Here is a 55,623-nt window from a genome sequence, read left to right on the forward strand (position 1 = left end):
TCTTACTCCTTGTCTCTGTATGTTCCTCAGAGGCATCTCCAACGGCTTCGCTCTGGGTGACCGTTGGAGAGCTAACAGGAGCGCAGTGGCTTTCAAGTTCAGACTGCGGACTGACATCAAAACGTTCACAAGGACGGTCAGAGAACTCTCCTGTGGTGCTCTTCTCCCGACACACAGACATGTAGCTGTCTGTAACGGCCGTGTCGTCACTCACTGCGCAGTTGACCAGTCTATTCTCCACCGACCACACACTGTGGTAGAGATAGAGGGATGAGGAGGAGGGGTGGTGAGTTTCTCTGTGGTGTCGGAGGAAGCTGAGATGGGTCTCACCGTTCAACGTGACTTTAGTCCAGAAACAGAAATCTCTCGGGTCTGCAGCAGCTACCGTGGTCAAAATCAGTGACACTGCTGCCATTATTACAGCAGAAAATAAAATGGAATTGATGTGCATTTTCGGCACCAATGTAAGCACTTTAAATGTCCTTCAGTACTTTATAGATAAACTAATATTGGTAATAAAAAGCACCGAACCCAATCCAATTTAATTTCTCGTTTTATAAAACACTCCCTTTCTCTTATGCTCAGAGGTAAGATTAAATATATAAATAAAATGTTGCCGCACCCTGAACTTGCATTAAAATACCTTCACTTTGCAGCTGATACGTAATTAACAGTAGCCCTAACCACTAGTTTCCACTGTCTGAGGATGTCTGAGAAGAGACGGACCTCAGGCCGGTTTTAAACTGAGCTACGAGGGGCTTTCCCGCCCGCAATATTCTGCGCTTTGATTTGACCACGTGATTGTGGTGTGTGTTTGTGTAACTAACCAGTCTTCCATCCAGGCTTTATGTGCAAGTAGTATATGTCGGAGAAACCTCATGGAAACAGGACAGGCCTAATGTAGGTAACTTTCCAAATGTCGACAAAACAAAATAGGCCTACGCTAGAAGAAGTGGATATTTTTGTGTCGGTAAAATTAATTATGTACGAAATGTTGGTGGAAACGCTTTCATGCGCAAATAATAGCCATTATGACAAAATAGGCCTACGCTATTATGACAAAATAGGCCTATGCTAGAAGAAGTGGATATTTTTGTGTCGGTAAAATTAATTATGTACGAAATTTTGGTGGAAACGCTTTTATGCGCAAATAAAAGCCATTATGACCTAATAACCATCATATCGAAGTAAACTTGAAGTCACGCGATGCAGCCTGGTCTCATAAACTAGACGTAACATAGTAAACGTAAATCCGGGACTCGAAATTAGTATATGTTACATTTGGTTACTTACAGATGGTTACTTACAAGCTCACTAGACCGGACACACGCCATTGCGCATGTTTATTTTGTCCATCCACACCAGACGCAATCAGGACACGCAGGTTGAAATATAAAAACTAACTCTGAACCAACTATATTAACTTGGGTACAGGTCAAAACATATGAAACACTCATGGACATTTTGCTAGCTTGCTTTTGCTAGCTAATTTGTCCTGTGATATAAACATTTATTATTTTACCTGAAATGCACGTTCCTTTTTTTCAGGATCTATGTAGAATTTTGACCCATTTTGAGTCACGCAGAATCGTGTGTTCTCTTCTCCAACAATTAATCCACAGATAAAAGGGGAAACCTATTTAGAAATAGAATCAAGTTCTATTTTGGTGCCTGGCTATGCAGACACTCGTTGATGCACGAGAGCAGTTTGGATGAAATGATTGATTAACATGTATGTGTACATTTATTTTACAACACTCGCTCAAGCAATGAGGGTGGTGTGGTCAGCATGTTAGGCAAAAATGAAAGTAGGGTGGTTGGTCGGGGTGGATGGGTGGTCACATAATCTCATCACAGCCAACTTTAGCATTTTAGCTAATTAACAGCTTTTCAACTACCTACTACTTTTCAGCAAGTTTGCAACTACTTAGCATGTTAGCTAACCCTTCCCCTAACCCTTTTAGCTAACCCTAACCCTAACCTTAACCCTTTTAGCTAACCCCAACCTTAACCCTTTTAGCTAACCATTCCCCTAACCTTAACCCTTTTAGCTAACCATTCCCCTAACCTTAACCCTTTTAGCTAACTATTCCCCTAACCTTAACCCTTTTAGCTAACCCTTCCCTTAATCCTAACCCTTTTAGCTAACCCTAACCCCAACCTTAACCGTTTTAGCTAACCCTTCCCTTAACCCTAAACCTGCCTGTTTGGCCCTGTCCGGGGGTATCATCGGATGGGGCCACAGTGTCTTCTGATCCCTCCTGTCTCAGCCTCCAGTATTTATGCTGCAGTAGTTTATGTGTCGTGGGGTCAGTCTGTTACATCTGGAGTATTTCTCTTGTCTTATCCGGTGTCCTGTGTGAATTTAAATATGCTCTCTCTAATTCTCTCTTTCTCTCTTTCTGTCTTTCTCTCGGAGGACCTGAGCCCTAGGACCATGCCTCAGGACTACCTGGCATGATGACTCCTTGCTGTCCCCAGTCCACCTGGCCGTGCTGCTGCTCCAGTTTCAACTGTTCTGCCTGTTCTATGGAACCTTGACCTGTTCACCGGACGTGCTTGTTGCACCCTCGACAACTACTATGATTATTATTATTTGACCATGCTGGTCATTTATGAACATTTTAACATCTTGACCATGGTCTGTTATAATATCCACCCTGCACAGCCAGAAGAGGACTGGCCACCCCTCATAGCCTGGTTCCTCTCTAGGTTTCTTCCTAGGTTTTTGGCCTTTCTAGGGAGTTTTTCCTAGGGAGTTTTTCCTAGCCACTGTGCTTCTTTCACATGCATTGCTTGCTGTTTGGGGTTTTAGGCTGGGTTTCTGTACAGCACTTTGAGATATCAGCTGATGTACGAAGGGCTATATAAATAAATTTGATTTGATTTTAGCTAACCCTAACCTTAACCATTTTAGCTAACCCTTCCCTTAACCCTAACCATTTTAGCTAACCCTAACCCTTTTAGCTAACCCTAATTTTAACCCTTTAACCTAACTCCTAAACTTAACTTCTATGGGCTAGGTGGCACGTCACCGTCCCACTCTATTCAACAGCCAGTGGAAGAGCGTTGCGCGAAATACAAAACCTCAAAAATGCAATAATTTCAATTTTTCAAACATACGACTATTTTACACCATTTTAAAGACAAGACTGTCTTTAATCTAACCACATTGTCCGATTTCAAAAAGGCTTTACAGCAAAAGCAAAACATTAGATTATGTTAGGATAGTACATAGCCACAAATAATCACACAGCCATTTTCCAAGCTAGCATATATGTCACATAAACTCAAAACACAGCTAAATGAAGCACTAACCTTTGATGATCTTCATCAGATGACACTCTTAGGACATTATGTTATACAATACATGCATGTTTTGTTCAATCAAGTTCATATTTATATCCAAAAACAGCATTTTACATTGGCATGTGATGTTCAGAACATGCATTCCCATCCAAAACTTCCGGTGAATTTACTAAATTACTCACCATAAACGTTGACAAAATACATAACAATTATTTTAGGAATTATAGATACAGAACTCCTTTATGCAATCGCTATGTCAGATTTTAAAATAGCTTTTCGGCGAAAGCACATTTTGCAATATTCTGAGTACATAGCTCAGCCATCACGGCTAGCTATTTTGACACCCGCCAACTTCGGGGCTCACTAAACTCAGAATTACTATTAGAAAAATGGTATTACCTTTGCTGATCTTCGTCAGAATGCACACCCAGGACTGCTACTTCCAAATAATCCATAGTTATATCCAAATACCTCCGTTTTGTTCGTGCGTTCAGGTCACTATCCAAAGGGTAACGCGCGAGCGCATTTCGAGACAAAAAAATTCTAAATGTTCCTTTACCGTACTTAGAAGCATGTCAAGCGCTGTTTAAAATCAATTTTTTATGGTATTTTTCTCGTAAAATAGAGATAATATTTTAGTGTATTAATTCAAAGAGAAAAATAAAAAACAGCATGGTTGCGGGACCGCGCATCTCCAATCTCTCTTTGTCACTAGGCAGACCACTGACAAACTGTGCTAGTATACTCTGCCCAGAGACAGGAGACGCCTCAATCCGCTTTCTGAAGGCTTTAGAGAGCCAATGGAAGCCTTAGAAAGTGCAACGTAACCCCAGAGATACTGTAGTTTCAAAAGGGACTAGAAAGAAGAACTACAATTTCTCAGACAGGCCACTTCCTGCTTGGAATTTTCTCAGGTTTTTGCCAGCCATATGAGTTCTGTTATACTCACAGACACCATTCAAACAGTTTTAGAAACTTCAGAGTGTTTTCTATCAAAATCTACTAATAATATGCATATTCTCATTTCTGGGAAAGAGTAGTAACCAGTTTAAATCGGGTACGTTTTTTATTCAGCCGTGAAAATACTGCCCCCTAGCCCAGACAGGTTAACCCTAACCTTAACCCTAACCCTAACCTAGCAAACATTAGCCAGCTAGCCACCTAAATAGAATTCAAAATATAGTGTATGTTTTGAAAATTCGTAACATATAACACAAATTGTCATTTAGAACATATCATACGAAATGGATGATGGACATCCACAACTTAATACATACCATCCGAAACGTAACATATCATACTAAAGTACTTTCTCAGATTTACATACAGAATAATACGAAGTGCTCTGAGACCAGGTTGCACAGATTGCAGCTATGACGTGTTGTATGGTCCTCCCACTAAGACTCGTTGGGAAAGCATGCAGTTTATTAGGCTACAGATGAAATAAATTATGGTGAACTTCACAGGGTGGTAAAAGTGCAAGGTGAGCTTGATGATACTTTCCAATAAATATTGAGGGTTTTATTCTGGTGACATGATCATCGATGCTTGGCTGCCTTTTGACCACAAAAAATGTATCTTGCTCTTTTGTCCAAAACCATTTCATTGTGTTGTCCAGTGGTTCCCAACCTGGGATACTAGAACCCCTGGGGGTACTTGGACCTATACACAGGGGGTACAAATGAGAAGACTCATATGCCTACTGGTAAAATGCACATAAGGAGGTACTTCAGGGCTACTCCAGGCAAAGGAAAATTCAGTTGGTGGTACAGTAAATCTATCAATGTGTCGTTGGGCAAGGCACTTAACCCTAATTGTTCCTGTAAGTCACTCGGGGTAAGAGCTTCTACGTAAAATGATAGAAACACATCTCCGATGGGAAAATGCACATATAGTAGCCACATATCATTGAGTGACTCCAAGTTTACTTAGATATGATGGTTATTATATCAATATTTGCGCATAAAGGTGTTTCCAGTGCCATTTTTTGCTAAATACATCACCATGTTGAACAAACTAATTATCTGTGGGCATTTATACAATTACACCGAAACTTCCAATTTCCATCACAGCTGTGGCGATTTGTTTTTATATGGTATAACTTTATTCTCATAGAAACTGAGGATGGTTACAAACCAGGTTTCCATCCGACCTTTCTTTGCAGTAAAGTACATGTCGGATAAGAAATGTCATGACAGGCCTGATGGAAACAGAAAATTTGTCCGTAAACTTTCCATATGTCGACAAAACAAAACATGCTAGACAAAGTGTGATCTTGTAGTGTCTGTAAAATGAATTATGTGAGAAATGTTGGTGGAAACACTTTCATGTGCAAATATTGATATAATAACCATCATATCGAAGTAAACTTCCCTGTTAAATCACAATAAAAAAAAGTCATGTATTTTTGTTGTTGTTGAAAAGTAAATATTCCACGAAATTTGTGCCCTAGGCCTTTATTACTGCTGTATGAGCTGAGAAAATTACTCGTCAGAAGAGCGGGGAGAAAAATCCACCCCCCCCAGACCAAATAATTCCTCAGCACCCCCATCATTACAGGTGAAAATGCGATGGAAACACGTTTAACTTGTATTTTGTATTCGGTACATGGGAATTTAACCACAACAATTATTTTACAGAAATTGAATAATGTGTCCCTGAACAAAGGGTGGGTCAAAATCAAAAGTAACAGTCAGTATCTGGTGTGGCCACCAGCTGCATTAAGTACTGTAGTGCATCTCCTCCTCATGGACCGCATAAGATTTGCCAGTTCTTGCTGTGAGATGTTACCCCACTCTTCCACCAATGCACCTGCAAGACATTTCTGGGGGGACTGGCCCTAGCCCTCACCCTCCGATCCAACAGGTCCCAGACGTGCTCAATGGGATTGAGATCCGGGCTCTTCGCTGGCCATGGCAGAACACTGACATTCCTGTCTTGCAGGAAATCACGCACAGAACGAGCAGTATGACTGGTGGCATTGTCATGCTGGAGGGTCATGTCAGGATGAGCCTGCAGGAAGGGTACCACATGAGGGAGGAGGATGTCTTCCCTGTAACGCACAGCGTTGAAATTGCCTGCAATGACAACAAGCTCAGTCTAATGATGCTGTGACACACTGCCCCAGACCATGACAGACCCTCCACCTCCAAATCGATCCCGCTCCAGAGTATAGGCCTCGGTGTAACACTCATTCCTTCGACGATAAATGATAAACGTCCTGTCTGGTCCAGCGATGGTGGGTTTGTGCCCATAGGTGACGTTGTTGCCGGTGATGTCTGGTGAGGACCTGCCTTACAACAGGCCTACAAGCCCACAGTCCAGCCTCTCTCAGCCTATTCCGGACTGTCGGAGCACTGATGGAGGGATTGTGTGTTCCTGATGTAACTCAAGCAGTTGTTGTTGCCATCCTGTACCTGTCCCGTTCCTGTGTAGGTGTTGTTACACGTGGTCTGCCACGGCGAGGACGATCAGCTGTCTGTCCTGTCTCTCTGTAGGGCTGTCTTAGGCGTCTCACAGTACGGACATTACAATTTATTACCCTGGGCACATTTGCAGTCCTCATGCCTCCTTGCAGCATACCTAAGGCACATTCACACAGATGAGGAGGGACCCTGGGCATCTTTCTTTTGGTGTTTTTCAGAGTCAGTAGAAAGGCCTCTTTAGTGTCCTAAGTTTTCATACCTGTGATCTTAATTGCCTACCGTCTGTAAGCTGTTAATGTCTTAACAACCGTTCCACAGGTGCATGTTCATTCATTGTTTATGGTTCATTGAACAAGCATGGGAAACAGTATTTAAACCCTTTACAATGAAGATCTGTGAAGTTATTTGGATTTTTACGAATTATCTTTGAAAGAGTCTTGAAAAAGGGATGTTTCTTTTTTTGCTGAGTTTTATGAACACAATTGTTTTCTACTGGATGGATGATCAATGAAAATTATTACACTTGCTATCCTTATCAGATATCATAAAATATGAAACATTAAAATGCTTATCTTTAAACTCTTGGCCAGCTTCCAGAATATGAGGTGTTTCTGAATATGACAGAGTCAAATTCCTCCAGGAAGTAAACATAAAATCTATATAGTTTTATAATTGTGTCCTCCAATATTGACCAGAAAGAACAATTTCCATTTATATTTCGATCTATTAACTAAATTATTTATTTTTAAACTAAATTATACCAATATCAGCATTATATCATTGAATATTATTAAACCATCAATGTCTCCATGAATGTCAAGGTGTGTTATACTGCACAGTGGAGTTCAAGTCTATTCAGTCAGGCGGGCTAATCCTTCAGAGGCCAACAGGACTGTGAACTTTCAACCAGTTGGAAAAGAAAAAGAGAAGAGATTCACTACTGTGTTTATCAAGAGAGCCAAAGTCCACCTGCATCCCACTGCGTGTCTACTCAGGCCACTGGTTCTCAAACCTCACCTGATTCACAACCTCAGCTGATTCTCACAAAGGTCCTGCCATGTCACAGACACTGCTATACAATGAGCGAACTTCAAAGAATGTCTATGCATTAACAGTGGTGGAAAAAGTAGCCAATTGTCATACTTGAGTAAAAGTAAATCTACCTTAAAAGAAAATGACTCAAGTAAAAGTGAAAGTCACCCAGTAAAACACTACTTGAGTAAAAGTCTAAAAGTATTTGGTTTTAAATATACTAAGTATCAAAAGTAAATGTAATTGCTAAAATATACTTAAGTATCAAAAGTAAAAGTACAAATCATTTAAAATTCCTTATATTAAGCAAACCAGAGAGCGAGTACTTTTGGGTGTCAGGGAAAATGGATGGCATAAAAAGTACACTATTTTCTTTAGGAATGTAGTGAAGTAAAAGTACAAGTTGTCAAAAATATACATAGTAAAGTAAGGTACAGATACCCCAAAATACTACTTAAGTTGTACTTTAAAGTATTTTTACTTAAGTACTTTACACCACTGTGCATTAACCATTTGCATGCTTCTCCCAAGACTGATAACAGTGGCAGAAGGCAAATACATAACGTGTACATATGTATCTACAAAACATCCACAACTTTATACTACACTTGAAAATACAATTCTTATTCAAAGTAAATATCAACACATCTTAAAGTTGAATATTTAATTTTACTTTGCATTATCATTTAACATAAGCTATCACAGATCATTTCACATTTGATAATTTCGAGCAATCAAACCTACTACAGGTCAATGCACGTCATATGACCAAGACAGGGCTCACGCTCAGCATGTATTTTGTGTGCATTTGTTATCTGTCACAGGAAGATGCAGTGCAGTGGAATATGCCCATGTCTACAGCATTGTCTGATCATTTTTTCAGCAGGCTTGGAGTAACGCTTTGCTCTATGAGAGAGAGCGAGTGAGAGAGAGGGAGAGAGAGAAAGTGTGAGAGAGAGAAAGTGAGAGGGAGCGAAAAAAGAGATCAACATCAGCGTTCCACGTTTCTAAGATATCCCATGGTTCTTAGATGAGCTAATGCTTCAATAACACATGACACGTAATCAACCTAAACAGCTAATACTATGTAAATATCTTCATTCATAAATAACATCAACATATGTTCCGTAACATCCAACACATGCTCCTTTTAACAAACTGTTTGTACATACAGTAGCACAAGTGAAGATCATATCCTTTGGCAGCACAAACACTAGTGCCAAGCAGTCACAGTATAGAAGTATAAAAAACAGATTACAGATGTAGGAATTTAATTTGAGTCAATTTGCTACAGCAGGAAAATAATCCTGCAGCAACAGGAAATGTGAATTATTATGTGGATTATAATTAATGGACATTTTGTAGAGATTGATACATTTTCCATTAGAGCAAATCAAGTCTGAAATTTCAAAGGGGAAATTACAAACTTTATAAGCCATTTTAAAACTCAAATACACTACTGCATAGCAGAAAAATTATCAGCAACAAAAGAGTGATACAATTAAGATCCTACATCTGTATGACTGTGTCATAACATCACAGTATTGAAGTATTGAACGCAGATTATGACCACGTCATAACACTGTACAGCAAAATCCAGGGTGGGGGTCAAAGACAATGATGCAATCTATATGATGTAATCTATATAATGTCTATGGTAAGAGAGGAGGGGAATTCCGTGCGTTGAGACTGAGATAGGTAAGGATGGTGTAACAACGCATTGTTTAACAACATACTTCAGCACCCTGTTTATTGAAATCCGGTTTCCAGGTTTTAGAGATAAGTGAAAGAGATCCCTTTCCCCTAGAAGCAGTAAAGCATGCTTGAAATACGGGAGATATTCTGTTGCAGTTTCTTTTTGTTTCACTGTAAACACTGTGTTGATAAGTACATGAATCCAATAAGCATTCTGTCTGCACAAGACGCATGAAGTTGTAAAAAGTGTGAGAGCCTTAATTTGCTGCTAATTCAGGTTCACATTACTGAAAGTAGGAAGACCTAGATTATGGTTTGTGATTTTATTAGGATCCCATTTGCCGACGCCAATGGAGACAGCTTGTCTTCCTGGGTTCCGACACATAACGAAAAAAAACATTAGACAAAAATACTTTACAATTGAAATACATTTAAAAACAATTGGAAGACAAAATATTATATTTAAGAGGAAATTAGAAACCGCTATTTAGGAGGGAGGAGGAGGAGGAAATGGGAGGAAGACAAGGGAGGAGGAGGACGAGGTCGTCTCTCAGTCGTCTGTGTCTTTGACGGTGTTGTCATTTAGGAGGACGTGCCAGCGCTCAATCTTCTTGTCTTTGTTCTTGAGACATTCGTACCAGTGCTTCAGACACTCCCCCTTGGCTGTGATGCCCAGCTGGCATCCTCCTGGAGGGAGATAAGGTTTTTAAATATATTATTTTGAAGACGGCTTAAAAACTGCACAATATTGTTTGTTAAATATAAAAATCAGTAACTACAAGTACATTCATTATGCCATCTCAACTGAACTCACCAATTAAATTGTTGGATTTCTCAACTCACCAATGAAAAACGCTGGGTGTGCCCATGTTATAGTCCCAACTCACCAATGAAATCGTTGGATGTTCCCATGTCATAGTCCCAAACGGAGATATCCAGGCTCTTCTTGGCCAGCTCACCATGTTTGATCTCATAGCTAAACTCCTGCAACACAACTTCAGCCATCAGACTCCATTTCTCAGTGCATAGACACAGACTGCCATTAGACTCTGTATTAATAAAACAATGGCCTTGATCCTGAAATTGTGTTGTTAGAGACAGATATGGAGGGGACACTAACCTCATTGAACTCTGGGTTGAGGGTCTTCTTCTTGATCTGGGTCTTGTTCTTGGCTTTCTTCCCCATGTCTGGTTTCAGGCAGCTGCAGGTCACAATCACAGGAAAGAATCAATCAATAAACCAATCAATCAATTCATCCATCCAACAATATTTGACTGCTGTAGGAAAAGGAGATATTAGAGAAAAGAAACATAATCAGTCATGTTGAGAGGTATGTTAGAACATGTACATCTTGACGAAGGGGTCTGAGTATCCATTAGAGTCCATAGCTGCCAGGTGAGCACAGCGCACCACTCCCACTATCAGACGACCCTTCTGGGTGCTGTAGGTTAAAGAGATCAGGATACGACCCCTCTCCTCTGCTTCATCCTCCTTTACCTGTAGGACACACGCAGGCATGAACACACACACAAAAAGGTTTACAAGTGCATTTACATCCACTACCATAAGAATTTCCTCATAGAGATTTACATATCAAAGACAGTCATGTACAGTATGTATAGATATAATCTCTCTGCTACTGGTCATGTATTCACCTGGTCAGTCGTGTACACTGAGTGGACAAAACATTAAGAACACCTACTATTTCCATGACATAGACTGACCAGGTGAATCCAGGTGAAAGCTATGATCCCTTATTGATGTCGCCTGTTAAATCCACTTCAATCAGTATAGATAAAAGGGAGGAGACAGGTTAAAGAAGGATTTTTAAGCCTTGAGACAATTGAGACATGGATTGTGTATGTGTGCCATTCAGAGGGTGAATAGGCAAGACAACATACTTAAGTGCCTTTGAACAGGGTATGGTAGTAGGTGCCAGGTGCACCAGTTTGTGTCAAGAACTGCAACGCTGCTGGATTTTTCATGCTCAACAGTTTCCCATGGGTGTCAAGAATGGAAAGAAATAAATCATGCAGATGACATCAGAATTCAGCTACTATCTTAGGTGTGAACGTCAAGTGTAAACCCTGAGTACTGTGTCAGGTGTAGATCTTAGGTGTGAATGTCAAGTGTAAACCCTGAGTGCTGTGTCAGGTGTAGATCTTAGGTGTGAATGTCAAGTGTAAACCCTGAGTACTGTGTCAGGTGTGAACATCAAGTGTAAACCCTGAGTGTCAAAATCACATGCACCGAAAGTCACATGCACCGAATACAACAGGTGTAGACTTTACTGTGAAATGCTTACTTACAAGCCCTTATATAACCAACAATGCAGTTTTAAGAAAATATAGTTAAGAAAATATTTACTAAATAAACAAAAGTAAAAAATGTATTAAAAAAAAGTAACACAATAAAATACCAATAATGAGGCTATTAAAAGGGGGTACCGGTACTGAGTCAATGTGCGGGGATACAGGTTAGTCGAGGTAATTTGTACAGTCGTGGCCAAAAGTTTTGAGAATGACACAAATCTTAATTTTCACAAAGTTTGCTGCTTCAGTGTCTTTAGATAATTTTGTCAGATGTTACTATGGAATACTGAAGTATAATTACAAGCATTTCATAAGTGTCAAAGGCTTTTATTGACAATTACATGAAGTTGATGCAAAGAGTCAATATTTGCAGTGTTGACCCTTCTTTTTCAAGACCTCTGCAATCTGCCCTAGCATGCTGTCAATTAACTTCTGGGCCACATCCTGACTGCAAGAATGGCAGCCCATTCTTGCATAATCAATTCTTGGAGTTGGTCAGAATTTGTGGGGTTTTGTTTGTCCACCCGCCTCTTGAGGATTGACCACAAGTTTTCAATGGGATTGAGGTCTGGGGAGTTTCCTGGCCATGGACCCAAAATATCTATGTTTTGTTCCCCGAGCCACTTAGTTATCACTTTTGCCTTATGTCAAGGTGCTCCATCATGCTGGAAAAGGCATTGTTCGTCACCAAACTGTTCCTGGATGGTTGGGAGAAGTTGCTCTCGGAGGATGTGTTGGTACCATTCTTTATTCATGGCTGTGTTCTTAGGCAAAATTGTGAGTGAGCCCACTCCCTTGGCTGAGAAGCAACCCCACACATGAATGGTCTCAGGATGCTTTACTGTTGACATGACACAGGACTGATGGTAGCGCTCACCTTGTCTTCTCCGGACAAGCTTTTTTCCAGATGCCCCAAACAATCGGAAAGGGGATTCATCAGAGAAAATGACTTTACCCCAGTCCTCAGCAGTCCAATCCCTGTACCTTTTGCAGAATATCAGTCTGTCCCTGATGTTTTTCCTGGAGAGAAGTGGCTTCTTTGCTGCCCTTCTTGACACCAGGCCATCCTCCAAAAGTCTTCGCCTTACTGTGCGTGCAGATGACCTCACACCTGCCTGCTGCCATACCTGAGGAAGCTCTGTACTGGTGGTGCCCCAATCCCGCAGCTGAATCAACTTTAGGAGACGGTCCTGGCGCTTGCTGGACTTTCTTGGGCGCCCTGAAGCCTTCTTCACAACAATTGAACCGCTCTCCTTGAAGTTCTTGATGATCCGATAAATGGTTGATTTAGGTGCAATCTTACTGGCAGCAATATCCTTGCCTGTGAAGCCCTTTTTGTCCAAAGCAATGATGACGGCACGTGTTTCCTTGCAGGTAACCATGATTGACAGAGGAAGAACAATGATTCTTTTTGAAGCTTACAGTCTGTTATTTGAACTCAATCAGCATGACAGAGTGATCTCCAGCCTTGTCCTCGTCAACACTCACACCTGTGTTAACGAGAGAATCACTGACATGATGTCAGCTGGTCCTTTTGTGGCAGGGCTGAAATGCAGTGGAAATGTTTTTGGGGGATTCAGTGCATTTGCATGGCAAAGATAGACTTTGCAATTAATTGCAATTCATCTTATCACTCTTCATAACATTCTGGAGTATATGCAAATTGCCATCATACAAACTGAGGCAGCAGACTTTGTGAAAATTAACATTTGTGTAATACTCAAAATGTTTGGACACGACTGTACATGTAGGTAGGGGTAAAGTGACTATGCATTCAGGTGTAAATCTTAGGTATGAATGTCAAGTGTAAACCCTGAGTACTGTGTCAGGTGTGAATCCTGTCTCAGGTGAGTCTTACCTCCTCCTCGTAGAGAGCCATGCCCCGGGCTGAGCCTCCTGTGCCTGCCTTCTTCACCTGGGACAGGAGGGAGCATGGGGGTGAGATCACTTCTATCAGTATTATTAACAGTTGGATCCCCAATGCACAAGTGGTTAGACAACCGTCTCCAGACATGCATGCACTCATGGACACACACTGTTGTAGTTCCTACCTGGACCACCCTCTCTAGATACACAGTGTTGTAGTTCCTACCTGGACCACCCTCTCTAGACACACACTGTTGTAGTTCCTACCTGGACCACCCTCTCTAGACACACACTGTTGTAGTTCCTACCTGGACCACCCTCTCTAGACACACACTGTTGTAGTTCCTACCTGGACCACCCTCTCTAGACACACACTGTAGTTCTTCATCTGGTTGGCTTTGAGTTTCTTCAGAGCAACACGCGTCTCTCCTATGAACTCATTGTGTCCAAACTTGTCCATATCACTTACCGACAGCCTGGAAGCAGGAAGAGGAGTTTTAATCTCTTATTATTTTGTAATTTTACCCCCTTTTTCTCCCCAATTTCGTGATATCCAATTGCGATCTTGTCGCATCGCTGCAACGGGCTTGGGAGAGGCGAAAGTCGAGTCATGCTTCTTAACACCTGCTCACTTAACCCAGAAACCAGCTGCACCAATGTGTCGGAGGAAACACTGTTCAACTGACGACAGCTTGCAGGCGCCCGGCCCTCCACAAGGAGTCACTAGAGCATGATGAGCCAAGTAAAGCCCCCCCGGCCAAACCCTCTCCTAACCCAGACAACGCTGGGCCAATTGTGCGCCACCCTATGGGACTCCTGGTCACGGCCGGTTGTGACACAGCCTGGGATCGAACCCCAGGATGTAATGACGTCGCAGGCTGTAGTGACGACCGCTGCACCACTCGGGAGGCCCAGGAAGAGGAGTTTTATTCTCTTACTCTCTTCTTGCATCACAGAACAGTTTTTATTCTCCTCTTTCCCTTTAGCTCTGGGAAATCGTACTGATTTAAATGGAGAGCCACTGAACAAAACTGGGCCAATATCAATGTAAACATTTTCATTTAATTTGAAATGGAATCATTTCCGAATCATTTCAGATGGCCCACTCATACAGTATATCCAGTAGTGGTATGGTTGAGGCTGTATTTACCGTAGTGTTTTGCGCTGCATGTCGTCATCAGTGATACCATGGTACACCAGAGTCTCATTCCACACTGGGTTCAGAGTGCCCTTCAGGGTCTTAGTACGCAGCTTGTTAGACTGGGGGAAACGGGGAGAGGGGGAGGGGGGAGACAGGGGAAGATATAGAGTAGGAGACAAAGGGCGATAGATGGAGAGAGACAGAGAGAGGGAAAGATTTTTCTTATTTTCACTTAGTGCAAAGTTTGTTCGACTTTTAGACTCTCTAACAGTTAGACTGTGGAGAGAAGATTAATAGATATACAGTACATGATTACTTCACCAGGGGAACGTCTGTGTCAACAGGAAGCAGGAGTACAGGCCTACTGTGTGGTCCAGCGGTTAAAGATCCCAGCACAGATGTACAGCCTAAGCTACCAGAGCCGGCATTGGGTTCGAATTCGACCCATGCCCTTCTAACATGCAAACTCTCCTAGTTTTCTTGTCTCTTCTTCACTGTCCTATCACAATAAAAAATACATCAAACCAGGGCTACAACACAAAGACAAGATTATAGGAAACCAGAAGTGTTGAAGTTACCTTACTGGCTCCAGGTAAGAGGTGCAGCTTGACGTAGGGGTCTGCTAGTCCGTTAGAGTCCATCGGCTTTAAACCCTGTTAGAGAGAGAGAGAGAGGGAGAGGGAGAGAAAGCGAGAGCAAGATGTCATCAAGGCAAAGGGTGGCTACTTTGAAGAATCTCAAATATAAAATATATGTATATTTTATGTAACACTTTTTTCTGTTACTACATGATTCCATATGTGTTATTTCATAGTTTTGATGTCTTCACTATTATTCTACAATGTAGAAAATAGTAAAAATAATGAAAAAACCCTGGAATGAGTGGGTGTGTCCAGAATTTTGACTGGTACTGTAGATGTGTATACACCGTGTCGTATGTGTGTTTTTACCTTGGCTTTGACTATGTTGCAGTGCAGCGTGTTGTTCCCCTGTTCATAATGCAGAATGAACTCCAGCAACCCCAGCGTGGCTGATGGACAGAACAGAATAATGACAAAAGAAAGTCAAATTGATTATGCTACCAACAAAGATATATTGAGAGGGAATAACAGAACCACAGAGAGAGGGAGCGTGTGGGTACATTAGAACACGTGTATTTTATGGTTGTTCTACGCAAAGGAATTGTCCTTAGAGCTCTGAGACAGGATTGTGTCGAGGCACAGATCTGGGGAACGGTACCAAAAAATGTCTGCAGCATTGACGGTCCCAAAGAACACAATGGCCTCCATCATTCTTAAATGGAAGAAGTTTGGAACCACCAAGACTCTTGCTAGAGCTGGCCGTCCAGCCAAACTGAGTAATCGGGGGAGAGGGGCCTTGGTCAGGGAGGTGACCAAGAACCCGATGGTCACTCTGACAGAGCTCCAGAGTTCCTCTGTGGAGATGGGAGAAACTTCCAGAAGACAACCATCTGTGCAGCACTCCAATCAGGCCTTTATGGTAGTAGAGTGGTCAGACGGATGCCACTCCCCAGTAAAAGGCACATGACAGCCCACTTGAAGTTTGCCAAAAGGCACCTAAAGGACTCTCAGACCATGAGAAACAAGATTCTCTGGTCTGATGAAACCAAGATTGAACTCTTTGGCCTGAATGCCAAGCGTCACGTCTGGAGGAAAGCTGGCACCATCCCTACGGTGAAGCATGGTGGTGGCAGCATCATGCTGTGGGGATGCTTTTCAGCAGCAGTGACTGGGAAACTAATCAGGATTGAGAGAAAGATGAACAGAGCAGTACAGAGAGATCCTTGATGAAAACCTGCTCCAGAGCGCTCATGACCTCAGACTGGGGTGAAGGTTCACCTTCCTACAGGACAACGACCCTAAGCACAAGTCTCTTGAGTGGCCAAGCCAGAGCCCGGACTTGAATCCGATCGAACATCTCTGGAGAGACCTGAAAATAGCTGTGCAGCGACGCTCCCCATCCAACCTGACAGACCTTGAGAGGATCTGCAGAGAAGAATGGGAGAAACTCCCCAAATACAGCTGTGCCTTCTAGCATCATACCCAAGAAGACGCAAGGCTGTAATTGCTGCCAAAGATGCTTCAACAAAGTACTGAGGAAAGGGTCTGAATACCTACAGTTGAAGTCGGAAGTTTACATACAGTGAGGGAAAAAGTATTTGATCCCCTGCTGATTTTGTACGTTTGCCCACTGACAAAGAAAGGTCTAATTTTAATGGTAGGTTTATTTGAACAGTGAGAGACAGAATAACAAAAAAATCCAGAAAAACGCATGTCAAAAATGTTATAAAATTATTTGCATTTATATATCCACATCATTTTCCTACCTCATGATGCCATCTATTTTGTGAAGTGCACCAGTCCCTCCTGCAGCAAAGCACCCCCACAACATGATGCTGCCACCCACATGCTTCACGGTTGGGATGGTGTTCTTCGGCTTGCAAGCCTCCCCCTTTTTCCTCCAAACATAACGATGGTCATTATGGCCAAACAGTTCTATTTTTGTTTCATCATATATAGAGGACATTTCTCCAAGAAGTCCGATCTTTGTCCCCATGTGCTGTCTGGCTTTTTTATGGCAGTTTTGGAGCAGTGGCTTCTTCCTTGCTGAGCGGACTTTCAAGTTATGTTGATAAAGGACTCATTTTACTGTGGATATAGATATTTTTGTACCTGTTTCCTCCAGTGTCTTCACAAGGTCCTTTGCTGTAGTTCTGGGATTGATTTGCACTTTTCGCACCAAAGTACGTTAATCTCTAGGAGACAGAACGCGTCTCCTTCCTGAGCGGTATGACGGCTGCGTGGTCCCATGGTGTTTATACTTGCGTGCTATTGTTTGTACAGATGAACGTGGTACCTTCAGGCATTTGGAAAATGCTCCCAAGGATGAACCAGACTTGTGGAGGTCTACAATTAGTTTTCTGAGGTCTTGGCTGATTTCTTTTGATTTCCCCATGATGTCAATTTGTAAGTCGCTCTGGATATCATGGGGACAGTCAACTTAGTGTATGTAAACTTCTAACCCACTGTAATTGTGATACAGTGAATTATAAGTGAAATAATCTGTCTGTAAACAATTGTTGGAAAAATGACTTGTGTCATGCACAAAGTAGACGTCCTAACTGACTTCCAAAACTATAGTTTGTTAACAAGAAATTTGTGGAGTGGTTGAAAAACTAGTTTTAATGACTCCAACCTAAGTGTATGTAAACCTCCCACTTCAACTGTAAATGTGTTATTTCCCCCAAAAATTAACACATTTGCAAAAATTGTAAAAACATTGTTTTTGCATTGTCATCATGGGGTATTGTGTGTAGATTGATGAAGGGAACATTTTTTAATTCCATTTTATAGAATAAGGCTGTAACGTAACAAAATGTGGAAAAAGTCAATGGATCTGAATACTTTCCGAATGCACTGTAGGTCGGGGCAAAGTGACTAGGCAACAGGTTATATAATAAATAGTAGTAGCAGCGTATGTGATGTGTCAAAAGAGTTAGGACAAAAGAGTCAATGCTTTAGCAGTCTTATGGCTTGTGGGTAGAAGCTGTTCAGTGTCCTGATGGTTCCATACTTGGTGCATCAATACCGCTTTTTTTAATTTTTTATTTCACCTTTATTTAACCAGGTAGGCCAGTTGGGAACAAGTTCTCATTTACAACTGCGACCTGGCCAAGATAAAGCAAAGCAGTGCGACAAAAACAACAACACAGAGTTACACATAAACAAATGTACAGTCAATAACACAATAGAAAAATATATGTACAGTGTGTGCAAATGTAGAAGAGTAGGGAGGTAGGCAATAAATAGTCCATAGAGGCGAAATAATTACAATTTAGCATTAATACTGGAGTGATAGATGCGCAGATGATGATGTGCAAGTAGAAATACTGGGGTGCAAAAGAGCAAGAGGCTAAGTAATAATATGTGGATGAGGTAGTTGGGTGTGCTATTTACAGATTGGCTGTGTACAGGTACAGTGATCGATAAGCTGCTGTGACAGCTGAATCTTAAAGTTAGAGAGGGAGATATAAGACTCCAGCTTCAGAGATTTTTGCAATTCGTTCCAGTCATTGGCAGCAGAGAACTGGAAGGAAAGGCGGCCAAAGGAAGTGCTGGCTTTGGGGATGACCAGTGCAATATATCTGCTGGAGCGTGTGCTACGGGTGGGTGTTTCTATGGTGACCAGTGAGCTGAGATAAGGCGACGTATAGATGACCTGGAGCCAGTGGGTTTGGCGACGAATATGTAGCGAGGGCCAGCCAACGAGAGCATACAGGTTGTAGTGGTGGGTAGTATATGGGGCTTTGGTGACAAAACGGATGGCACTGTGATGACTACATCCAGTTTGCTGAGTAGAGTGTTGGGGGCTATTTTGTAAATTACATCGCCGAAGTCAAGGATCGATAGGATAGTCAGGTTTATGAGGGTATGTTTGGAAGGATGCTTTGTTGCGAAATAGGGAGCCGATTCTAGATTTAATTTTGGATTGGAGATGCTTTATGTGAGTCTGGAAGGAGAGTTTACAGTCTAACCAGACACCTAGGTATTTGTAGTTGTCCACATATTCTAGATCAGAACCGTTCAGAGTAGTGATGCTAGTCGGGCGGGGCGGGAGGGTGTGGGCAGCGATTGGTTGAAGAGCAGGCATTTAGTTTTACTAGCATTTAAAAGTAGTTGGAAGCAACGGAAGGAGTGTTGTATGGCGTTGAAGCTCGTTTGGAGGTTTGTTACCACAGTGTCCAAAGAAGGGCCAGATGTATACAAAATGGTGTCATCTGCGTAGAGGTGGATCAGAGAATCACCAGCAGCAAGAGCGACATCATTGATGTATACAGAGAAAAGAGTCGGCCCGAGAATTGAACCCTGTGGCACCCCCATAGAGACTGCCAGAGATCCGGACAACAGGCCCTCCGATTTGACACACTGAACTCTATCTGAGAAGTAGTTGGTGAACCAGGCGAGGCAGTCATTTGAGAAGCCAAGGCTATTGAGTCTGTCGATAAGAATGCGATGATTGACAGTCAAAAGCCTTGGCCAGGTCGATGAAGACGGCTGCACAGTATTGTCTTTTATGGATGGCGGTTATGATATCGTTTAGGACCTTGAGCGTGGCTGAGGTGCACCCATGACCAGCTCGGGAAACCAGATTGCATAGTGGAGAAGGTACGGTGGGATTCGAAATGGTCGGTGATCTGTTTGTTAACTTGGTTTTCAAAGATTTTAGAAAGGCAGGGCAGGATGGGTATAGGTCTATAACAGTTTGGGTCTAGAGTGTCTCCCCCTTTGAAGAGGGGGATGACCGCGGCAGCTTTCCAATCTTTGGGGATCTCAGACGATACGAAAGAGAGGTTGAATAGTAATAGGTGTTGCAACAATTTATGCGGATAATGTTAGAAAGAGAGGGTCCAGATTGTCTAGCCCAGCTGATTTGTAGGGATCCAGATTTTGCAGCTCTTTCAGAACATCAGCTGTCTGGATTTGAGTGAAGGAGAATCGGGGGGGGGGCAAGTTGCTGCAGGGGGTGCTGAGATGTTGGCCGGGGTAGGGGTAGCCAGGTGGAAAGCATGGCCATCCGTAGAAAAATGCTGATTGAAATGATCGATTGCCATGTGGCAGCAGAGAGAACAGTCTATGACTTGGGTGGCTGGAGTCTTTGACAATTTTTAGGTCCTTCCACTGACACCGCCTGGTATAGAGGTCCTGGATGGCAGGGAGCTCAGCCCCAGTGATGTACTGGGCCGTACTCAGCACTCTCTGTAGCACCTTGTGGTCGGGTGCCTTGCAGTTGCCATACCAAGCGGTGGTGCACCTCTCAAAGGTGCAGCTGTAGAACTTTTTGAGGATCTGAGGGCCCATGCCGAATCTTTTCTGCCTCCTGACTGGGAAAATGCGTTTTCTGTGTTGGTGTGAGGTGACTATGATAGGACCTTAGTGATGTGGACACCTAGGAACGTGAATCTCTCGACCCGCTCCACTTCAGCCACCTCAATGTGAATGGGGGCGTGCTCGGCCCTCCGTTTCCTGTAGTCCACGATCAGCTCCCTTGTGTTGCTGACGTTGAGGGAAAGGTTGTTGTCCTGGCATCACACTGCCTGGTCACTGACCTCCTCCCTATAGGCTGTCTCGTCGTCCGTGATCAAGCCAACCACCATTGTGTTGTCAGCAAACTTAATGATGGTGTAGAAGTCGTGCACGGCCACACATTCATGGGTGAACAGGGAGTACAGGAGGGGACTATGCACGCACCCCTTATGCACCACCGTGTTGAGGGTCAGCATGGCGGATGTGTAGTAACCTCTAACCCCTAAACCTAACCTTAAACCTTCATCCCAAACCCCTAACCCTAATTCTAACCCTAACCATCATTTTAACCCTTAACCAAACCTCTAAGCCTAAAATAGCCTTTTTCCTTGTGGGGACATTCCACACTTGTCCGAATTCACCTTGTTTTACTATCTGGTCCCCACAAGGATAGTAAAACCAAACACACACTTACTGGATTCATCAGAGTCGTATTCGTTGTCATTGTCTTCGTTGGGAGCGGGGCCTGTGCGTGGTGCCGGGCTGGGTTTGGGGGCAGGAGTGGGTTTCTCCTCCCTGACTCTCTCCTCTCTCTGCTGTGGGTATCTGCTCTTCTGTGGTGCAGGGGCTGAAGAAGAGAAATACAGATATCTAGCCAGTCTCAATTTCAAAGTAGAAGGGAATATGCAAGTTAGTCGTTGGTGGCAATTGGTAGGTTAACAAAACCAAAGTTGTTTCTTCATATCCATTGACTGCTTTCAGAGGGGGTAAGGCAACACAGATGTCATTTTGTAATTTGGGTGAACTGTCCCTTTAATTATACCCTGTGCTGTGACTGTGTCAGCTGGAGCTGGTGGGTTCTCTCTTCCCCTGGCTGTGGGAGGTCTGGAGCCTAACTGTCTTTCCATCTTCACCACGTCCTCCTCCACACGTCCTCCTCCACACGTCCTCCTCCACACGTCCTCCTCCACACGTCCTCCTCCACGGCAGGGCTAACCTGGGCCTCAGCAACGCCCCCTAGTGTCTGAGCAGAGCTATAGCCCTCTGGGTCCTGTTGCTCTGAACTGGAGTACGGGGGCTCATCAGTGGACTCTGAGAAAAACTAAAAGCTTTTGCTTTTACCTCTCATACAAGTCTAACTAGTAGTGAAATGGAACTGCTTGTTTCCACTACTCACCTTGGCTTTGTATGTTGGAGTAGTAGTTATCCTGCTGCTCCTGTCGCTCTGTGTAGTCTTCTGCACCAGGGTCTGGCTGGTAGCTGGGCTGGGTACAGGAATAGGGCTGGGCACTGGGCGGGTGATGGGCATGGGTAGGGGTCTGGGTACGGGGGCTCTCTGTACCTGTCCCTCTGGGCCTAGAGATGGGCAGGGGAGCAGGGAGGACTTGCTGGGGTTGGCCCTTAAAGAACCATGCTCCAGAACGCTTCAACATCTAGACATAGAAAGAGAGATGGAGAGACACAGAGAAAGAGAGCGAGAGGGAAGAGATGTAGAGAAAGAGTGAGAGAGAGATTGCGGGAGAGACAGCGAGAGAGAGATGGAGAGGGAGAGAATTAGATGGAAAGAGAGAGAAAATGAGATGGAGGGGGGGTAGCGTGCTTAGCAGATGAGTTATCGTACATTGATTGACAAGTAGGACCATTTAATTAAAGGGTCTGAAACGTAGTGACTGAACCAGCTGAACCCTCATCTCCCTCCTTCTCTCTTGTCTACCCCTTCACTCTCTTCCTCTCTCCCCCCCTTCTCTCTCTTCCTCTCTCCCCCCTTCTCTCTCTTTTACCCCTTATCTTCCTCTCTCTCTCCTTCTCTCTCTTCCTCTCTCCCCCCTTCTCTCTCTTCCTCTCTCCCCCCTTCTCTCTCTTTTACCCCTCATCTCCCTCCTTCTCTTTTCTTATCTCTTCCTCTCTCCCCCTTCTCTCTCTTTTACCCCTTATCTTCCTCTCTCTCTCCTTCTCTCTCTTCCTCTCTCCCCCCTTCTCTCTCTTCCTCTCTCCCCCCTTCTCTCTCTTTTACCCCTTATCTTCCTCCTTCTCTCTCTTCTACCCCTTATCTTCCTCTCTCTCTCCTTCTCTCTCCATCTGTCTCTCCATTTAGATTCTGAAGGGACAAACAACCACAATCGTTTCTCATAAGAGGGAATATTCAATGGAGGATAATTAGAGGGTAATGACAATTATTATTAAAATGATTAAAGCTACTGACTGTCTCTCCACCCCTTCTTTCCTCCCCTCATCACTCTCCCCTTGTCTCCTCCCCCTCTGCCCCTCACGCCTCTCCTCTCACTTCTTTCTTCTCTCTCTCTTTCCTCTCTCTCTCTTTCCCTCTCTCTCTCTTTCCCTCTCTCTTTCCACCTCACCTCTTGATGTTCACTGCAGATCCTACAGACCCACACTGGAGATGACGAACGGCTGTTCTGAATCCCACACTTACTGCACATGTGCTGGAGGCAGAAACACACACGCACGCACGCACGCACGCACGCACGCACGCACGCACGCACGCACGCACGCACGCACACACACACACACACACACACACACACACACACACACACACACACACACACACACACACACACACACACACAGGTCTCTTGAGGCAGTGCAGGTACACACACAATTTTACAGTTCATGTAGTGAATGTACAGACAGGATCATCTCTAAGTAACAAGAACTAGAAAGTAGAACAAAAGAAAGTAACAAAATAATGAGTTACATGAGTTACAGGAGATGCAGGAGTTACAGGCAGTGGTGTAAAGTACTACTTAAGTAGTTGTTTTGGGTATCTGTACTTAACTTTACTATTTATATATTTTACTTTTACTTCACTACATTCTTAAAGAAAATTATGTACTTTTTACTAAATACATTTTCCCTGCCACCCAAAAGTACTCGTTACATTTTGAATGCTTAGCAGGACAGGAACATTTTCTAATTCAAGAGAACATCCATGGTCATCCCTACTGCTTGATCTGGTGGACTCACTAAACAGTTAGGTCATCCCTACTGCTTGATCTGGTGGACTCACCAAACAGTTAGGTCATCAGTTAGGTCATCCCTACTGCTTGATCTGGTGGACTCACCAAACAGTTATCATCAGTTAGGTCATCCCTACTGCTTGATCTGGTGGACTCACTAAACAGTTAGGTCATCAGTTAGGTCATCCCTACTGCTTGATCTGGTGGACTCACCAAACAGTTAGGTCATCAGTTAGGTCATCCCTACTGCTTGATCTGGTGGACTCACCAAACAGTTAGGTCATCAGTTAGGTCATCCCTACTGCTTGATCTGGTGGACTCACTAAACAGTTAGGTCATCCCTACTGCTTGATCTGGTGGACTCACTAAACAGTTAGGTCATCCCTACTGCTTGATCTGGTGGACTCACTAAACAGTTAGGTCAACAGTTAGGTCATCCCTACTGCTTGATCTGGTGGACTCACCAAACAGTTAGGTCATCAGTTAGGTCATCCCTACTGCTTGATCTGGTGGACTCACTAAACAGTTAGGTCAACAGTTAGGTCATCCCTACTGCTTGATCTGGTGGACTCACTAAACAGTTAGGTCAACAGTTAGGTCATCCCTACTGCTTGATCTGGTGGACTCACCAAACAGTTAGGTCAACAGTTAGGTCATCCCTACTGCTTGATCTGGTGGACTCACTAAACAGTTAGGTCATCCCTACTGCTTGATCTGGTGGACTCACTAAACAGTTAGGTCATCCCTACTGCTTGATCTGGTGGACTCACTAAACAGTTAGGTCATCCCTACTGCTTGATCTGGTGGACTCACTAAACAGTTAGGTCAACAGTTAGGTCATCCCTACTGCTTGATCTGGTGGACTCACTAAACAGTTAGGTCAACAGTTAGGTCATCCCTACTGCTTGATCTGGTGGACTCACTAAACACACAGTTAGGTCATCAGTTAGGTCATCCCTACTGCTTGATCTGGTGGACTCACCAAACACACAGTTAGGTCATCCCTACTGCTTGATCTGGTGGACTCACTAAACACACAGTTAGGTCAACAGTTAGGTCATCCCTACTGCTTGATCTGGTGGACTCACTAAACAGTTAGGTCAACAGTTAGGTCATCCCTACTGCTTGATCTGGTGGACTCACTAAACAGTTAGGTCATCAGTTAGGTCATCCCTACTGCTTGATCTGGTGGACTCACTAAACAGTTAGGTCAACAGTTAGGTCATCCCTACTGCTTGATCTGGTGGACTCACTAAACAGTTAGGTCATCAGTTAGGTCATCCCTACTGCTTGATCTGGTGGACTCACCAAACAGTTAGGTCATCAGTTAGGTCATCCCTACTGCTTGATCTGGTGGACTCACTAAACAGTTAGGTCAACAGTTAGGTCATCCCTACTGCTTGATCTGGTGGACTCACCAAACAGTTAGGTCAACAGTTAGGTCATCCCTACTGCTTGATCTGGTGGACTCACTAAACAGTTAGGTCATCCCTACTGCTTGATCTGGTGGACTCACTAAACAGTTAGGTCATCCCTACTGCTTGATCTGGTGGACTCACTAAACACACAGTTAGGTCAACAGTTAGGTCATCCCTACTGCTTGATCTGGTGGACTCACCAAACACACAGTTAGGTCAACAGTTAGGTCATCCCTACTGCTTGATCTGGTGGACTCACTAAACAGTTAGGTCAACAGTTAGGTCATCCCTACTGCTTGATCTGGTGGACTCACTAAACAGTTAGGTCAACAGTTAGGTCATCCCTACTGCTTGATCTGGTGGACTCACCAAACAGTTAGGTCATCAGTTAGGTCATCCCTACTGCTTGATCTGGTGGACTCACTAAACACACAGTTAGGTCAACAGTTAGGTCATCCCTACTGCTTGATCTGGTGGACTCACTAAACACACAGTTAGGTCAACAGTTAGGTCATCCCTACTGCTTGATCTGGTGGACTCACCAAACAGTTAGGTCAACAGTTAGGTCATCCCTACTGCTTGATCTGGTGGACTCACTAAACACACAGTTAGGTCATCAGTTAGGTCATCCCTACTGCTTGATCTGGTGGACTCAGCAAACACACAGTTAGGTCATCAGTTAGGTCATCCCTACTGCTTGATCTGGTGGACTCACCAAACAGTTAGGTCAACAGTTAGGTCATCCCTACTGCTTGATCTGGTGGACTCACCAAACAGTTAGGTCATCAGTTAGGTCATCCCTACTGCTTGATCTGGTGGACTCACTAAACACACAGTTAGGTCATCAGTTAGGTCATCCCTACTGCTTGATCTGGTGGACTCACCAAACAGTTAGGTCATCCCTACTGCTTGATCTGGTGGACTCACTAAACACACAGTTAGGTCAACAGTTAGGTCATCCCTACTGCTTGATCTGGTGGACTCACTAAACACACAGTTAGGTCATCAGTTAGGTCATCCCTACTGCTTGATCTGGTGGACTCACCAAACACACAGTTAGGTCATCAGTTAGGTCATCCCTACTGCTTGATCTGGTGGACTCACCAAACAGTTAGGTCAACAGTTAGGTCATCCCTACTGCTTGATCTGGTGGACTCACTAAACACACAGTTAGGTCATCAGTTAGGTCATCCCTACTGCTTGATCTGGTGGACTCACCAAACACACAGTTAGGTCATCAGTTAGGTCATCCCTACTGCTTGATCTGGTGGACTCACCAAACACACAGTTCGGTCATCAGTTAGGTCATCCCTACTGCTTGATCTGGTGGACTCACCAAACAGTTAGGTCATCCCTACTGCTTGATCTGGTGGACTCACCAAACAGTTAGGTCATCCCTACTGCTTGATCTGGTGGACTCACCAAACAGTTAGGTCATCCCTACTGCTTGATCTGGTGGACTCACTAAACACACAGTTAGGTCAACAGTTAGGTCATCCCTACTGCTTGATCTGGTGGACTCACTAAACACACAGTTAGGTCATCAGTTAGGTCATCCCTACTGCTTGATCTGGTGGACTCACCAAACAGTTAGGTCAACAGTTAGGTCATCCCTACTGCTTGATCTGGTGGACTCAGCAAACACACAGTTAGGTCATCCCTACTGCTTGATCTGGTGGACTCACCAAACACACAGTTAGGTCATCCCTACTGCTTGATCTGGTGGACTCACTAAACACACAGTTAGGTCATCAGTTAGGTCATCCCTACTGCTTGATCTGGTGGACTCACCAAACACACAGTTAGGTCATCAGTTAGGTCATCCCTACTGCTTGATCTGGTGGACTCAGCAAACACACAGTTAGGTCATCCCTACTGCTTGATCTGGTGGACTCACCAAACACACAGTTAGGTCATCCCTACTGCTTGATCTGGTGGACTCACCAAACACACAGTTAGGTCATCCCTACTGCTTGATCTGGTGGACTCACGAAACACACAGTTAGGTCTTCAGTTAGGTCATCCCTACTGCTTGATCTGGTGGACTCACCAAACACACAGTTAGGTCATCCCTACTGCTTGATCTGGTGGACTCACTAAACACACAGTTAGGTCAACAGTTAGGTCATCCCTACTGCTTGATCTGGTGGACTCACTAAACACACAGTTAGGTCATCCCTACTGCTTGATCTGGTGGACTCACTAAACACACAGTTAGGTCAACAGTTAGGTCATCCCTACTGCTTGATCTGGTGGACTCACGAAACACACAGTTAGGTCAACAGTTAGGTCATCCCTACTGCTTGATCTGGTGGACTCACCAAACACACAGTTAGGTCAACAGTTAGGTCATCCCTACTGCTTGATCTGGTGGACTCACCAAACACACAGTTAGGTCAACAGTTAGGTCATCCCTACTGCTTGATCTGCGTTTAAAAAACAAGAAAATGGTGCCATCTGGTTTGGTTAATATAAGGAATTTAAAATGATTTATACTTTTACCTTTTACAGTTAAGTATATTTTAGCAATTACATTTACTTTTGATACTTATTATTATTAATTTGTTTATTTATTTTTTACCCCTTTTTCTCCCCAACTTCGTGGTATCCAATCGGTAGTTACAGTCTTGTCTCATCGCTGCAACACAACCCAACCAAACCGCACTACTTCTTGACACAATGCCCACTTAACCCGGAAGCCAGCCGCACCAATGTGTTGGAGGAAACACCGTAAACCTGGCAAACGTGTCAGCATGCATTGCGCCCGGCCCGCCAGGAGTCGCTAGTGCGCGATGGGACAAGGACATCCCTGCTGGCCAAACCCTCCCCTAACCCTGATGACGCTGGGCCAATTGTGCGCCGCCCCATGGGTCTCCCGGTCACGGCCGGCTGCGACAGAGCCTGGACTCTAGTGGCCCAGCTAGCACTGCAATGCAGTGCCTTAGACCACTGCGCCACTCAGGAGGCGAACTTTTGGTACTTAAGTATATTTAAAACTAAATACTTTTAGACTTTTACTCAAGTAGTGTTTTACTGGGTGACTTTCACTTTTACTTGAGTCATTTTCTTTTAAGGGATCTTTACTTTTACTCAAGTATGAACATTTGGTACTTTTTCCACCACTGGTTACAGGAGTTACGGGAGATATAGGAGTTACAGGAGATCCAGGAGTTACAGGAGATCCAGGAGTTACAGGTGTTACAGGAGTTACAGGAGATACAGGAGTTACAGGAGTTATAGGAGTTACAGGAGTTACAGGAGATACGGGCGTTACAGGAGATCCAGGAGTTACAGTATAGGAGTTACAGGAGATATAGGAGTTACAGGAGATACGGGCGTTACAGGAGATATAGGAGTTACAGGAGATATGGGAGTTTCAGGAGATATAGGAGTTACAAGAGATATAGGAGTTTCAGGAGATATAGGAGTTACAGTAGTTTACCCAGTCAATGTGTTGTAGTAGTCTCTGTAGGTAGGTGTGTTTGTTACCTTCTTGCAGTGGGAACAGAGTACAGAGGTGACTCCCTGCTGTCCAAACGTCTCTCCACACAGCAGACAACGAGACTGACCATCTCCACACGCCATCTTCTTCATACTGTCCAACCTAGTGGCAAAACGCCTGCAGTACACACACACACACACACACACACAAAGGACACAGACTGTCCAGACAGGTCGCCAACCGCCTAGAGAGGAGATATCACACAGTATACACACACACACACATACATACACACACACGCATGCACACACAGTTTTCTATTTCTCTCTCGTTCTCGTTCCTCACTCTCTCTGTCTGTCTCACCCGATCCTCTCCTGCTCCATGGCCTCCATGGTCTCAGCCCGAGCCAGAACACTGTTGATGATCTCCTTCTCTTCGTCTGTTAGCGCCACCTCCTGAGGACCTCCTCCATGACCTCCACCATGCTGGTACATCCTGCTGACTGACCTGACAGACGGAGCAGGGACACACTTAAGGAACCGGTAGAATTTGCCGGTCAACAATACTTACAGTTTTTCTCAGTCGCTTTGGTGCATTTCTTAGATCAAAAGTGCCATTCTTGATACTACTTGTACAAATTCCAAATCATCTAGTCACTTGTGCACATCATTAAAGCAATTTCTTATTCCTTTGAACAAATTGCAATTGCTTTTGTACATATTGCAATTGATAATGTACAAGTGTCAGCTTTTTTCCACATTTTCAATTGCTCATGTCATGTTGATCAAAATATAGTAGATGGTTCTCTGTTGAATAGTCTTACCCCTCAAAACATCTAGGCATTAGTTCCTTGCATAAGCCATTACATGCAAAATTGTTGAACTATTTGTCATAAACTGTCAAGCATAGTTTTACACATTTCTATTAGACCTTTTGTACAAAAACGTGAATTGATGAATGGTGCAGGTGAAATGGACCCTCACTCATGAAGGAATGTAAAGTGTTAGTTCAACCAACAATCAACCAGTTGTCTAAATTGCTCAAAGGTGCATCTCATGAAGAATCAATTGGCAAGCATATATAGACAGACCACAACACTGAGTTGCAATTTTCCAATAATGGATGGACCAGGAAACGAACAGGGTCAACAGCCAAGAGGAGGAAGAAGAGGAGCAAGGATGCGTGGTGGAAGGCAAAACAGAGGAAGAGGCAGAAGAGGACATAGGCGCATATCTGATGACATAAGGGCCACTATTGTAGACCATGTTGTCAATCATGGCCTTACAATGGCTGAGGCGGGTCGAAGGGTGCAGCCGTGTCAACCGTGTCCAGATCAACCGTGTCCTCAATAGTTCAAACGTTTCGAAGAGAGAACAGGTATGTCCACCAATGTACAGTGCACAGTTACTGTATATAAGCAGTATACTGTATACTTCCTACAATGCTTCATATTACAGTAGTCCACTTGTATTTCACAGCATACAGAAATATACTCTATACAGATACATACTGCACATTACATGCACCCACCTGTATGTTTTACAGTAAAATGTGTGTTCGCATAGTTTTTGTCTATGTGAAAGTGTGCGATGCATCACTGCATTTTTCCCCACACAGGACTGCAAGATTACCTCAAACCGGTGGCAGAGGACGCCTTTTCACACCTCAACAGGAGGAGGCTATTTGCACCATGGTCCGAGCAAACAATGCCATGAGACTCAGGGAAATACAAAGGACCATTATAGAAGACAACGATGTCTTTGAAAACATCCATACGGTTAGCATCTCAACCATCGACAGGGTGCTGCATAGAAACCAGATGAGTATGAAACAGCTGTACCGTGTACCATTCCAAAGGAATGAGGACAGAGTTAAGGAGCTACGCTACCAGTATGTACAGGTAAAACATATCTATGTAACTACTTTACAGCAACATTTTATAGTGATACTTAGTACAGTAAGCATAAACTGCACACATTTCCATTGCTGTGGAAGGAACATGCAATATATGTACATTTTATGTCACTCTTCCTTACCAAAACAAATTCAACTGTGTGTTCTGGGATATAGCGTATAATGGAGTTGGAATCAAGTGAACCCTCTCACAACTTTGTATACGTGGATGAGGCTGGCTTCAACCTGACCAGATGCAGAAGGCGGGGTCGGAATATCATCGGTCACAGAGCTACTGTGGATTTGCCAGGCCAACGGGGAGGAAATATCACCATGTGTGCTGCTATTTCAGAGCATGGTGTCCTAACCCATATCCCCCTTATAGGGCCATATAACACCCAGCATCTACTCAACTTTTTAGAGACTCTACAGGGCTCTCATCCCTGATGATGAGAGGGGTCTGTTTAGAGAGGATTTGCCAAAGTATGTGGTCATTTGTGGTAATGTGAGTTTCCATCGATCAAACATCATAAGGCAATGGTTTGTGACCCACCCGAGGATGCTCATAGAATTCCTCCCACCTTATTCACCATTCCTTAACCCAATTGAGGAGTTCTTTTCAGCATGGAGGTGGAAGGTCGTCAGCCACACACACAGATGACCCTGCTGGCTGCAATGGATGCAGCATGTGAGGACATCACAGTAGACGCCTGCAGAGGATGGATAAGGCATTCCAGAAGATTCTTTCCACGTTGCATTGGAAGGGAAAATATCCGGTGTGATGAGAATATGTGGGCCGACAGACAGGAACGTCTGGATGTGTAGAGACAGCACTAGAACAGTGCTGCGGGCAAAGTTGTGCCTTAGGGGTGGTTTCCTGTGTTTCTTTCTAATGTAGTTTTTTTTCCTTTGTGCCCCTCGGGTTGTCCAGTCTCTTTCAATCAATAACCCACATACAGTAATATGTAAATAGTACTGTTGAAATTGATATATGCCGTAGAAGTGCAGCCTTGTGCATTTTCAATACAGTAACTGTCATCCAAACTGTAGCCTAAGTTTACATCAGGTAATACTGTCAAAGTACACAGTTCCATTGACAACATGCCTAAACATTTTGACGACCTTGTTCGTGAACAATGACTCAATGACTTATCATTCTGATGACACTGACATGATCATTGGCATGAATATTTACTTTTGAGAGATGTACTAAGGATTTTTAGTGACTGACTAGCTTTAGAAACACATCTATTGTATATTGCAGTTTGTACAAATTGTTCTGAGAAATGCACTTATTATTTTGCACATGTTAGGGATGATGTGAAAAATGCACCAAAGCGACTGAGAAAAACTGTAACATCAGATTTGGTCCAGACCAGACCAAAAATGTCCGTGGATGTGGAAATCAAAACCAGTCCGGACTGCACCAAAAAGAAGATGTCCAAAATGCTTCGCTGTCGGTCCGTGTTTACTGAGGTGTAGCCCACAGTACTGCCTGTTAAATTATTTTATGAATGCCCATCTATGTGGTAATCCTACCATTTATAAAACACCAAAAAAAGACGTCCAAAAGACGTCGGCTCATGTTTACTGTGGTGTAGCCTACCATGTCGCCGCAATGGAATGTTATGAATGCCCATCCATGTGGTAGGCCCACTGTTTGTAAAACAGGCCATTGGACTGGCTTTATTAGTCCTGATTCCTGTGACTCATCAATTTGGCTATTTAGGCTCTGAATATCAGCTACCCAACTTTATCAGGAGTTATCATGAGCATATTTGCAATGTGTTGACACAGTGGGAAATGTAGAAGTATGTTATTTTTTGCTATAATCAGCTTGTCCCCAAAAAATTATGGATACAAATTTGAAACCACTGATCATGACAATGGGGTGGAACTCCTGGCCAACAGTTGTTATGGTCCATTCCATAGTGTCCATTCTACTTTGACCTGTCCTGTTTTTAGGATATGTTGTTTGATAACATGACAGTAAATGTTTTATTTTATTGAGCGCCATTTACTGTAGGTGAGGCTATTTGATGGGAGAATCCTGCATGATGTAAAAAGTGTCTGTTTCTTTACATTGTCATCCATTTTATCTCCAGCCTCTAGGCTACAGAACAGACCACATAGACATTTTTCTTTTCTTATACCCCTTTTTCTCCCCAATTTCGTGGTATCCAATTGGTAGTTACAGTCTTGTCCCATCGCTGGACTCGGGAGAGGTGTCTTAGACCACTGCGCCACTCAGGAGGCCACATATTATTTCTACCATATCCTAGATCTGCTACATGATTTATGTTAGATACATTTTTTGGACGGAACATTGGTGGATTGCCGCAGCAATGCGTCTCTCCAACAGAACCTGGAACCTGGAGAGGTGCGCTGGGAATGGACAAGCAAAATATTTAGTGCCCCTGCCTTAGACAAAGTGGGCACTGCTTATCACAGGGCAGCATCAGCTCTCACCTAAAAAGCCCATATGCCACTGGTTGAGAGAAATTTACATTGTTTTTAGGCTGAATTATGTGAGGTTTTATGTGTTGTTGTTGGTGCGTCTTGGTCAGTTTAGCTCAGAAAATGCCGCCTGATTTAGCGCCTGGTCTTGTCCACTCCACTCTGTTCTAATGAGGCTTTGTGGGCATTGTAGAGGGAAACAGAAGACATACGTGTTCCTGAGAGTCTTATCTTTCAGTTATGAGGTCATAATATTCTATGAACCAAGAGCAATTATTGTTTTTATTCAGAGTTTTTCCTCAAGACACCATTTTCAAATCAGTGTATTATAGTGTTTGCTGCGGGTCACCAGGATCAGGGTCGCTGTCACAAACCTTTTCGTCAGAAGATATGTTGAAATCGCTGTCGGACAAAGTGGACCAATATGCAGCGGATTGCGTGCTCATCATAATTTATTTTAAATGTGACCACGAGGAAAAACAATAAACAAAACTCACGACAGGAACAGTGTAGCAGGCTAAACAAAAGCAGTGCTAATATACAACTACCCACAAGTGACAAACAAAACACATACCTACTTATAGGACTCCCAATCAGAGGCAACTAGAAACACCTGCCTCCAATTGAGAGTCCAGCAACCAAACCTGCACATAGAAAACTTAACCTAGAACCTACTCATACAAAAACATACACCACAAAACCCCAGAACACATAAATAACACACCCCTCTAAGCTATACACAAAAAAAACCCACCATACAAAACAAACATACCTCTGCCACGCCCTGACCAAATAATACAAATAATCCTCTATACTGGTCAGGACGTGACAGTCGCGACCCCTCATTTGGGAAACGCTGTCCTATCCCCATACCGGGCTCAAACCAGGGAACCTCTGCTCGCAGACACACGTGAACGTCCTCCTTGACAGGGTACCAACTGATTGAGCTATACAAAAGTACCAATTAGTTAGTTCCATCGGCGACATTTCAAGCTAGCTGTAGAGTGAACTTAACTCGCTACAGATGCATCAGTCCTGTCTGTCTCAACCCTGATCCTGGTGACCCGCAGCAAACACTGAAATACACTGACCTAAAGGATCCACTGCTGTAGATATTCTAGTTGACAGTGCTCTAATCTAGCCGATGATAATGATGTGTGCCTCTGTTCCTTGTTCAGTGAAAACATCTAGAGGCATTTTCAGTTCCTGGTAGCAGGTTATTGAACCCTGAGTAATGCACAGTAGTATTGAACCCTGAGTACAGATCACTCCAGAGGCGACGGTTGACTTGATTCTGATGTGTGTTTCTCACTTTCTCTCTCTCTTTCTTACTCATTCTCTCCCCTCCATCTTTCTCTCCTCCCTCTCTCTCCCCTCTATTCTTTCTGTACTGTCACAAATGTTCTCTCCCTGATGATTGGAAATGTCAGGGGTTGCTGTGACAGCCGGCGGCATGGCAACATGACTGATTGCTGTCACCGTGTGTGTGTGCATGCATGCGTGTGCTTGTGTGACATTGGTGGGCTGAGGGGGCGAAGTCAGGGGAGGGGTCAGGGAGATACGGAATGTTCAAGAATGGCGTGACACTCTCACCCCATGTGTCATCACTCATTATCACAGACACACACACTGTATGACATCAGTCTACAACCATAGAATGGTGCAGATGGAGAGAAGAAGAGATTCGTATATTTTGTAATATCTGTGGTGGCAGCCTTCGAATGGCTTGATATCTCATGAACAATATGACAAGTTCCCCTTGAAATGGTTACAAGGATTACAGACCATGTTCTATAGAGGTGAGCCCTGCCCACAGTAGCTCCGTGTACAGAACACACACGACATTACATCAGCTTCACTGACACCCTCCTACCCTGACACACACTATCATACTACCATGGTTATATACTCACCTCCAGCTACATTGTGGCTCATTCAACCCCTCTCCCCTCCTCTCCTCCTCTCGACCTCTCCCCTCCTCTCATCAGCTGCTTCACATGTAAAATCTCCCACCCAAAGCTGAACAAACACACGTACACACCAAAGTGAAATGAGTTTGCTCTGAGTGGTTTGCATATAAACACTTGCACGCACGCACGCATGCACACACACACACACATACACACACATACAGACAGTGTGCAGGACTAACGGGGCTGAGATCAAAGCCAGTCCTGTGACTAAAGGAAGTAAGAATGTTGGAGAACCTGAAAGTAAACATGATATTAAAAACAACAGTGTGTGTGTGTGTGTGTGTGTGTGTGTCCCTGAGGGTTGATGGGAACTCTTTTCAATCTACACCTCTTCTCTGCTGACCCACTCAAAGGACACTTGTCACCAGAAAGACTTCTGTTTGACTCACACTTTTCTAAAAACATGGCTGGGTGAAATAGGGACTGGTGTGTGTGTGCTTGTTGACAGTAGAAAATTATTTCATCTGGGGAAGGAGAATGAAAACTGTCCAGAAAGTTAGATTTTTCTCCCTTTCCAAACATAACAAAACAAAAACAGTTTTCAGTTCACATCTGGTTTGAGTCTGATTAGGAGATTAAAGAGCCAGGTGGTTTTTAAACAACATGCTGTGTGGTGTGTGTGTGTCTGTCTGTCCACTGCAGGCCTCTGCAGCTGCTGTCACAGACATACAAACACACACACACACACCCACACATATCAGCACACCTCCCCCTGGACACACAACACCCACACACAGCGAGCTGAGAAAGAGGACCTGTCACCATGCATCTACTGACTGACACTTTCACTGGCCCAGGGAAAAGCACACACACACACACACACACACACAGCCCAGGGAAAAGCACACACACACACACAGCCCAGGGAACTGCAGTCCAGCTGCACATTGAAGCATTTTATGTCTACAAGATAGTGTGTGCTGTTCCCTGGTGTGTGTGTGTGTGTGTGTGTGTGTGTGTGTGTGTGTGTGTGTGTGTGTGTGTGTGTGTGTGTGTGTGTGTGTGTGTGTGTGTGTTCATCCCATGTCATACCCGCGTCATCGTCCTGTGTGTCTCTCGTTTCTTTACATCTCACATTAGAATTCATAGACAAATGCCGTGGAAATAGGACATCAAACTCCATTCCATGTCATAATTTGGAGAATGTATGATTTCATGCATAAACAGCTGCAGTTATTCATCATTTTCTACATAATTTGAGATGAGACTGTCGTTCTATCAAGCAGGGAATGCTGCATTCATAGAATTAGAATTAGCAGGAGGGGTATTCCCACTCCAATCAGTTCTAATTCAATGGATTTTCCAATGCCTGAAGAATCCCAACAGCTTCCGAAAAATCTCTGGTTTATACATACAGTTACATTCAAAAGTTTGGACACACCTACTCATTCAAGAGTTTTTCTTTATTTTTACAATTTCTACATTGTAGAAAAGTAGTGAAGACATCTTAACTATGAAAGAACACATATGGAATCATGTAGTAACCAAAAAAGTGTTAAACAAATCCAAATATATTTTATATTTGAGATTCTTCAAAGTAGCTTGATGACAGCTTTGCACACTCTTGGCATTCTCTCAACCAGCTTCATGAGGAATGCTTTTCCAACAGCCTTGAAGGAGTTCCTATAAGGGCACAAGGTGAGACCCAAATGCAGACACAGGAGGCAGATGGTTGAGCTCTGATATTTATTATAACAAGAGGGGTAGGCAAAAGGCAGGTCGGGTACAGGCGAAAGTTCATAAACCAGGTCCAAACAGTACCAGGCGATAGGCAGGCTCGAGGTCAGGGACAAGCAGAGTGGTCAGGCAGGCGGGATCAAAGTCAGGACAGGCAAGGGTCAAAATCAGGAGGGCGAAAAAGAGAGACTGGGAAAAGCAAGAGCTGAGACACAAAAACACTGGTTGACTTGACAAACAAGACGAACTGGCACAGAGAAACAGGAAACACAGGGATAAATACACCGGGGATAATAAGCGACACCTGGAGGGGGTGGAGACAAGCACGAGGACAGGTGAAACAGATCAGGGCATGACAGTTCCCACACATATGCTGAGCACTTGTTCGCTGCTTTTCCTTCACTCTGCGGTCCAACTCATCCCAAACAATCTCAATTGTGGAGGCCAGGTCATCTGATGTAGCACTCTATCGCTCTCCTTCTTGGTAAAATAGCCCTTACACAGCCTGGAGGTGTGTGTGTGGGTCATTGTCCTGTTGAAAAACCAATTATAGTTCCACTAAGCGCAAACCAGATGGGATGGCGTATCTCTGCAGAATGCTGTGTTAGCCATGCTGGTTAAGTGGGCCTTGAATTCTAAATAAATCACTGACAGTGTCACCAGCAAAGCACCCCCATACCATCATACCTCCTCCTCCATGCTTCATGGTGGGAACCACACATGCGGAGATCATCCGTTGACTTACTCTGCGTCTCACAAACACAGGGCGGTTGGATCCAAAAATCTCAAATCTGGACTCATCAGACCAAAGGACAGATTTCCACCAGTCTAATGTCCATTGCTCGTGTTTCTTGGCCCAAGCAAGTCTCTTCTTCTTATTGGTGTCCTTTAGTAGTAGTTTCTTGAAGGCCTGATTCACACAGTCTCCTCTGAACATTTGATGTTAAGATGTGTCTATTACTTGAAATCTGTGAAGCATTTATTTGGGCTGCAATCTGAGGTGCAGTTAACTCTAATGAATGTATCCTCTGCAGCAGAGGTAACACTGGGTCTTCCTTTCCTGTGGCGGTCCTCATGAGAGAAAGTTTCATCATAGCGCTTGATGGTTTTTGCGACTGTACTTGAAGAAACGTTCAAAGTTCTTGACATTTTCTGGATTGACTGACCTTCAAGTCTTAAAGTAATGATGGAATGTTGTTTCTCTTTGCTTATTTGAGCTGTTCTTGCCATAATATGGATTTGGTCTTTTACCAAATAGGGCTATCTTCTGTATACCACCCTGCTTTGTCACAACACAACTGATTGGCTACAAACACATTAAGAAGGAAAAGAAATTCCACAAATTAACTTTTAACAAGGCACACCTGTCAATTGAAATGCATTCCAGGTGACTACCTCATGAAGCTGGTTGAGAGAACGCCAAGAGTGTGCAGAGCTGTCATCAAGGCAAACGGTGGCTACATTGAAGAACCTCAAATATAAAATATATAACACTTTTTTGGTTACTACATGATTCCGTATGTGTTATTTCATAGTTTTGATGTCTTCACTATTATTCTACAATGTAGAAAATAGTAAAAATAAAGAAAATCCCTTGAATGAGTAGGTGAGTCCAAACTTTTGACTAGTACTATATCAAAGGTGGCACTTTAATTGGGGGAGGACGGGCTCATAGTAATGGTTGGAACAGAATAAATGGAATGGTGTCAAACACATGGTTTCCATGTGGTTGTTACCATTCCATTCACTCCATTCCAGCCATTATTATGAGCTGTACTCCCCTCACCAGCCTCCTGTGATATACACTACGTCTACCAAACATTAGGAACACCAACCTAAAATTGAGCTGAAACCCCCCCCCCTTGACACACACCGGTGTGCCTGGTAAGCTACTACCTTATACCGTCCAAAGGCACTTACAGTTTTTGTCTTGCTCATTCACCCTCTGAATGGCACACATACACAAGCCATGTCTCAATTGTTTCAAGGCTTAAAAATGATTCTTTAACCAGTTTCCTCCCCTTCATCTACACTGATGGAATTGGATTTAACAAGTGGCATCAATAAGGGATCTGTCACGTCCTGGCCAGTATAAGGGTTAATTGTCATTTTAGTTTGGTCAGGACGTGGCAGAGGGTATTTGTTTTATGTGGTTCAGGGTGGTGTGTTAGTTAGGAGGGCGTTTGATTTATTATTTCCGGGTTTTGAGTTATGGTCTATGTTGTATTTCTATGTGTAGTCTGGTTGATCTATTTCTATGTTGAGTTAATTGGGGTGGACTTCCAATTGAAGGCAGCTGTGTGGTGTTGCCTTTGATTGGAAGTCCTATATTAGTTGGGTGTGTTTGTCTGTGTATTTGTGGGAGATTGTTCTGTGTTTAGCCTTGTCAGACTGTTTTGTTGATCGGTTGTTCTTTTTTGTTATTTTTGTACGTTCATTCTGAGTTTATTAAATGTCAAGATGAGCTTACACATACCTGCTGCGTTTTGGTCCTCCATTACCAACGACAACCGTGACAGGATCATAGCTTTTACCTAGATTAATATGGTCAGTCTATGTCATGGAAAGAGCAGGTGTTTTTAATGTTTTGTATAGTCAGTGTATGATCACTCAGTGGCCAGTTTATTAGGTACACCACCCTGTTCACGAAAATGGTTCGCTCTTACAGACAATGAGTCACGTGGCTGTGGCTTGCTATATAAAGCAGGCAGGCCGGCCTCCTGGGATTTACACACACGACAGTGTCTAGGGTTTACTGAGAATGGTGCGACAAACAAAAAGCATCCAGTCAGCAGCAGTCCTGTGGGTCGAAAACAGCTCGTTGATGAGAGGTCGAAGGAGAATGGCGAGAATAGTGCAAGCTAACAGGCGGGCGAGAAGCAGACAAATAGATGCAGTACACCAGTGGTGTTGAGAACGGCATCTCAGAATGCACAACTCGTCGATCCTTGTCACAGATGGGCAATTGAAGCAGACGACCACACCGGGGTCCTCTCCTGTCAGCTAAACACAAGAAGAAGCAGCTCCAGTGGGCACTCGATCACCAACACTGAACAATTGAGGGATGAGAAAACATTGCCAGGGCAAACCAATCCCTGTTCCTGTTGCGTCATGCTGATGGCAGAGTCAGGATTTGGTGTAAACAGCATGAGTCCATGGCCCCATCCTGCCTGGTGTCAACGGTACATGCTGGTGGTGGTGGTGTAATGGTGCGGGGAATGTTTTCCTGGCACACGTTAGGTCTCCTGATACCAATTGAGCAACGTGTCCACGCCCCGAAGAATTCCGGCTGTTCTGGAGGCAAAGGGGGGTCTGTACCTAATAAATTAGCCACTGAGTGTATATACACAGTATATTCTGAAGGTATTCCACCTTTTTTATTACATTTCTTTAGCTTTGTTTTTCTTTTTGCCCCCTTGGGAACCTTATTTGCCACACCACTTGTCTTGGATTCTCTGCTTGTGATATTATATCCTGGTCTAGTAGGAGTCATTTCTGGAACACAGAACATTCTACAGAATTCCATTCCCTTAGGATTCCATTTCTCTCCATCCTTCTATCTCCACCCTCTTTCCTCTCCTCATCTCCTCTCCTCCTCTTCACTCTCTCACTGGAAGCAGATTATAAATCTTAGAGCTCTCCACATCACCTCCTTCTATCCCTGTTGATGACTCTCTGTGGTTACACACACACGCGCATATGCACAAGCATGCACACACACACACACACACACGCATGCACACGAGTCTTATGACGCAAACACAGATAAACACTAAGTGTTAACTCTGCAGAAAGCACAAGCACACACATACACACACAGACAAGTTAAAATATCTTATGTGGCAGTGCTGTGGAGAAATATCTTACTCAGTTGGTGACAGGAGGTGACGGCACACACACATCTACTTCAGTGCACTAAAGGAGAAGACAGCTAACAAACATGTTTATAAGAATAGACGGCTTTTAGATCCTGGTACTACGCATTGACATCAGAGGGTTGTACATGGGGGAGGGAGAGAACACATACTGTGTACATGTGAGTGTGCGTCTCTCACTCCCTCTCGCTCTCTCTCTCTCTCTCTCTCTGCGCTCGTGCCTGTCTGACCACCCGTGTATGAGTATGTGTGTGTTCGGGGTTTGGGGTGGGGGCCAAGGGAGTTCACAGCCCTCTTCATTAGCAGAGGGAAGGCTACAGTACCCATATGCTGAGAGAGTGAGATAGTATGGGTGTGTGATACACCAGGGGCAGAAGTTTGTATGCCACAACAGCAACATAGGCCTTAGGCTAATTAATGCTCTCTCTCTCTCTTTCTCTCTCTCTCTCTCTCTCTCTCTCTCTCTCTTCTACCACTCTTTCTCTACCACTCTTTCTCCCCTCTCGCTCTCTCTCTCCCCTCTTGCTTCACTCTCTCTCTTTTTCTCTCTCCCCTCTCTCTCTCTTTCTCCCACTCACTCTACCTCTCTCTCTCAGACAGACAGACAGCCCTTCTACAATCACAGGTAGTATGACCTGAGGAGGTGGTCAGATAAAGGAGAGGAGGAAGGTCAGGAGTGGGTGTCCACTACCTCTCCAGGGACACATCTTCAGACAAGAAAGGAGGTGTTTATTCCCCTGTCTTCACTCCTTCACCTTCTCCCTCCTTCACACACCTCCACTCATCCCCCTCTTCCTCTCATCTTCATTCTTCCACCTGTTCCCCTTATCTCCAAACTGCCACTTAACTCAGTGGCTGTATTCCAACATGCAAAATTGTATTTTGTTTAGTGTATTTAGAGATGGTCAAACCCTACTCATGGGAGCAAACGTCGTGCACGTTCATGCATACCAAGTAGCTCTTCAGGACGAGAGTTGGTCACCCTTGAAGGATAGTTCTCAGAACCAGTATGGTATATCTCTGTAAGACATGGGGTGTTCAATACAGGAATTATTTGTCAAAGATGTTCTGCCCATAAGTGTTCTTTGGTCACACTTAATTTTGATAGTCCAGACAGTCCATCTGTAGATGCTCTAAAGATGGTCATACTATCAACAAACTATCTGTTGATAAGCAACTGCTTGCCAAGGTTAGGGTTAGGGATAGGGTAATGTATAGATTAAGGGTAAGGGTTAAGGTTAGGATTAGGGCTAGGATAAAGTTTGGGGTTTGGATAAGGGTTAAGGTTAGGGTTAGTAGATAGTCTGTAGAGCATCTCCAGATTGATTATCCAAATAAAGTGTTACCCGTTCTTTATGTTGCTATATTTCAATCCAGTTTATTTGGATCTGTGTGTAATTCTATCCTCTCTCTCAGATTCTTCTGTGTAGGCCATGCAGCATCAACATTCCGCTCAGGTCTCTTATAAACACATTCATTTTCCAAGCCAGGGGACGACTGACATAAAACATATTAACAGTAACTCAGAGGGAATGGACATGCTTTAGTATTCACTAGGGATATGAAACCACCTGATTCAGCATCAAACACAAACTATACCATCTGCTACCACTAACACACACACACACACAACCCCCTTCACGGCTATACACACTCCAAACATACTCATGATGCATTGGTAATCAATCACCTCTGTTCACACAGGAAGTCAATTACTATAGGTTCCAACTGTGTCAAACTGAGGAAAAAGGCATTCAAATATCCTGGATGAACTGAGGTGGAAAATCCTAATTGAAAGCAATGGGAAACAGTCCAATTCATTAAAGTTGAGATGATTGGTTAAATGGATTTGGTTGGAATTCAGTTGACACCAACCCTGACCTCCATTTATCATCATGGAGACATTTCTGTCTGTTAAGGTCTGAATGAGCAATGGTGGCAGATCATCCTTTCCCATTCTCTTCTACATAAGTGTGTGTGTGTGTGTGTGTGTGTGTGTGTGTGTGTGTGTGTGTGTGTGTGTGTGTGTGTGTGTGTGTAACCTACAGCATAAAGCTTTCACACTCCACTGTATTCTGCTGAGATGGAGAAGATAAGGGGGCAAAGCTGCAGCAGCCTATACGGAGGCATGACAATACAGAAGTGCGAGTAGTTATAATGGTAGTATGAGAGTCTACAGTAGTAGTAGTAGTCGTAGTAGTAGCATCAGTATTAGTAGTATTAGTAGTATTATTAGTAGTAGCAGTATTATTATTAGTAGTATTTGTAGTAATAGCAGCAGCAGTACTAGTATTAGTAGTAGCAGTAGTAGTAGTAGTATCAGCAGTAGTAGTACTCTAGACCACCTTTACTTCACAAACAGAAAAGCATACAAAGCTCTCCCTTGCCCTCCATTTGGCAAATCTGACCATAACTCTATCCTCCTGATTCCTGCTTACAAGCAAAAACTCAAACAGGAAGTACCAGTGACGCACCCAATACGGAAGTGGTCCGATGAAGCGGATGCTAAGCTACAGGACTGTTTCACTAGCACAGACTGGAATATGTTCCAAGATTCATCTGATGGCATTGAGGAGTTGACCACATCAGTCACCGGCTTCATTAATAAGTGCATCGAAGACGTCATCCCGACAGTGACTATATGTACATATCCCAACCAGAAGCCATGGATTACAGGCAACATCCATACTGAGCTAAAGGCTAGGGCTGCAGCTTTCAAGGAGCGGGACACTAAACAAATCTGGGTTTGGCGGGTGCCAGGAGAACGCTACCTGCCCGAATGCATTGTGCCAACTGTAAAGCTTGGTGGAGGAGGAATAATGGTCTGTAGCTGTTTTTCATGGTTCGGGCCCCTTAGTTCCAGTGAAGGGAAGTCTTAACGCTACAGCATACAATAACTTTCTAGACGATTCTGTGATTCTGACTTTCTGGCAACAGTTTGGGGAAGGCCCTTTCCTGTTTCAGCATGACAATGCCCCCGTGCACAAGGCGAGGTCCATACAGAAAGGATCTGTCGAGATCGGTGTGGAAGAACTTGACTGGCCTGCACAGAGCCCTGACCTCAACCCCATCGAACAACTTTGAGATTAATTGGAACGCCGACTGCGAGCCAGGCCTAATCGCCCAACATCAGTGCCCAACCTCACTAATGCTCTTATGGGTGAATGGAAGCAAGTCCCCGCAGTAATGTTCCAACATCTAGTGGAAAGCCTTCCCAGAAGAGTGGAGGCTGTTATAGCAGCAAAGGGGGGACCAACTCCATATTAATGCCCATGATTTTTGAATGAGATGTTAGACAAGCAGGTGTCCACATACTTATGGTCATGTAGTGTATAACTAAGTTATCGTTACTCACTGTGTATTTATTACTTCTCTATTTTCTTTCTCTCTGCGTTGTTAGGAAGGGCCCGTAAGTACGCATTTAATATTTTTTTTTAGGCATTTCACTGTTAGTCCACACCTGTTTTTTACAAAGCATTTAAAGAATACAATTTGATTAGTAGTAGTAGTAGTAGTAGTAGTAGTAGTAGTAGTACAGTAGTTGTATTAGTAGTAGTAGTATAATTAATAATAGTAGTGGACAGTATAGTAGTAGTCGTAGTACTAGTAGTAGTCATAGTACTAGTAGTAGTGGTAATAGAAAAGTAGTAGTAATAGTAGTATAGTAGTAGTAGTAGTAGTAGTAGAATTAGTAGTAGTAGTACTAGTAGAATTAGTAGTATAATAATTAGTAGTAGTAGAAAAAAAGTCCTATTAGCACCGACTTTGCCAATTTAGGAAGAATGATATGTGGTTGTCTCACCTATTTATCTTAAGATGAATGCACTAACTTGATGTTGGTCTAGATAAGAGTGTCTGCTTAATGACTAACATGTACAATGTAAATGTAGTAGTAGTAGCAGTAGTAGTAGTTCTGTATTAGTAGTAGTAGTAGTAGTAGTAGTAGTAGTAGTAGTAGTAGTAGTAGCAACAGTCGTAGTTCTGTAGTAGTAGTAGTAGTAGTAGTAGTAGTAGTAGTAGTACTACTGTAGTAGTTGTATTAGTAGTTGTAGCATCAGTAGTAGTAGTACTGTAGTAGTAGTAGCAGCAGTAGTAGTAGTACTGTAGTAGTAGTAGTAGCACTGTAGTAGTAGTAGCACTAATAGTAGTAGTAGTAGTAGTAGTAGTAGTAGTAGTAGCTGTAGTAGTAGTAGTAGTTGTAGTAGTAGTTGTAGTAGTAGTAGTAGTAGTAGTAGTAGTAGTAGTAGTAGTAGTAGTAGTAGTAGCAGCAGTAGTAATCTATAACTGCACTGCAGTAGTAATGGAGTACTGACTGATAGCATGTTAGGCATGACAACATGCCTGAGTGCTACATCCTTCATAGCTTAACATCATCTACAGATGGAGAGTATACAGACAGAACCAAACCAGACATCATGCTCTCATACACAATTACGGCAGACACCCACTTTTACATCTCACCATCCTAATTACTTTCTATGGTGATACATGTCCACAGCAGATCGCAATTAAGTCCAGCAGCACTGTCTTATTTTCCTGTTGTGAAACTATTTCAAATCATCTCTTGGTTGTTTTACTGCATAGTAATGGGCCACATTTACTGCTTCTCCAGGAGCGCTATACTGCAGACTGAAACAGTGCCAATACAGGAACACGATGTTACAGGAGCACTATATTGCTGGCTGCAGCAGTGCCAGTACAGGAACACAATGTTACAGGAGCACTATATTGCAGGCTGAAACAGTGCCAGTACAGGAACACACTATTACAGGAGCACTATATTGCAGGCTGCAGCAGTGCCAATACAGGAACACACTGTTACAGGAGCGCTATATTGCAGGCTGCAGCAGTGCCAATACAGGAACACAATGTTACAGGAGCGCTATATTGCAGGCTGAAACAGTGCCAATACAGGAACACAATGTTCAGGAGCGCTATATTGCAGGCTGCAGCAGTGCCAATACAGGAACACAATGTTACAGGAGCACTATATTGCAGGCTGCAGCAGTGCCAATACAGGAACACAATGTTACAGGAGCGCTATATTGCAGGCTGCAGCAGTGCCAGTACAGGAACACAATGTTACAGGAGCACTATATTGCAGGCTGCAGCAGTGCCAATACAGGAACACAATGTTACAGGAGCGCTATGTTGCAGACTGAAAGAGTGCCAATACAGGAACACAATGTTACAGGAGCGCTATATTGCAGGCTGAAACAGTGCCAATACAGGAACACAATGTTACAGGAGCGCTATATTGCAGGCTGCAGCAGTGCCAATACAGGAACACAATGTTACAGGAGCGCTATATTGCAGGCTGACACAGTGCCAATACAGGAACACAATGTTACAGGAGCACTATATTGCAGGCTGAAACAGTGCCAATACAGGAACACACTGTTACAGGAGCGCTATATTGCAGGCTGCAGCAGTGCCAGTACAGGAACACAATGTTACAGGAGCGCTACATAGCAGCCAGGAGTAACAATACAAAGACAAGGCCAAAGATTGGAGACTTTCTGACAATATAATGTATTAAGGACATTCTGTTACCCTGGAACTTGATGTTCTAGTAGATTACCCCAGGGGAGAAAATACTGTGCATTTGCTGTATGTCTGGTTGAGATCGTCATAGTTCAGGTGCTCAGCAGCAGTGTGGAGTGAGTGATGTAAGCAGTCAGTCTCAGCAACTAAGTCAGAGCCTACCTCCCCATCACAACCAACCACCACACACACACACACACACACACACACACACACACACACACACACACACACACACACACACACACACACACACACACACACACACACACACAATGAGGCTGATCAGTGGACAATAATATATATCACAGGGGATTGTAAAGTAAAGAATAAGAGCTGATCACTATACTGCAGCCATGTTGTGGAGGGAATCATAACCTTACCAATGACCTCTACACACAGGAAAACATGTTTTCTCTGGTTCTCCTCGCTCTCACACTGTTCTGTATCTGGAACTTTCTCTGCTGCAACTATGTGTTATAGTTAACAACTGAAGGCTCCGTCACCCCATTTACAGACTGGCTAGTGTGTGTGCGTGTCTGTGTGTGTGTGTCTGTGCGTGTGTGTGCGTGTCTGTGATGGGGAGAGACTCCACACTGTCCGTCCTGACTCCCAGTCTGTTTCTGCTGTAGCTGACTTGTCATTGTCTTGCCTTTTCTCTCACTGCAGCTTGACAGCTCGCAAATAAGTCGCTAAAACCTGTATAAATAAAGCATATGAAAAGTAAGACTAACACCACAGCACAGTTAACCTGTGAGTCTACAGTGAAGGGAAGGGGGAGAATATGGCCTGAAGATAACTCAGCAGGGAAAGCTGTGCTTCGTATATTGCCCCCCTGAGAACCCTGTTCTGCTCCCTGTATTCCCAGAAGAGGTTAAATAACCAATATTTCCACATGAGCCTGAAGGCTGAGGTTACAGACATCAACCTCTCCTGTCACGACAGCTCGATGTAATAGATGATGTTCTGTAGTGATGACACAGTGGAAAAGGAGTATGAACAGAATGAATAGAAGTCATTGTCTATGCTTCACTTAACTGGTTCACCAAAAATTCTGTGTAAGATTTCACATTTTCTCAGAAATAGCACATGGTGATTATTACATGCTGAATGATGGAGTCATGTAATCCATATTGGCTAAGTAATTCTAGTCGAGTCCTTCCTTCTGATCTACCGTCATCTTTTTTTCAATCAACCAAACACAAACAGTTAAAATATTATTTCATCTCATACCTGACCCTTCTCCAGCAGAAGAGTTTGTGTTTTTCTTGCTCTGGCAGAGAGATTGGAGATGTGGTAGCCTATGAGATAAAAAGACAGTGGAGAGAGAAATATATTTTAAAAAGCGTCCTCCTGGCTATGTGCTTCTATAGAAGCGCTCCTTCCACCCTGATCCACACACACACACATTCTCTCTTCACTGGCACGCGACATACTCATTTAAAGCTGCGAGCCCTGCACTCTGCCCCCACACGCTCAGTCGCGCGCTGAACGGAGGAACAGAGGGAGGGAGAGAGATGCGCTACTTGGGAGTGGAAAATAATGGAGACAGAGGTAATTCCACACGACACAGGCGGGATACCCACTGGAGGGAAACCCCTCCTACACAGGGGATGAAGGGTTCTTCTGTGATGAGTGGAGGTGATCCCTATGACAGCGGGGATAATAGTGAAGATGCTTTGTAGTGTCTTACTTGTGAGTTTATAGCCTACCCCTGGATTTTTTTATTTTTTATTTTGATGTTGCTTAAACTTGTGCTATTTATTGTTCTACTACAATTAACTGGTGATGAGGAGGATGAGGATGGTGGAGGTGAAGATGGTGATCATCCTCATTGTTACGTTCCCCAGTTTCTGTGTTGTGGTTTGTGTATTTGTATGTATTTCAGGAAATGGCTTCCTGAAATTCTCCAAGCAGCTGATTGGTCGGCCCCATTACTGATTGGAGAGCTGACCCCTCCTCCTCGTCAGGACGCAGCTGTCTCCAATTACCAACTCCTTCTCCAGCTATATAAGCCAGTGTTCTGTTGTTCAGAGGGAGGGAGGATTGCTGAGAGAGAAGTCTGATGGCTAAGTCTGTGTTGTTCAGAGGTTTCTTAAGTATTGTGTAGCTGCTGATGGTAGGTAGGTAGGTAGGTAGGTAGGTAGGTAGGTAGGTAGGTAGGTAGGTAGGTGTGTGTGTGTAGGTGTGTGTGTGTGTATATATAGAACTGTGGTTTTGATTATTGGAATTTCTTACATTTGTGTTATTCTGTTTAATTTGTTTCCAGGGGGGAAGGAGAAGGCACCTAGGGAGTGCTTAGGCAAGAGGCCCGCGGGCATACATAACCCGTAGTAGTTTCTGTCTATGCAGACTAGGAAAGACCTGGGGGGACCATCCCCTGTATTTTGGTTAGTGCACCAGGTGGTGCTAGTTAGGTAAGTAGTGGGTAGGCAGGTAAGGTAGGAGAGGGGGCTTTTATTTACTTTCTTTGCTTTGGTTCCGTCCAACCCCTTTTCCCTAAACTTACCGTGCGAAGGAATAAATTCCCTGTAAAATGGTTCTCTGCCTTTTGTCATCCTTACTCACACCTACAGTCCATACCTCTTTCACCCCACGGAGAGTTGAGTTGTAGCAGGGTGTTGCCTTCCCTCTTCCGACAGGTGCGTAACACTCATTGCTGTAACCTAATGATAATTCCTTGACACATGGTCATAAACCAATCATGTGTATCTAACTGCGTGCCCAAGGGTTTTATCCATCATACCATATGGGACCACTGCTTTCTATTTACTAGCCTTCTATTTATAGTCCTATTCTCTATTTCCCTCTGTGCAATGCAGCTGCATGCATCACTCTGCTCCAAACAATCTGAATACAATAATCCACAAGTCAAAAGCACAGCCATGTTCTTTCATTACTCAAAATAACCATCTTGACCTGCTACTGAGGCTGCTCCTTCACTGATTCTATCTGAACAAAGAATGGCCTTGCTACAGGATGTGTGTCAGTGGAATGGAATAAATGGAACAGTATCAAACATGTGGAAACCACGTTTGACTCTGTTCCTTTTATTCCAGCTATTTCAATGAGCCTGTCCTCCTTTAGCTCCTCCCACCAGCCTCCACTGGTGTGTGTCTATGGCCCTCTTGTGGTTTTAATTGGCCATGACAGAGTAGTTCCAACGCTACACTAGTCCCTGCAGTGCTACACATTGGCTGCCTAAATGACTTGGCATTATGTTCCTTTGGGAATTAAATGCAAGTGAATTAGTGCCCCCTTGAAAAGCCTATAGCAAAGGTGCATGCATTCCTGCCAACACACACACACCTGTGACATGAAAATGAACAACAGGACAGACCAGAGAAAGAATGCAACTTTACATAAGGAGCATGCAATTTGTTTGAAAAAACATGATTTTACACACAAACCAAACACATTTTGATGGAAGGCTTTGAGGCTGATACGTAAAGCTTAAAAGAACAGTTATACTAGCAAGAGCATAGTTTCTCTTTTCTCTCATGATGGAATAGCTGTCAAAAACTCACAATGATTTACCCCATAATCATGTGGGGACATATTTTAGAGTAACACTGTCTAGAGGTGAGGTTGGTGAGAGAGAGGAGAGATAAGGGAGGGTGAAGGAGGACAGAGGGGTGGAGAGAAAGAGAGCGAGAGAGAAGGGAGAGGGAGAGGTGAGAAAGAGAGCCAGAGAGAGAGGAGAGATAAGGGAGAGAGAAAGAGAAAGAGAGAGGAGAGAAGTGAGAGGGAGAGCGAAAGATAGAGGAGAGAAGGGAGAGTGAAGGACAGAGGGATGGAGAGAAAGAGCAAGAGAGAGAATGGAGAGTGAAGGAGGACAGACGGATGGAGAGAAAGAGAATGATAAGGGGGAGACAGGAAGAAGAGGAGTAGGAGACAGAGGGGCGGGGAACATAAAGAGAGGGGGAGAGGGTTAATAACAGCTGAAGGATAAATGCCAAATTCATGACCATACATGTTGAATGCTAAAGGTCGACCAGATCTGCACCATGTGTGCACTCGTGTGTGTGTGTGTGCATAGAATGACATATTACAAATAACATATTAGTAATTTAATTGGATCTCTCTCTGTGTGCACCTCTGGTATGTCATAGCCCATGAGCTTGGTGGGTTTGATGGTAGAGGGGTGTGATGTTGGCTAGACACTGGGTCTCGTGGATAGTGGCCAACACATAGGGAATCCTGTGTCTGTCCTCAAACGACACTCTCTACCTCTCCCCAGAACACTATCTACTGTATCTCTGTCTGACATTGGGCTGGGGAGGGAGGGAGAGTCAGAGTGAAAAGACAAAGGGAGAAAGATTTAACATATTTGTTTTAGTCTCCTTTGGGACAGACTGGCTGTCTCATGCTAATGATGTCCTGGCCTGTGTCAGACTGATCATGTAGAAACAGTTTGCAGTGATGGCAAACATAATAATAATAATAATTTACATTTATAGAGCGCTTTTCATTTACAAAGCTCTGGTGTCAATACCACAGTGTGCCATCACAGCAGCAAGATTTGTGACCTGTTGCCACAAGAAAGGGCAATACAAGTCATGTTTATCTATTTTCCCTTCTGTACTTTAACTATTTGCACATAATATGACAAATGTAATGTCTATATTCTTTTGGAGCTTTTGTGAGTGTAATGTTCACTGTTCATTTTTATTGTTTATTTCACTTTTGTTTATTATCTAGTTCACTTGCTTTGACAGAAAAACTAAAAGAGAGGGGGAGAGAGGAGAGAGTTAATAACAGCTGAAGGATGAATGACAATTTCATGACCATACATGTTGAATGCTAAGGGTCAGTGAATTTGTGACATCTCTCTGCAGAGCCACACCTGTTTTGATCCCCACCCGTTTAGATAAAACATGTATTTATTTTTTTGCCTGTTTTGCATGTTATTTTACCACTAAATGTGTCACATATCAGTTTGCAATGTAATATATATATTTAAATCATTGAGTTAATAAAGCTGCATACAAACATGGTCTCTTTTTTGTTTTCTTGAGTAAGTCAGCTCCAAAATACAGGTGTTTCAGCCTAGCTCAGTGCTTTCTGTGGTGGTGGGGCAGCCAGCGGAAAATACAGAGCTTCGGGGTTGGTAACGTTCTATAGTTGCGCCTTGATTGGCTCAGTGTTCTGTCACTCATGGGGACACTACGTCGCTGCAAAATCTACTGGGAGAGCTCGAAAATGTAAGCCCCTTGGGTGCTGCCATAGAGTTACATTAGAAGTACTCATCCAAGAAGGCTCAAGGTCATCGGCCACAGATAAAATTACGTCAAATCACATATCTACCATAGCTTTGATTGGACTAATCATGTTAACATCATACTTTCAAAATCTTAGCTAGCAAACATCATCATGACAATCTACTGGCAAATCCTTTTCAATCCTTGTCATATGAAGAGAAATTATGAAGAAAATTACAGATAAAACGTATCGGTGCTCATCGGCCATTCGACATAAACATTACACAACTAGTTGTAAATCTCAAATTCAACAATGAGTGGTTTGGAAGGAATCAGTGGCTACCTGCAAGCATTGCAAAGAAATCACTAGCCTGCTATTCAGTGGAGTAGGTGTGTGGTCCAAGTCTGGGTTTAAGGGTCCCTTTTCTAAGCTTAAGGGAGAAAGATCAATCAAATTCCTTTTAGTTTCCTTTGGGACAGACTGGCTGTCTCATGCTAATGATGTCCTGGCCTGTGTCAGACTGATCATGTAGAAACAGTTTGCAGTGATGGCAAACATAATAATAATAATTTACATTTATAGAGCACTTCTCATTTACAGACGTAAATCAGAAAGCTCTGGTGTCAGAAGCTATTTATTATCAGTCTTACCTGTGAAGAACTGCAGGAAGGCGTCTGGTTGATAAGATGGCTGACGTTTTACGTGTCCCCAACCAATTGTGGTTTTTTTGTTTCTTTCCGTTGTTTGTAACTTATTTTGTACATTATGTTGCCGCTACCGTCTCCTATGAACAAAAATAACTTCTGGACATCAGGACTGCGATTACTCACCCCAGACTGGAAGAATCCTTTTTTTCCTTTAACAAGTCTGACAAGCCCGACGTGAATTATATACTGCTCTCCCAGGAACAGGACCAGATCCCTGTCATTTGCGTGAAGAGAAGGCTGAGAAAAAGGGGCCAAAGGGTGGGCTGCCTTCTGAGAATTCGTAGGGGATCGAATAAACCCCCACTTCCTTCCATTCTGCTAGCAAACGTGCAATCTTCGGAGAATAAAATAGATGAGCTATGCACAAGATTGCACTACCAACAGGACATTCAAAACTGTAATATCTTATGCTTCACAGAGATGTGGCTGAACGACGACACTATCAACATACAGCTGGCTGGTTAAACGCTGTACCGGCAGGATAGAACGGCGGCGTCTGGTAAGACAAGGGGCGTCGGACTATATATTTTTGTAAATAATAGCTGGTGCACGATATCTAAGGAAGTCTCGAGCTATTGCTCGCCTGAGGTAGAGTATCTCATGATAAGCTGTAGACCACACTATCTACCAAGAGAGTTTTCATCTATATTTTTCGTAGCCGTTTACATACCCCCACAGACTGAGGCCGCATTGAATGAGCTGTATTCTGCCATAAGCAAACAAGAAAACGCTCACCCAGAGGCGGCTCTCCTAGTCGCCGGGGACTTTAATGCAGGGAAACTTAAATCCCTTTTACCAAATTTCTATCAGCATGTTAAATGTGCAACCACAGGGAGAAAAAAGAACGCTGGACCACCTTTCTCCACACACAGACACGGATACAAAGCTCTCCCTCGCCCTCCATTTGGCGAATCTGACCATAATTCTATCCTCCTGATTCCTGCTTACAAGTTAAAATTTAAGCAGGATGCACCAGTGACTCGATCAATAAAAAAAAGTGATCAGATGAAGCAGATGCTAAGCTACAGGACTGTTTTGCTAGCACAGACTGGAAAATGTTCCGGGATTCCTCCGATGGCATTGAGGAGTACACCACATCAGTCATTGGCTTCATCAATAAATGCATCGACCGCACAGTGAGCGTACGCACATACCCCAACCAGAAGCCATGGATTACAGGCAACATCCGCACTGAGCTAACGGCTAGAGCTGCCACTTTCAAGGAGCGGGACTCTAACCCGGACGCTTATAAGAAATCCCGCTATGCCCTCTGATGAACCATCAAACAGGCAAAGCATCAATACAGGACTAAGATTGAATCGTACTACACCGGCTCTGATGCTCGTCAGATGTGGCAGGGCTTGCAAACCATTACAGACTACAAAGGGAAGCAGAGCCGAGAGCTGCCCAGTGACACAAGCCTACCAGACAAGCTAAACTACTTCTATGCTCGCTTCGAGGCAAATAACACTGAAACATTCATGAGAGCACCAGCTGTTCCGGAAGACTGTGTGATCACGCTCTCCACAGCCGATGTGAGTAAGTCCTTCAAAGAGGTCAACATTCACAAGGCCGCAGGGCCAGAGAGATTGCCAGGATGTGTACTGCGAGCCTGCGCTGACCAACTAGCAAGTGTCTTCACCAACATTTGCAACCTCTCCCTGTCCGAGTCTGTAATACCAACATGTTTTAAGCATACCACCATAGTCCCTGTGCCCAAGAACACTAAGGTAACCTGCCTAAATGATTATCAACCCGTAGCACTCACGTCGTTCGCCATGAAGTGCTTCGAAAGGCTGGTCATGGCTCACATCAACACCATTATCCCAGAAACCCTAGATCCACTCTAACTTGCATACCGCACCAACAGATCCACAGACGATGCAATCTCTATTGCACTCCACACTGCCCTTTCCCACCTGGACAAAAGTAACACCTATGTGAGAATGCTATTCTTTGACTACAGCTCAGCATTCAACACCATAGTGCCCTCAAAGCTCATCACTAAGCTAAGGACCCTGGGACGAAACACCTCCCTCTGCACGACGAGACAGCCTATAGGGAGGAGGTCAGAGACCTGGCCATGTGTTGCCAGGACAACAACCTCTCTCTCAACGTGATGAAGACAAAGGAGATGATTGTGGACTACGGGAAAAAGAGGACCGAGCACGCCCCATTCTCATCGACGGGTCTGTAGTGGAGCAGGTTGAGAGCTTAAGTTCCTTGGTGTCCACATCACCAACAAACTAACATGGTCCAAGCACACCAAGACAGTCGTGAAGAGGGCACAACAAAACCTATTCCCCCTCTGGAGACTGAAAAGATTTGGCATGGGTCCTCAGATCCTCAAAAGGTTCTACAGCTGCACCATCGAGAGCATCCTGACTGGTTGCATCACTGCCTGGTATGGCAACTGCTTGGCCTCCGATCGCAAGGCACTACAGAGGGTAGTGCAAATGGCCCAGTACATCAACAAGCTTCCTGCCATCCAGGACCTCTATACCAGGCGGTGTCAGAGGAAGGCCCTAAAAATTGTCAAAGACTCCAGCCACCCTAGTCATAGACTGTTGTCTCTGCTACCGCACGGCAAGCGGTACCGGAGCGCCAAGTCTAGGTCCAAGAGGCTTCTAAATAGCTTCTACCCCCAAGCCATAAGACTTCTGAACATCTAATCAAATGGCTACCCAGACTATTTGCATTGCCCCGCCCCCTACACCGCTGCTACTCTCTGTTATTATCATCTATGCAGTCACTTTAATAACTCTACCTACATGTACATATTACCTCAACTAACCGGTGCCCCCGCACATTGACTCTGTACCGGTTCCCCCCTGAAATAAATAATCCCAGACATTTTCTATATGAACAAAAAGCTTATTTCTCTCAGATTTTGCACACAGATGTGTTTATATCCCTGTTTGTGAGCATTTTCTCTTTGCCAAGATAATCCATCCACTTGACAGGTGTGGCAAATCAAGAAGCTGATTAAACAGCATGATCAAATACTGAGGAGTATTTCAGTCTGTAATAACGCTCTTTTGTTTTGAAAACCTCATTGTGGTTGGCTGGGCCTGGTTCCCCAGTGGGTGGCCCTGGCTGCCAAGTGGGTGAACCTATGCCCTCCCAGGCCCACCCATGGCTGCACCCCTGCCCAGTCATGTGAAATCCATAGATTAGGGCCTAATAATTTATTTAAATTACCTGGTTCCCTTATATGGACTAACTCAGTAAAATATTTTTAATTGTTGCATGTTACATTTTTGTTCAGTATAGAAATCTGTGTTACTGAGGGAACAACACACTGCTGCCCTCAGAGACTGGAAGGGACCGAGACCAATTCTTAGGCTACTCAGTACATGGGAGCCAGGCAACTATTCCCATTCCGTTTCACCCAGTTACATTTACTTCGGAGATATATACTTAGGACTACACAGTCAACATTCATTTTATGCATGCACGCACGTACACACGTTGGTTTTACTATCCTTGTGGGCACCAAACAATTGATTCCCATTAAAAGTCCTAATTTTCCCAACCTGCACTCAGGGGTAGATGTAACATAGTAAATGTAAATCCAGGACACTCCAATTAGTATGATATGTTACGTTTCTTACGGTATGTATTCATTTGTG

The 55,623-nt window shown here is 43.7% G+C and overlaps 2 protein-coding genes across 3 annotated transcripts in view; both read right to left on the bottom strand.

The window, feature by feature from the left end:
- Positions 1-1,129, bottom strand: part of LOC106568300 (serine-rich adhesin for platelets-like) — a 6,623-nt gene extending 5,494 nt beyond the window's left edge. The window contains exon 1 of one of the 2 annotated variants that reach the window (XM_045692469.1): positions 1-1,129. This exon is cut by the window's left edge and continues 171 nt beyond it. In XM_045692469.1, coding sequence (XP_045548425.1) covers positions 1-451 — 451 coding nt within the window. In that variant the 5' untranslated portion in view covers positions 452-1,129. The other variant, XM_045692470.1, reaches the window with a different exon arrangement.
- Positions 1,130-8,270: 7,141 nt separating this feature from the next.
- rph3aa (rabphilin 3A homolog (mouse), a) lies at positions 8,271-47,611 on the bottom strand. The gene is made up of 15 exons (XM_045692471.1): positions 47,316-47,611; positions 29,027-29,170; positions 28,711-28,840; positions 23,183-23,266; positions 22,003-22,258; positions 21,301-21,453; positions 15,732-15,811; positions 15,360-15,434; positions 14,791-14,900; positions 13,990-14,116; positions 13,633-13,689; positions 10,811-10,959; positions 10,582-10,663; positions 10,349-10,445; positions 8,271-10,148 (listed from the first exon to the last, which is right to left on the bottom strand). Exons 2-15 carry the CDS (start codon positions 29,155-29,157, stop codon positions 10,012-10,014), a joined length of 1,668 nt encoding a protein of 555 aa, XP_045548427.1. The 5' UTR covers positions 29,158-29,170; positions 47,316-47,611; the 3' UTR covers positions 8,271-10,011.
- Positions 47,612-55,623: the final 8,012 nt, after the last annotated feature.

The sequence above is a fragment of the Salmo salar genome, chromosome ssa13, assembly GCF_905237065.1.
Source record: "Salmo salar chromosome ssa13, Ssal_v3.1, whole genome shotgun sequence".
In the NCBI taxonomy this organism is placed as follows: Eukaryota; Metazoa; Chordata; class Actinopteri; order Salmoniformes; family Salmonidae; genus Salmo; species Salmo salar.

Excerpts from the sequence above, each read along its gene's own strand:
- rph3aa (XM_045692471.1), bottom strand. The coding sequence starts at position 29,157 with ATGTACCAGCATGGTGGAGGTCATGGAGGAGGTCCTCAGGAGGTGGCG. Across the intron at positions 23,267-28,710 it reads TCTGTTCCCACTGCAAGAAG|CACATGTGCAGTAAGTGTGG; the intron begins GTAACAAACACA and ends TTCTGCCTCCAG. Across the intron at positions 15,435-15,731 it reads GCAACATAGTCAAAGCCAAG|GGTTTAAAGCCGATGGACTC; the intron begins GTAAAAACACAC and ends TCTCTCTAACAG.